At 40.0% G+C, this 67,881-nt stretch overlaps 1 protein-coding gene across 1 annotated transcript; it reads right to left on the bottom strand.

Annotated features, from left to right (window-relative positions):
* Positions 1–25,535: 25,535 nt before the first annotated feature.
* On the bottom strand, positions 25,536–65,723 carry GYPC (glycophorin C (Gerbich blood group)). The gene is made up of 5 exons (XM_062578891.1): positions 65,601–65,723; positions 64,238–64,461; positions 56,448–56,563; positions 35,870–35,920; positions 25,536–33,443 (listed from the first exon to the last, which is right to left on the bottom strand). The coding sequence occupies exons 1-5, from the start codon at positions 65,721–65,723 to the stop codon at positions 33,247–33,249; spliced, it is 711 nt and encodes a 236-aa protein (XP_062434875.1). The 3' UTR covers positions 25,536–33,246.
* Between the last annotated feature and the right edge of the window lie 2,158 nt (positions 65,724–67,881).

The raw sequence follows: 67,881 nt of genomic DNA, 5'->3' as shown, positions 1-67,881 counted from the left end.
AAATATAGAGAAATCAAGCAGAAGTAAATCCTTTTAAATTGGTCACATATGATAAAGAATTTGACCACTTCTACTGATAAATGTGAGTAGCTATGAGCCATTGATTTTATCTCTGCTGCAGACTAGAGGGAGCCTAACTTCTGTGTCATATCTTGCAGTCAGGCTTGCAGAATCCTCAGTGGGTAATAGACAATTTTATTCAGAGGAGAAGTGTGGCAGACCTCTGGTGTCTGCATGCTCCTGGTTCTCCTAGACTCTTATGGGGGTGTCCCTGTATGTGTGTGTGCACACACTTGTGTGACGGAGGTGATTTTTTTCTTTTGCTTTTTCTGATTGTCTGTATTGCCAGAGGGAAGAAGAAATACTCTGGGAGAACATGCTTCTATAACAGAGGATTAATTAATGTTAGCAAGAAGGTTATATTATTTAGATCAAGGCAGTTTGTATAGTCCTTAAGGGATAAGAAAATAAGTATGTTTCTTTCTAACTCTACCTCCCCCCCCCAAAAAAAGGCCCCATATCCAACCATCTGCTCCACCAGAAGATGGAATATTTTACTTTATTAAATTTAAAAGACCCTGCTGAGTTTCAAAGACCAATACTAAGGAAATGCAGCCTTGGGCAGATGCGGTTAAAGTACTATCACCAAGGTCTACTTTCTACAGTGAAAAGTGGTTTGTGTATACAGGTCTACTTCAAAAGATGATCTACTAGCTTGAAACCTAGAGATTCAGATCATATATGGTATAAATGCTTTTCAACTAGCATTAATTAGGATATGGCATTGCAGAACTATATCAGTTTGTCCTCCATAAGGATATGATTTACGGACTCTGTTGTGTACGATTCCTGGGCAAAAAGAGAAAAGGATGAGATCTAGCAGGGGCTGACCTGCCGTATGTCAATGTCTGCTGTTACTCTCATGCCATCTGAACCTGCTTGGGGAGGACTGTCCCAATGTAAAAAGAGTCAGCACAGAACAGCCCAGGCAACGTCTGTGTCACCAGTGGTGCTGTGCTACAGAAGAAGCAGTGCAACCACAAGTGCGAGGCAGACCTTGAAAGTCTCTTCGTTACGTCTTTAACCAATGTAATTGCAACCAGTTGTGGCTGCTGTCCTGAGTCGCCTTTGGGTCCTCTGAGTCGCTGAGGTCAGAGCTGCACAGCATTAGGGCTCAAAGCTCCAAGTCACCCAGAGGCACCTGTGCTTTGCGGCAGCAGCATAAGCCGCAGCTTTGTATTTCACAGTGCTCCCACGAAACAAGTAAGACAAACACGTGTGACAGGACTGAAGTAAGGTAAAAATCAAAACCTAACAAATTGGTTAAGTGTTGCTATGATGTGACACACGTTAAGCCTTCTGAATTTTTCAAAAAGAACAAGTCTTTTAACACTAACTCTATAGAAGAAATGAAATAAAAATACCCATTCATGTGATGTAGAAACAAATAACCTGATGTGACTAAATGACAGCTCAGTCACGAGGACTTCAAGGTTAAGAGTACTCTGCAGATCTGGACTTCTGTCCTGAGTGAGGAGTTGGCGTGGTTAACTTATAAATATGCAGACAGACTGATTAGATTGCTCCCTCTGGAAGCAACAAGAGATGAATATAGTTCTCCATTTAATACCTTTTGAGAGTTATTGGCAGCTTCCAAACTGTAGTAGCATTAGAATGTTACTGAGCACTCAGTGAAGAGAGGATGCAGCAAAAAAGCTAAATGAATTATTTACCTTGGTGTTCATTCTGGGGGAAATCAACAGATTCCCAAACAGGGAATGAGTCTGGAAAAAAAGGTCTAAAATTGAAGTATCAGTGGAAGAGAAAGTTATGCATGTTAGAGCTCTCTGAAGAAGAGCGAGATTGAAAAGGATGCCTTAGGCTGATAAAATGTGCTTAGATTTTCACGAATTTTGGGAAAGGTCCCTTAGTAAATGGGGTTAAAAATTAAGTCATTGTGAGATAAGATAGAAAATCTTCCCATAAATTAACATCTGATTATTAAAAGTGATAAAATGTCATTTTACGCAATGCAGAAGGGTGACCTGTAAAGTTCAAAAAAAAACAAAAAAAAAAAACAACAACAAAAAAAAAAAATAAAACAAACAAAAACCCCAAACACACCCCTTACCCATGGGACTTAAAGACATTCACAAATGATCTTGAAAAGTAGAGAGTAGTGAAATGACAGTGTTTGCAGTAACACAAACTTATTTAGGTTCGACAGTCCTGAAGTTAATGGTACAGATAGTTGCAGATGGATGAAACACAATGGCTGAGTAACAAAATGGCAAATGAAATTCAGTTTTTTTAAGTGCAAAGTAAGACACAAGAGGAGAAATAACTCCAGTTATCAATGCAGTATAGGTTCTAAATTAATCATTACAGATTTCCCTGACAACATTGTCCCTGTGCTCAGCAAGGGTGAAAAATATCAAATCAAATTAGAGTAAAAAATGTCAGTTGAATCAGACAATCAAAAATGTCCATAAGAAATTATGAGCAATGTTATAAGAACAAGGCAGAAAACACCATTAATGCCATTAGGGCAGATAACAGCATAAGTGTGGGCTGTGCCCATATCTCCAATACATGAACATAGGGATCATAGTTTTGGTATATGGATGGCAACAGGATCAGCCTGCTCAAGTTTTGTGCTGGAACAACTGAGGCCTGTAGGAGATGGGCTGAAAGATGGTCTGAGGAAGGTCAGGAGAGAAGGACCAGCAAGGACTACCTTTCACAAGACTAGCTTGACCTCGAGAAGTGGATGGTGAATGTCAGAGGATGGTGATGGCATTTCACTACTTGCTGCTGACCTCCTAATTGGGCCAACTCAGTGGGGATATTTACATGTTTTATAAGTTTTCGTATTCTTAGCTGTCTTACTTGCATAGTAGCTTTCTGCTATTTAGCTTTGGTAGATTCTTGACTTTTTGGTATTCAGATTATCCACCCAACTGTATTATAGGCTATTAGGCCCAAACTACTTCTCACTTGCTGTAGTTCTGCTGTAATAAATATTCATAACTTCATTACAGGCTACGGTTTCCCGACCTATGTACTAAGGGATTATTTTGGGGCTTTGCTTTAATGATGCACAAAAACTGTAATAGTCTTCTTAGTGCCTTATGCAACAATATGCTTTGCTTCTTCTAAAAGCTAAATAACTCTTGTTTTGAATGATTTAGTAGCAAACTCACTTAGTCTCTCTGCTGTGGTTCAGTGGTCTGCAAAATTTTCTTTTTAGAAATACAAATCCATTATGTAAATACTAAAGAGCATCTTCAGGAAAACTAACTTCAATTTGTTTTTTTCTTTTTTTTCCTTTTGTTTTAAACTTTGCAGGCTTGAGATGACTCACCAGATTTTTTCTTCAAAGTATGTAAAACAAAATTGCTTTCTGCCTAAAAGCATTAGTATAAGCTTTTGCCTAGAAGCAATGTTCCTACTGACTTTGATGCCTCCTGAAAATTAAGGGTTGTTGAAGAGGGATTTACAGAATACATCCTTGAGAAAGAATGTTTATGTGATTAGGAACTCTAATTTCAAAACTTAGGCAACCTGTAGTCCCTCCCTCTTCTTGCACCTCAGTTTCTCACGTCCTAAATGGAGCTGAATTTCCTTGCTGCTCATTTGTAGCATAGACTACATAGACACAGGGTCTCTGATTCTCACTAAGGCATTTATACACTTCTGAAACATAGTTCTTAGGATACAAATTTTAATACTAGGAAAAATGTTCTCATGACAATTCTGGATAGTTCAAAGAGTATAGAAGCTAAAGGTGAATGAATTCCAAGCCCTATCAACTCCTGTCATTAGGAAGACTGTGCTAGGAAGAATATTTTGACCTTATAGACATGAGCAGGGGAGTTATCTTCTAGCATGTGCTAAGTCCAGGAGTTATATTTCTGTAAAACAGAGCCCCAACAAAAATTTTTTAACAGGTAATGCGAGACTGAAAAACTAACTGAACGTATTTGTCACACAATAGCGTTTATTGAGCCATTAAGTCTATATGTTATGAAAGGCAGGTCATTATTAGAGCAGGTGCCTTCCTGATGAAAATGTGTGAGAGGTGGCAAATTGGGCAGAGAAAGAAAGTCACATTTTGGCATATTTTCCTTTTATAAGCATGAAAATAAAGTGTTTAATTAACTGTTTGCTCTGTGTTTAGCAACTTTTCATTAGTTCATTTGCTTAAGTGCAGCAGCAATCAAGAACACATTAGCTAACGTCACAACTCAGCAAGGAAACAGGCTAGAGGCAGGTGCTGAGGGTCAGTGTGTGCAGAATCAAGAGACTCCAATTTGTCTGCAGGAGGCTTCCCAGAGTCACAGCAGCACACACCTGCACAGTCAGAGTCACCATCAGTTTCCAGCTGGACTTTCGAGGGTCTCTATGAATAGCTCCAGCTGGGAAAGATCTGTAGTCAAAGGAGTGGATATTGAGAACTGGCACATTGCACTATCCTTCTGCAACTATCTATTACCTCTGCTGGGTGCTTCATGTCCAGCCAGGAAGCATGGCAAAGAGATGAGGGCATCAACTAGGAGCCATGGAAAATGAGCAATGACACAGGATGTACTGTGTCCTGTGAGCTCATAAGATGAACAGCAGTAACCAGCCACTTTTAGTTCATTGTAAATATGAGGTTTTGGCTTAAAGCACTTCAGTGGGGATTTTCCTCTTGAACATCACATTTGCTGTGGACTGGAAGCAGGCAACTAGTTAATGTAGTACTACTAGGATGAACTTGGATCTTCGTATTTTGGTCCTGCTTTCTCCTCTCTTTCATGGGCCTTCATGTCAAATACCAAGCACCTGACCTTTTATCACTTTCCATTTAGGGACTAATTCACCCTTGGTTTGGGTCAAAATAATCCAAGGCTGTAACAGGGAACCAGTGGGAATGCAGGAAAATGGTCTCAAACTAAGCTACTGAGACACAGGAGCAGAATGATTTAGTGATACTGCTTACTGTGTTTCAACACATAAAACAGATCTCATAGGCAGAAATTGCTTTTGTTTTTTTTTCTTCTTTCTTTCTCTCCCTTCTGGGTAGTTGTTACATTTCCATAAAAGCATGTTTAATCTCGGCCAATTAAACTGGCTAACATTCAGCACTTAACGGTTTCTTTTTTAAAAAAGAAAGACACTTGTTGATGATAATAGCCTTTTCAACTAAAGAAGCTCTCTTTGAATTAAAAGGGATGATAGAAGGAGTCATTAAAGTGAATTTGAGTTTGATTTTTGATTTTCAGATATTTTAACTGTAATTGATTTTCTTTTATTCCCTAGTGTGTCTTAAATCAATTTGCAAAAGGTATCTGTTTTTTTCACCTGTTCACAGTGGCAAGCACAAGTCACTGCAAGAAGAGCGAACATGAAAGATAGCGTCCGATGATGCAGCAGAAAATAACGGGTATATAGCATCTTAAAAGTATCCCCCTTTAAGGGCATAATAAGAGCCCAGGAACACTTACTGAATTCAAACGATGACAAAATGACTACTTGTTCCTACAGACTACAGCAGAGCTGGTGGAACATGCTGTATTTACAATCATCTATGCTGTTCCCTTACCCACAGCGGGAACCACTATTCCTGAAAGCTTAATGGCTCTTGCCAGTTTTGCAGGAGTGCTTTTGGGTAAATCTGCAGATTGCTGTATACTAAGAGGCTGTAGTACCAGCCCTTGGAGGAAGCCCATGGCAAATCTTGGAGCACCAGCTGGCTGCTGTTGCCATTTCTGAGGAAGAAGAAGGAGCATCTGAAGATAGAGCGTTGGCTCACTACCTTCATGCCACTCTTTGCACCCCTTGCACCCCTTGTCCCCACTCTTTCTCCCTTGTCTCAGTTGTCCCCCTCTCCTTTCCACAGCAAGAATGGCTCAGCTGTAGTGGTCTACTGGGTTGAACATACTCAGTTTTGCTCATATTTCAGAAAAGAGGCCTTGCCTGGGCTTCACAGCCTATCAGAAACATGGGCTTCCCTCCTACCTCTCTGCTCTTAGAAAAGAGCAGCAGAAAAATCTCATTAGTGACAAAGATCCCTCTAGGGTGCTTGGCTGCCCGCTACCTGGTTAGACCCTCTCCAGAGCAAAGCAGGCAGAGTACTCTGGAAGATATCCAACTACATACAAATCTATCTTTTGAAAAATATATTTTGGGAGCTTCAGCTCAAGATATAAGGCTTCTACCCCATTATTTATTTAAAAAAGTCCTGCTGAAATCTTTTAAAGTGTATAAAGACCTGCCATTCTCAAATCAGAAGTTAAAAAAAACCCCATACAATTATTTATTAACTATACCATTGCAGAAGTGAGATTTGCAAAAGTGTGTAGACTGGCCAGTTGTGAAATTCTCTTTGATTTCAAAGGAAGCAAAATATTTATAGAGCTTCACTCTTTAGTTGTATTGCTGATATGCTCCTGTGCCAGGAAGCCTTAATATTTTTTCTGTTTTCTCACAGAAGAACTGCACCTGCAGTTTCTGCACCAAGTATGACTGGTAGAGGTAACCTGGGATGGGATCCTGTCCCACCAGTTTTGCCAATAGTTGATGCTAAGAAAGGATGCTATAACCTACAGTGACAGAGGATGTTCTCCCAAACTCCATTGCTGTTATTTTCATATTAGGCACCCCAAGTGGCTTCTTTTCCCATTTATTATTCAAATCCCTTGTTAAAGCCATGCCAGCTTTTAAAATCACCAGCTAGGAAAAAGTACAAACCAAAACTGTGTATCGCGGGGCTACCTAATGCCATTCTCTTAGCTTAAGGTTTCTTCACTTGTTTGTTAGTGACGGATCAATAAAGTTGCAAAATGCAATGTGATGGAGCCATTTGAAAGCTGCTGGGAACCTGTTGGGAAGTGCAGGTTCTTGCCTTTCCCTCCAGCGATGCTGCTGGCAAAAAGATGCAGCTTTCCCCAAACGATGTTGGTGAAAACAGAGACAGTAAATGCAATGCTTACCAGCCTGGAGGGAATCTCCTGCTCGCTGGCCTAAAAAGTTCATTAAGAGCTTTAAGAGTTTACGTAAAGTTTAGTCCTCAAGTAAGATACATGTGCTGAGCTCTATCTGGTTCATCCTTCTACATGAGAGTCGCTGGCATGCAGAGGGTAAGTAGCCCCCTATATCTCTCATAAAGGACTGTACAGCCCTATTCCTTCTTCAGTTCAGTGTTTAAACTGTTTTGATTACAGCTCAGACAACCTTCTCCAGCCTAGGACTAACTGCCAAACTACATTTGGTCCAAATGAAGGGCTGGCAGTACAGATGCTTTCCACTGTCCTGTGCACATCAGACCTACACACTAATAACCCCATAAAAAAGAAACATTTAATCCTGAGCATTCATAAAGCGGCTAAAAAAAAGGCCTTAGCCAGTTCTCAAGGAAGTCATTGGAAAAAATCCCCTTGATTCAGCTATGGATCTTCATCTGTGTCCCGTGTTATCACGAGGATGGCGCACAGTATTTGATTCCAGTGATGGAGGCCATTTTTGGAAAGAGTAACAACCTTTTCTCTATTGCCTCAAAGATGACAGACCACAAAAATAAATGACTTGCACCAAAGCTGTAACACTGTTTAAAGTGAAAGAATTCTCTGCTTGAATTATAAAAAGGTGGCAAATGTCTGGGTTATATCCTGCTAGAAGAGGAGGGTGTGAAAAATGAGGACTCCCAACTTCTTCCCCTAATTGAGCCTCAGTATCCTTACATGGCTCAGAGAAAGCTAGTTATGCTCCCTGCTCCACGTTGACCAATGTTCAATGTCATGTGCCAGAGCTGGGACAGATGGAGTCAACAAATAACATATTTTAATTCCTTTCTTCAGGAATCTCTGCTGAGAAATCCTATACCTGCTCCCTATGGGCAATTCCTCGTCTGAATTTTATTCTGTCAAAGCCTGTGATAGAGAACTGACTTTTCTGCAGTTCTTAAAGTTCTGTCTACTGTATATTATAAACTAAATAATGATGGCACATCTTCCAAAGTCTGAGCATTTGTTCTCATTTTGCAAGGATCTCAAATAACTGTGAGTAACTGCACCATGTCATGACAACAGCAGCTGTATTCTTCATTAACACCTAAATGCCAGCATACACACAGTATAGTGCCTGAAATCTGTATATCTGTAACAGAATATTGCTGCTTTTAGTAGTGAATAAATTGCTTGATGCAGCAGGTCCCCACAAGTGCATCAGAAAATCCTTCCAGTGTAGCTGGTTAGGGCAGCATTGTGCAGCACACGTCTAAAATTTTGCTCTTCAGCAAGAGCTGAACCTTTCATTTCATCCATCATCAGAAGACAGAAGTAAGTCACTTCACAGCAGCACACTTTATTGGTCTCTAATGCAAACCTCTGGAAAATCCTGGGGGCATGGATTGCCTTTAACATACTGTTGCTGCATGTGTCCTGAATTATCCTGTCTGGATACCCAGATCTTTGGTGGGGGGGGGGGGGGGGGGGCATCAGGGAGGAGAAAATCCACAGTCTGGAGCTAATTCTTTTTGTAATGGAGTTTACAGAAGATGGCAGCCTGTCCAACCCATGATAAGCGGTTATCACTGCATCCTTCTATAATGGTGGGTGGATCTTCAAAAGTGCATCTGAGCACTTCTGTAGTCTAAATCACTGATGAAAACATGATTTCCCAAGGGGAAAGTTCTAGGTTGTGTATCAAAGCAGAGAGGTGATACAGCATAAATGGCTTTTGCCCACTTTCCTCACACAATGCTGCCTGCTCAGGTAATGACAAAATCTTACTAGAGGTTTGACAGGTCATCTAGGTCACCTGCTAAGGACACTGGAAAACTCAAGGGGCCACCTACTCTCCATGGGGCAATTGTTGGCCCTACCAGAGGCAATGAAAATGCTTTCCAGTGTCATGCGTACATCAGACCTACATGCTATGGTATTGCTGCTCAAGCTAGTGGTCATTCTCATCTTGAAGACGATCCTTGGGGTTCCCTCAAAGGACATCAGTAGTAATAAAGCAATGGCACTGGTCCCTAGTCTGGAATCAGAGATTTAGGTTGGCCCAGAGGCAATGATAGGATAGTAATTATAGCCACCAAAAATGTTCTTCATCACTCATGCAGTGGTGCTTATAAGCTCTATTCAGTGTTTATTGCCATTCTGTTGTACAAGACAATTCCTGCTCTATGCCTCTTTAGGTCCAGAGTGGGTAAGCCTTGCATATAATGCAAACCTCTCTGATATTTGTCGTGTAATCTGAGGATGAATTGTACAGGCTAACAGCAACGTTATTTTTATTGTCGTACGGAGAACATTGCTTGGATGACTTAATGCTGGTAAAGATAGTTAGATTTGACTCTCTTGATCCTGCAAAAGCCATTTCTTTTTTTTTATTATTATTTGGCTTTGAAACTCTAACATGAATTTTATTCAGTGTTTCATAGAAAACAGGATCTCTCTAGGGAGGAAAACCCCAGCATGCTTGGTATATATTTCAGACACAGATGGCAGCTTTATAGCTGCCTATAGAGGGTTTGTGTGTAAAAATATTGAAGAGACAATCAAAACATCCCATGAACTCAAACACACTTAAACAAAACCAGATGAAAATCAAAGGAACAATTTCTTGGGAATGTGCAGGATACTAATGAATATTATAGATCAAAGAGCCAAGGGTATAGTCTCCCTGTGCTTGACAGAGTTTGCCTGCTTGACTTACAGGTCTTATTCATGGTAGCTAGGGGAGTATTCCAAAGAAACAGCAGCACAAGTTTCAAAGTTCCCAATAGTGAGTTGTGTCCATATATTGTAATTATAGGGACTAAATAGTGCTGCATTACTAAACTTCAATTTCAGCTACATTTATCTAATTCTAATGCAGAGCAAATGATGAAAGCTAAAAATAGCTTGCAAAATTCAATGGAGTAACTCTTCTGCCTGCAGAGATGTGTATCATGGTGATGGCATGAGGTGCTACCTTAGTGCAATGATAGAGATGAAATCATGCTATGACACTCTGCACTAGATGAGAGGACAGAGGCATTACACGAAAGAATTATTATCCTCCACAAGCACCACAGTAGTAATTCAAAGCCATTTTTAATGGAAAGGGATAAAATTGGCATTTGAGATTTTTTTTGGTCAAAACCCTCCAAATTTATATTTAAGAAAAAACATTATTTTCGTTCTGAGAGATTTTTGAATGGAACATTTTCCCTGTATTGGTTATGCTTCATCACAGATAAGAGAACTAAAATTAATCTCCCCTTACCTGAGCCCCTCCTGTTTGGATTTACAGTAAAGCTCGAACTTCGAGAGCCAAAGAGCTATGGCCGTCTCCTTGTGTGTTCATTCTGGACATACCCATCCGGAGCTCAGATGCTGTGAAGAATAAGAGCCATCTCTAGAGAACACTGAGAGGTAGGAAGTAGTTATCTGTGGGATAGGATAAGGTACAATAGTATAGGATAGTGGTGTATTTTTCTCCCTTCTCTGGTAGAGTAGGAGGATCTCTTCAGATAGGTATTTTAGGACAGGATGAGGAGAGGCCCTGTTGTATATCCCTGCTAGCTTTCACCTCATTAGAACTTCACCCTCTCCTAACACCTCCTTTTTTGTCTGTTTTGCTAGGAAGGATAATTAGCCTTCAAGTGATAACAACCCCATTACAGGAACAGCACGCCTACTTAAGGGAGACAAGAACAGCTCAAGCCCTGCCAGGCAGGGAAGACTAAATCTCACGGTTTCTTTCCAGATTTCCCCTCTCACCATGCAGTATCCTGCTGCTACCTCCAGCTTTATCCTCTCTGCCTTTCCCTCAGGAGGTTCAATTGCTTTCATCTTTGTGTTTATGGATCTTGCAATGACCTGTCACAACATGAGCTCCCAGCAGCAGTTGGAGAGATGCTGATTTAGGCTGGGGGTGTCTGAAAGCTCACTCCTTTTACTCATCTTTCCAGATGCTATTGAAAAGACAGAGTAAGAGTTTTCAGGGAGAGAGGTAAGACTCCCTGTGCCTTTCCAAAATCCAGCTGTTTGCAGGTGCCTACTGCAGAGCAGAACAGTTCATCTGTATTTTACCAAACATCCCATGCGCACACTTTATGCAGAATAAATGGAAGGAATGCTGCTGCCCTTGACCAAACCTTATGACTGAGTATCAGAGAACAGCATATAACTCCCTTGCAACTACATATGGCTTCAAATATAGATGTCTCCCAAGGTCTGCAAGTCTTAAAATGGGTTAGTTTGATATACATGGCCTATGCTTTTTCTGTCACTCATCACTCATCACTCATGCCATCACTTATCATACTGTTAGTAATCCAATATTCTGAAAACCACACAAAAAAGGAATATATATATGTATATATATTTTTTTCCTGGGTGGTGAGGCAGGGTGGCTGCAAAAGTCACCCTGGACTCTGTGGCCTTCTGTTTGTATTCACAGCTAGCATGAAACAAAAGCCTCTGCACAGCTACCTAAAAGAGGTGTCAAAATCCCTTTTTCTTGACTTATGCATACTGGAGTCTCAGGGTGTGGGTTCCTAGTAGTGTTACAGGGCTCGCAAAGGAAGCCTGCCATGTAGTGCCCATCGGACTGGGCTCAGAGCCCAGCAGCCGTTAAGTTTAGGGTTGCAAAATGCTTAGTGTGCTTTGTGCCTGATGTGTTGTCCATATTTAAAACAGAGTCGCCAGTGCTGCATTGAGCACTTCATTCAAGAAAAGGGCAGGAATCGATTGCAGTAGTCCTGTAAGCAACATTGATCTAGGATGCGTAAGAAGGCTGCTTGGCTAAAGGATTTAAAAATGCAGCAGTCTGCACAGACACAAACAAAATAACAGAAGGTGTCAGTGACGAGCTGCTAACATGAAGGGTGAAAAAACAGTTTTCCCAGTCCCAGCAAATTGGTCAGGACGAGGGGAGGAAGGGATAATCTTGTCTTATTTTCATTCACAAATCAAGAGGGAGAGGAATCTTGAAATGTATTCGCAGCAATAATTACGATAATGAGAACTGGTGTGAGCAAAACATGTAATTACGATCATTTCAAAATATTTGGTGGGGATTTCATTTTTATTTATTTTGCTAATATAAATTTGAAAATCAGGAATGATGGAGTGAAAAATTTAAGTTTTTGTCACAGCATATCAAAATAGGTTGTTTCAGCATTTTTTATTTTTTTTAACCACAAATGTTTTTCATATAAGGGAGTCATCTAGATGGACAAATTCCTGCTAAAAGTTTTATTTCCAAAGAAAGCAGCATATTTTTCTTTTAAAGGAAAAATGCTTGTTTAATAGAATTTTCAACTCTTTTTAAAACAAAAAGCTTAAGGAGATAAGTGTCAGAGCAGTGTTGTTACCGATGAAATGCAAAAGGGGAGGGAATGTACATAAAAAGTGTTACCGTGTCTATTCTATCATGACTACTTAAGCTGAGTCCCATAAAAGGTGCTATGAATTAGTCTTTGCAAAAATGTCAAAATGTCAATAAAACCACACATTATTGACTATGTTCTCAGTTCTTGGGCTCCAACTCCAGCTCCCTAGACTTTGTGGGACATGTTAATTTTCATCAAAACACTTCCAAATTCTATACAAATGTACCTTGAGTAATTTGGTACGAAGAAAAGTCTCTAAAGACCAACGTATACAATATGTCTATTTAGTTTTTTCCTACTGCAAAGCCTGTGAAAACTAATGAGAGGTTTTTCCATTGACTTCAATGGTCTCTGGAACTGTCCTATAGAGTAGTGGCATATTTACTAAAGGTGATGTTAGAAAGACTATCAGAAGAAAAACAGTTTTTGCCAGAGGTATGCATGATCGGAGGTAATTTCACTGGATAACTGAGTTATGGGGCAGTGATAGAGAGGTCTTCTGATTTATAAAATAGATAAGTGCCATTCCAACTGTAAATCTATGTACTTTGCCATGGGAGCCCAGTCTTCTGCTGTTTATTAGCTTACATACTTCAATTTGTAAATAGAGAGACAGACATGTAACTTATTTTAGGTATGTCCCTGTCCAATTTGCATAGCAAACAGAACCTGAGATATGCATAAATAATTCCTTTGGCAACTGTATGCAATCTTTTTAAAACTTTGGTTCTGCCTTGAGACATACAGGTGACTTGTTGTCTCAAGGAATGGATGAGATTTACAACATTCATTTTAGAGGTGTTTTCTCAGAAAATAACATCCTAAACTTGCTTTGGAGCTTACAAATCACTTCCTCACCTTTGAGAATTTATGACCCAAAATGTGTATGAGTTCAGTGCATATTTTGGGGAGAAGTACTTCAAGTTCAAGGCTGTAGAAATCATGTTTTTCATCTATCCACAGAGGCTGTGCAAATCTTTGCTTGTACAAAATCATTTCTTTAGTGTCCCAGATCATGTTCTTCTGGCTTTCCATATTTTAAACGACCATGCTGTGTGAATAAACGCAACCTGCAGGGAAGAGGATACTTTCATGGAGGTGCTGTCCTTTGCTTGAGGGGTTCATTCAGATTCGCCTTGGTTAGTTAGTGACAGTAGAGGTGACATTCCCCACATCCTTGCTGAGATCCCCTTATTTCATTCTGTCTGTCTAAATCCCTCAAAATTGGATGGGAGTCTCAATTTTCCAAAATGTGGACCACATCTGAGAAGAGAAACCCTCTTCTGGTGCACTCTGAGGTGGACCGTCTTTCCTCCTACTGCCAATCAAGTACTGTCCCTATGGCAGCCTGAATGGCAACTGGAAAAAAATCTCTGGGAAAACATTTATTCTTTAGGTGAATGAAAGTAAAATAAGCTTCCTGCATAACAAGTCAGGCTCTCAGAACTAAGCATCCTCAGCAGATCCCAGACCTCATTTTGATAGCCAGAGCTGTCTATGCTTATATGCATATGCATATGCATATGCATATATGTGGCAACCTGCTGGTAGAAGAACTTCCAGTCTTCAGCCCCAAGGAAGCCAAATGCTGCTCCTGGAATCAAATAGGGCATGATAAAGAACTGTGTTACTCCTAGTATATATATCTTGTCTGTACGCCAGAGAGACAGCACAAGCAATACAGAAGGCAAGTGCGAGTGTATCACGTAGTGCAGATGAAAGGACTACAATGCCAGTAACGATCACAGAATTTGGGGAGTAAGAAAGTTGTTTCAGACCCCTGTGTCACCTCCTTTTCAGAATTAAGCAGGACTATTCTCTTTATTCTTCAGAGGTGAAATGAAGTCACTTTGCTTCCTTTTGGGCATTCTGCTGCTTAGTACAGTTTCACAGTGCCAGCAAATTTTCATTAACAGAGCCTAAATTTTCTTTTGCTCTGCTTGATCTTAATAGCCTGTTCTGTCAACTCCCTCTCCAACAGTTAGAATGGTCTGTACTTCTCAGCTTTTACTAAACTTTCCTTATAGAGGCTTATAATAATAATATTCTTCCATGCATATTATTTTTCCCTATTTTAGATACATTTACCATCTGGAATTTGAGGATTTTGGACCAGAATCTCTAGCTATTCCAGGCATATGCACATATAAAAATGGTCCAACACAGCCTGCGTGTCACAACACCCTCCTGATTTTGCTTATTTACGGCCTGAAAATCTTGGTTTGAAATTTGGGAATCCTTTTTATCAGGCATCATCTCCCACATTTAATTTGCCATTGTGTTGAACCACTTGCTTGAATAGGCGGTCTGGCTCCAGTTTAGCAGCATTTCCCAGCAGGAGGATGGACCTCAAATGTGATCAGTAAAGCCCTTACGGCATGGCAGTAGAGGAAGCTGTTGTGTCGGCAACACGGGGATACGGCCCTTTGCAGGGAGCAAAAAGCGATGCAAGTGATGGAGTTCATTTGGAAGGGGGAAGTGTGAAGCATATCGACTAGGTTTGTTGACATCAACCTCTACATCTCTGCTTTTGGTGAGTTCTCAGCAATATGATTTTTTACTAATACATCTCTTTCTTCCCACAATTAATCAGTTCCAATTTCCCTTCTTTACTGATTTGATTCAAGCAAACAGCAGTATCTGAAATGCATGTATGGGAAATTCACAGCATCTGTCTTTAAAGTGATCTGCTTTCCTTTCTAAGCAATTTTTGTGCCCTATCCGGGCTTGGGAGGTTCTCTGCTGGATAATGTAAAGTGACACTAACTGGGCTATTTATATCACTGCAAACTGACTACATGATGGGATAATTAGCAGCACTATATCTGCTGGAGTGAGCGATAACATTGTAACACATTTTTGTATACAGCAACACAAGCAACAATGCCTGCAGGTTAAACAGTGCTGGAGCAGCTGACAGGCCTCCTGCACCGTTATTTGCAGGAGCAGAATCTACTGGCTTTAGTCACGCGTGAGGCAGAGTTGTAACGGTGGTTTTACTACCTCAGGCAGTGCTTGCCCTCTATGCAGGTAAAAGATTTTTGTAAGCAAGTTTGCTTTGGTCAAATCCTTATTTACCCAAAATATCTGGGTATTCCAGATATTTTGTAAACAAGCTGTGTAGATTTGTAGATCTGCTGGCTAAAATGCGACCCTTAGATGAAAAAGTCCAAGTTCTCAGCCATTCAGTCTCACACTATTACTCTTGGATAGAGCCCAAAAATCTGCATTGTGTTTTGGCTTAGATAACACATGCAGTTTTGACCTGAAGCCATGAAAGCATATGGGCCATTTGGCCCATATTTATGTAGAGAGAAAGATTCTGGTGTGGTGGGTGAGAGCCTTGGATTCTTTTACGTATTAGTACGGATATAGCTGTGGAGAACAAGAATCTGTTATGTTGTGTTTCTGTATATTTCAATGGTTAATCACACTCATTAAAAAATGTTTAATATGAATTTGCCCAATTTCAATTTCCATAAATTGTCTGTTACGCTTTTCTCTGCAAGATTAAAGGATCATTTTGTATATGCTATTTTCTCCCCAGGAAGGTTACTAACGCACTAATCATGGCTGTTTCGGTCTTCTTTGAGATAAGATCAAATTCTCTCCCTGTAAATATTTTTCTCCATCCCTTGAGCTATGTTTGTGTCTCCTCCCTGCACACCCTGTAGTTTTTCAACATCCTCTTTAAAATGTCAACACCAGAACTTGATATGCCATTCCAGTATGCAGGAAGCATTCCAGGTGAACAGTATACCAGACGGGGAATTAAAATCATCTCTCCCCTTTTCTGCAGTGTTTGCCTGCTGGTTTATCCAAGAACTGGGTTTGTTCAGTCATCATATCTCCCTGGTGAAGTATGTTGAATTGTTCTTTTGTTGTGAACTCTAAATATGATTCACTGGTTACCAGGGTGCAGTTCCTCACTTACTATCTTTATATCAGAAATACTCCATTTCTCTTAGCTAAGACACATTTTGTTTGGGTAGATCAAACTTTCAAAGCAAAACCCGTGACTGCCCTTACTGACTTCTGTTCACCATGCCACCCTCTCTGATGAGGAACAATTCTGTATCTACCTCCAGCTCACTAGGGATAACCCATAGCAAGACAAGCTAGGTACTCTAAAGTTTAGGCTTGTAATTCCCTGGTTCTAACGCAGAGATGTTTCATGTTTCAAGAAAAGACAAATGAAGTCTTATTTAACCTTGGTAAAGAATATCTTTATGATTGCAAAAACAAACAGGAGTGAGGTGTAGGTGAAACATCCTGATAATTTTCCATGCTGTCAGCTAGTGTGAAATATGTCACCTCCATGACTAGAATTTATCCTGTCTCCCAGTTTGCAGCTGCTTTATGCTAGCAAAGATTCCTTCCACCAGTTTATCTGGGTTCCATAAGCCAGTCGTTCTAAGATAAGGCAAACTTTGGGCTCAAGTCTGTGAAGGATATTGCCTTGTAAATTAGTCCTCATTCAGTCCAATGAATTTTGAAACAACTGTTCATTATCAATAGAATAGATTTTTCAAAAATTAAAAGCCAAAGGCTTTAAAAGTTTACAGAAGTTTGAGAGCACAAAGGAAAATATCTAAAGGATGCCATTTTCCAGCTAATTTACTCTCACTTTATTTGAAAGTGCTGCAGCAGCTTTCCTCCTATAAGACAGGTCATGTTACTTTTGCTGCCTCAAGTAGCTACTCAGGAAGTGGACTGGGCTTCCAAGAAGCAAGGGGACCACCAAGGATGGTCGTCATCTGTTCTAATACAAAGACTAGCAGACTATCCTAAGAAAACATCAGGGGCAGATTCAGAGCAAAGAAAGGGAAGTATTGGTTTATCACATGTGCTGTTGAGCTGTGCATCTCCTTGCTTCAGGATGTCTTATACACAAAAAGGTTTATATGAACTCAAAACATTAGCCTATAAATTAATGAAAGAAAAATCCATTACATTCTGAGGACTGCAAAGACCTTCTTCTGATATAGGAAATCCCTATACCATATGTCTGGAGAATAATCCAGGAAAATTGCATTGTAAATTTGCATTGATCTTGTATTCTTCCCTTATGTATCTGCAGTTGGTAAGAACTGGAGGCAAGGTAAAAGGCTACACGAGCCTTTTGCTGATCCAGTGAAGTTTTTATGCTATATTTACCTTAGAGAGAGAGCTACACTATTCCTTGGGATACCAAAGCCAACCTCTAATTGCATCTGCACAGTTTACTGGGATGCCAGTATGAGGAAGGGGGAAGAGTTGTTGGCCTGAATCAACTAGAGACAAAATAAGCTCAAAGTAAAGCTCACTGCGCAGGAAACTAGACTTAGTATTAACTGGTGGGAAGCAAGTGCTCTACTAGTAAAGAAATAAGGGCTCTATGCAGTCAAGATTTTGGATAGCAGAGGGACAGCAGGAGAGCAGAGCAGAGCGGTGCTGCATGGAGGAGAGAACAAGCTGTGCTGGGTGTAGCTCCTGACAGGTTAGACGTAGCTTGTGTCTGAACGAGAGAGCGGTGCAAGGGTGGCATCTGACTGAGAAGCACAAGTCATTCCAAGCAGAAGGTAGGGAAGGGGGAAAGTGAAAGAAAATTACATCACACTAAGGATCCTGCTCCCCTAGAAAATCAGCCTTAGGTAGAATAGTCACACAGCATCATACAGAAATATAAACCTTCTTCCCTAGTTCATACTGTCCTATTCTTGACAGAAAAGAGAATTTCTGTATTTTCAGGCACCCTTCACTGAAGACTGTTGCATTTTCTTACTATAATAACAAATGCCAATTCCCCCCCCCTTTCAAAATTCACTCCATCTATGACTACAAATACATTCTGAAACACCAAGCAAAAAACACACCCTATTTTACACCCCTCTAGGTAAAAGGGGGTTGACTGAAAAACTTCCTTATAAAAGCTTCTCCCCAGCTATAGCTATTTAGTAAATAAGAGAATATTTGCAACCTAAGAGGCCACCAGGCAGGAAGATTAGCTTCTTAGTGGAAGCTACTACAGACAGTTAACTACATCCAGTTACTCTGTTTATTTCAAACCCCAGGTGATTAGCAAGATTTGTGCTTCATGGATAATACCAATATTCTTGGTAACGAAACCCAGGTGTGCAGAGATTGAGTCAGTGTTAAAAAGCAAGATATGTTGGGAGTTTAGAATCTCTGATAAAAAGTTCCTGGTTATTGAATTCCAAAATAGCTTTGGTAGAATATAGGTTTAGGCTGAAATGAGTTTGTGGCACTTAGTGCTGAAGTGCTATTGTGTGGTTTAGTAGCAATGCATAAATAAAGTCTACGTTATTGACCTTATTAGGTAGTAAAGATAGGCTTTCTGGCATGCCTCAGATACATAGGTCTGCCTCTTGAAGGCATCTCTGTTCAATTTTTTTGCTAGGTCTAAAGTATCTCACTGTGTAACTCTATTTCTTGCTATGAAGCACTTACTGATAGGAAGGCTGCTTTTGAAGATAGGGTTCAATTCTGACTTTAAAAACCCTAATAAATCCAGGGGTCTTGAGGCTGATTCTGTTCTCAGTTATCTCTGTGGAAATTGAGTAGCTTTATCAAAACCAGCTGATAGCATAAGAGCAGAACTGTAGGCAGTGTATGCTCTGTGTAACTTTGTCTTCTAAATAACCTTCCTTGTGTTGCTATTAAATCACAATATTCCTTTCCAAAGAGTATCTGAAATCACTTTCCTGCAGAAGCAATGGAGCAGTCTAATTTGGAGTATTCTTCTTCTGACTTCTATATTATTCAGTCTTGTAAATAAGTAAAAAATGGGGAAAATAACCTAAACATTCAAAAAGAAGGAAAATTAATTTTGTGAACATCAAACCTTTTCTCACCAATTCACAAACTGAGAGAAGTCTGTGGGAGAAGAAAGTTGTTCAGACTCTTAGCTTATATTTTAGATTTAAGAGTCATACCTTTACTCTGCAAAGTACTTTGGTTATGGATGATGGCAGAACAAATTCTGTTTTCTATTTCTAATCTTCTTGTCTGTGACTAACTTCACATTTTACCTCTTTACCTGCCTATCATAATTTCTGGCTGCCGTATGAGCAGGATTACAGATTCTAAATATTACAGATCCAGCAGGATCTAGCTTCTAGATTTGGGGGAATTCTGAGCCAGTGAACTGCTTTACATGTAGCCTTTTAACATTAAAGAGGTAAGTTTAATTTTGACACTCTTTAATGGTGTTTGTTTTTTTACATCAATTACTTTTCAGGACGTTGGATTAATCGAATGCAGTCTTCTGAAATCTGTATTTTTCTTCTCTGTTGTTCAGGTTTCCTGCCATTGCTTTAAGCTGTTGCTTTCTGCAGAAAATGTGAGGAAAATTGCACAGTGCACCTTTTTAAGAGAGACTTCCCAGCTCAAACCCTTTCTTAGGTCTTAGGGCCTCTGTTGTGCAAGAGATAAGAATCAATTAAATGTTATTTCTTTAGTCCTTTAAGACATCATATGTTTGTGATGCAGAACTTCTAAATTTTTGTCCTTGATCTGAATACTTCTGTGAATTAAGTAAATTTGGACAGGCTGTTAGTAGTAAAACATTGTCAGCAAGCCTTCCATTTCAAATAAGCAGAAAAAATTGTTTAAGGTACCTCCTATCTTGGAAAGCATTTTCCCCTTCATAAACCTTGAAGTCCCACAGCAGTGCTGGAGCTGTCTGCGTACAGAAGCCTTCCTGTCACTTATGTAAAACTCAGATTTCATATATCAAGGGCTTGTGTGAAAATTGCTTTGAGTGTTAATTGCCCAAATGATTCAGCTTTATAAGAGCCTCTCTTATGTACTCGAGTATGTCTCATAGCTCTCTGCTTGCCAAGCTCCAATACGGCGCCAGCTGTGCTCTGCTCCCAGATGTTTGAAGAAGATAATTCTTGCCCATCATTTCAGTCCCCCTCACAAAATCCGGAGAAATTTGTTTAATGAAGTCATTAATGCACAATAGCAGATTTCTTCATTTTTTTTCTGCTAAAAGAATACTCTCCCTAGAATGCCTGCAAGTTTGCCTTCGCTCATAATTACAGTAGCACATTGTCAGATTAACTGTGCTGAGGAGATAAAACAAAAACCATCAGTTCTGCAAAATTAAGATTCTGCCAATATAATTTAGAAAGGATCAGCTCCCTTTGCTTTCAAAGATGCTATTTGTTTGCTGTGTTTGAGGTCAGTTTAATCCTCCAATTTACCTACTGCAACATGAATTATTGTAGGAAACATAACTAAAATCATACCCAGCCATAAGTCTTGGATCCAGCTTTTTTGGAACTGTTTCTTATCTGGAACTGAATTTGCAACCAGTTCATGGATCAGATCCTTGACTCATTTACATTACCCCATTCTTTTAAAGTCAAAGTAGCTGCACTGAAGTCAAGGGATCTGTACTAACTTATATCACCTGCCTGTGGGCTAAGCTAAAATCCTGGATCCAAACAACAAGAAACCACAGTCTTTTGCAGGCAAACCCTACCTGGACTTTGCCTGTCCATGTGCAAGTACAGAGAAATTCAAGGAGAGGTTTTCTTTGCTGTATGGTAATAAAACATTTCTGAGCTCCACAGCTTGGTCTTCATAGTGAGTGCCTACAGCAATTCCTACTCCCATCTGACTCAGCTCTCAGAATAGATTCCTCTCAGACTATATTGTAATTAAGTTTTAACAAACACAAATAGGTGCTGGGTTAATTAAGCCTGTCTTTGTGGCTAAGCTGTTCTTGAATCAGAAATTATAGCGGTATTTTCATAGTGCAGATGCTAGGATTTATGGGCTTACTTTCCAAAGTTCCCAGGGTACTGTGGAAAAGATCATCTGCCTTCCTGGGTCTGCATGTTTGTGCATTAGCCCACCAGCACAGCCTTTCTACCCCACAGATTGCTCTGGTCTTACAGCATCTGATCCAGCTGCTGTTCCAAGTTATAGATTCTACTCAGCATCTGTAGCCTCTTTCAGATGCTGTTAAAGTTATTGAAAAGTCCATTTTCACTGGTGCAATCGGAGGTTATAAGATCCTCTGGAAAGTATTTTGTTTGTAGCTGATGGCGCTCACAAGCCAGCGGCAGATGTTGATGCAGAGATTATTGAGGTTGCATGCAGATCAGAGAGACCTGTGCTAACAGAGCTGCTCGTAATCACCATGGAATGAAGCAGCTGTTCTGAAACAGAGCCACAGTGACAGGAGTGACTTACAGTCATGTAAGTCGGAGGTGACCAGAGTGACTTGAGATGCTTTTCCTCTTCTGTGAAGTAAAGCAAGGCATTTGCTTACATCTCTGTCAAATGATCCATACAAAATTAGGACATACACATCTGGGGACACAAATCATTCCCTGATCTTGTTCCTGCTTGGGTTGATAGGTACAGTGGGGAGAAGTGTAACAGTCGTACAGATTTAGCAAAAGAGATTAAGAAATGGGATTTGTATTGGTATCTTGTCGTGTGAGCTAGAAGAAATAATGAAATTATACAGTTTGCAAGATCATTTCAGTCAGGTGACATGCAGTCAGGGCACGTTGTTAGTAAATATGTTAATAAATATGTGAAAGGTATTGCAGTTTTCCTGAGCATCAGTAGCAACCTAGAAAACATAGCCAGAAACAAAAAAGCGGAAAGACTGTCCTTCTTCCAAGATACAGAGTTCTTTTTACTTCTGCTTTTTTTTGCATCCAGATCTTGCCTGTATGTAGGAAATTGTGCTGTTCTGATTAAACTAGTTTAGTAAATTGGTCCAGCCACAGCAACCATGATATGACAATTTAAAAGGCATGTAAATGCTATGCACCCAAACAGCTACATACACCCTTCTAAAACAGAGGATATACCTCTTTGGAAAGATTATTTTATTTTTCCCTATGAGGAATTTCACTAACTAAGTTATACTGATGTAGGAGAAAAAAAAATAGTACACTTTAATGAAATTTCAGTGTAAATCTGGGCACAGTCAGAGGCCTTGCTCGTGGAACGACTGGAGGCTCTTGTTTCTGTGTTTGTAGCTCCTCATAAACCCTGTCACTTTCTTTGTCTAGGAAGGCCAACTTGGCCAAGTCACCTGGGATTACTCACTTCATAGATTTCTTGGGTTGGCTACTTATTTTTGTCCTAAATTTCTTTATAGATTACTTTCATTCCACTATCCTTAATTGGAAGGACATGGGGACTCCTTACAATCCCCCTTTGCTTAAAAGTCAGTAGTCAGTAGGTTTTATGGCCCTAAGCATTTAACAAGTGATAAATGATAGAAGTGATAAAAGTGATAAAGAAAAACAAGTGATAGAAGGTTGTTCACTTTGGCAAGGTTTCTTTTCTCCTTAGCTTTGCAGTACTGACAGTGCATGTCACCTACTTTCAACTAACTTTTTTTTCCATATAGGAAATATTTTTATTAGGAGTTCTGGCTTCCTGGTACTCCAGAAGACAGTAGAAAATTAACCTAAGGCCTAATTATTTTATTGTTGACTTGGTGCAGATGGATCTCTTAATGAGATTTCAAATAATCTTCCTTTTCCGTATATTTATCAGGAAATACATCACTTTCATTCTGAAGGGCTTTAAAAGCAAATAAACTGCAAAGGGCAAAGTTTACTACTCTGCTGGGTAAGTAATTGTTTTCACACTTGTTAACTCATAGAAGCCTTTGGTGCCCCTATATTGTCTATATGATATTGTGCAGCTGAGTGGAGCCTTCTCAAAAGTGATTTTCTAGCTGCAGTGGGACAAAATATTTATGCTAATTTCTCATTAGAACAAATGGAACTAAAATTTGTGTTTTAATATAGGCTATTGAAAATGAATACTTGTTGAATGTACGTTGTGCTCTGGTGGATAGAAACTTGCAGGAAGCTACTTGTATTTTTTACTTGCTATCTCACCATATTCTTTTATCAATACACTTTGTGTTTTAAGTGTTCCTGCCTATCTAAGGATGTAAGAGGGACATCAGTCTTTCTGGAAGAAATTAATTGCTTAGCTAAACCTGGAGAAGCTTCTCCTTTTAGCTGTAACAGTCAAACTCTCAGTTCTCGTGATGACCAATAGGTACCAGCATGCATAACTGCAAAAGACGTCTTCACCTTGGTGATGGTCAATAGAACACTAAATGCTGTTGCTACGAATGGTTCAGCTTTACTTGAGATGCAGCAGATTTTGGTTTACTTGCAGAATCCGAAGAATTTTCTCATTCTCTTCAGAACAGACTTCAGAAATTTCTAGGAATTCCAAAAGGAAATCTGAACTCAGCTTTGATTATGTCATTAAAAATGATATGAAGGTCTTAACAACATCACAGAAACCTAGTAGTAGCAATAGAATGTGTCATTACCCAAATGCATCCTCCTGCAGCAAAGCTCTGATAGATGATGCTATAACTCTCTCAGGCTTTCTGGAAGAATATTATCTGAGAGTTTAGAATGGACTGAAGAAATTCAATCTTTAACTTGCATTCCCAGCAACAGGATGAAGAATGCTATGTTGAAAAATGTGCCCATACTTTTATGAAATAAAACGTTCTTGCAAATGCTCTGGATAGCGACGACAGAGATATATGTAAAATGTATAATTTAAAGAAACTATATGGTATTTTCACAGAGGTTTAATTTTCCCTAATAATACTAATAAAATGAAACAGATCCCTTGGAAGGTGTGAAGTCCTGCTTAGACTCAGAGTTAGGCAAGGAGGGAAATTAATGATTATATATATTTTTCCAACTCCGCATCAATCCATTGCATGTAGAGAGCAAGAGCAAGAACCTGGAAGGTATTGCACAGGAAGAATGAATATTAGATGAAATGACACAAACATGTTCCACAAATGTTACTGCAGAGGAAAGATCAAACAAAAATACTACTTCAGTCTCTGTTCAATGTCAAAAAAATTTACTATATAGCACAGAACTGCTGGAAACAAAATAGTCTTAATGAAGAATGATCTCTTCGTCATTTGTTTGGTTAAAAATGATGTTTCTTTTTTCCCTTAGACTTATTATTTATTTACTCTTGATTGCAGGGAGGAGAATTTCATTAAAGGGTGAAATTCTATCAGAAACAATTCAGCTCTGGTCATGAAACTGGTTTTTAGAAAATGTATTGTTTGGCCCATGTTAAAACAACATTCTGGTAATGTTTTCTTTTAAATCTTCAGTGTTCCTTTGCTTTGGGTAGGGGATTCTGTGGGAATGTGACCTTCATTTTAGGACTATACTATGCTCTTCCTTACTGAAAACTCATGATTTGAGGGGTTTGACCAAACTGTTTTTTCAAGTTACAAGTTTTTTTTGGAGAACACTCCCTCCTTGTGAAGACTGGATCTATGCAATGGTCAGTCAGAATACAGGAAGAAACTTCCTGATCTGACATTAGGAAAGGACAAGAACTGGACTGGGAGGGCTGGGACAAAATGAACAAATTGGAACAGGCTTTTAAAACCTGTGTAACTTATACCTTGGAGTGAGACGATTAGTAAGCTGACCTGAACAATCAGATAAAAAATTTAAAGTAATCTGGCACTGAAGTGTTTGCTCTCCTACTTGGGCCTGTAATTCATTTTTCATTGCAGTCAATGGAGCTAAGAGATGAAAGGTCTGGTTAAACTTAAAGGCAGCTGCCAGATGTTTTCTGGGAGGAGGAGGGAGGAGAGGAACTGAATGGGAAGACTATGAAAAATAATTATTGGGGTGGGAGTCTGTATGACTAATTGTTATGGCTTAACTTTTGGCATGTGCCCAGCACCTTGCTGTTCAGGGGAATCAGCTTGTTCCTGATTCTATGCAGCGCCTTTCATTTTTCACTTGGGAAATTGCTTTCTTACATCTTCGTGTCAGAAGCATCACTCATGTCATGAAGGAACAAAGACTGTGAGAGTTCTGGGCTCCCTTCATGGAACAATGGTCTTTGTCCCTTTCCCAGATAACTGAGAGATGTAACAATATCTCTGATTCTCCACTTCTCTATTGGTAGGTACGTTGTGCGGCTGCTGAACAGAAGGGAAGGGAGACTTGTCAGTTCAGTAGAAGAATTTCTGAGCACAAGGCTGTGCTAATGCATAGCATTACAGGGATATTGGAAAAGGTATGGATAGCCCTGATAATCACACATGCTTTCATGAAACAAAAATTCATGAATGGAAAGGAAAGCAGAAATGGACACTAAAGAATGGCAGAAACTGTAATTTAATAGAAATACAATACAAAATCTTACTTGAGTTAAATATGACTTACAGCAAGCTTTATTAAAATGCTATTGATCATTCTATTAGATGTTAAAACAGATAAAGATGATTGTTTCCAGTAACTGAGAATATGGTGTTGAGTTGCATTTTATCAGCATATCCATACGTCAAATTGAGAAGGGCTTTCAAGTGAATCTGCTAGTGTTCCTCCTGGGAGATTAGATAGTTTCTTTCCAAGATATTGGAGAATGAGAGACTACTCAAGACTTCCTGGCTGTTAGCCAAACATCAGGAACTAGAAAGCCTCTCTGTGTGTGCAGCCCTGGGAAGACTGACTGCAGAAGATTTGGTTGTTACTCCTTTCTTTTTTTTTTAAAACTGGAATTAAATGTTAGTTGAAAGCTTTGTTGGGAGGCAGATTCACCCTTGCAAGGTTTGGACCTCTTTCTTAGCTGGTGACATCATAACATTCTGCACTGAGGCTTTTATTCAAGTAGAGTAGAGATCCAGTAGAGATCACAGAAAAGGTGTGAAGCGAATCACATATATGTGTAAGTTGTTGTTTCTGAATTAGCCATGCGCTGGTGGAAATCCTGATGGGTGCAATATAATTCGGTGTCTTATATACTTCTTGAGAGTTGAATTATATAGCTATGTAGTGACACATATTGCTGAACACTATTCTTTTCATGTATTTCTTTCTTTCTTTTTTTTTCCCCTCGGTTCTTTGTTTCTGCCATAAGCAGAAATTAATTCTTGGCAAACAAACAGCAAGCCAATGACCAAACTCCATGTAATTACACACCATGTATTGCCATTGATATCAGTACCACTCAACCCACATTTTGGCTGCTGAAGCACCTCCAATAACACTGAGTCCCATTGTTAGATGTGTTATGTAGTCAAGGCTGAATTTCCATAATGTGCTAGCTAATAGTGGAGGAGCTGGTGGGTATTCTTCAGCCGTCTTAGCCTACAGCTTGTCATCTCAGCAAGAACATTGCTAATGAGCCATATGGCCATTGCTGGTTTCACAACAGTCCTACACATCAAAGCCCTGTGGCACTTAAAAGCTCCGTGGCAAAAGCTACTCTTACTGCAACTTCTCCACATGTGGATATTAAAACAGGTAGTCCACCACCTCCAGGGAATGTGATGTCACCATTTTTAAAGTATCATTTTGGTGCGATCATATATCACCTAAAAATCCCCTTTTGTTTTTTTCCCCACCAATTGCAGTAATCTTTGAAAAGATTTATTCTTAAATTAGGCATATATCATGATAAAATAGAAACTGTATGGAAAGCATAAAGAAAAACCAGAAGTATTCGTACTTGGCAGCAGTTGGGTGTAAGGCAGACCATCCATCAGTAAATATCCATTAGATGTTTTATGAGCCTGCCTAGACATTTTCAGAATACCATGCCTCATATAACAGGCCAGTGTGCAGGTCCACATTGGCATCCACAGCATAATGTTCTTTTAGAGAGAATTATTCTTTGATTTCTTATTTGAAGTTTGACTCCTTCTTAGATCTATCAAAAGCTTCTCTTCTCTTTTAAACAGAAATACCAGCAGCATATCTTTTGGGGTTTTCAGGCTCTATTAATAAAAATTCCTGCCTACTAATTCCTTTTTGATCTACACTCTTAAGAAAACAACATAATTGGCAATTCTAAAAGTTCAAAGTATTTTAAAAGAGAACAAAAATACGCGAACAGTCTTTTAAATGCTGCAAATGACAACTTTAATTATAAAGTTATTTGCTTCTTCATATTTTAGCTTTTTTACCAATTCAAAATATAGTAGATTTATTCCAGCAGTATATTAATAGCTTTAGTAAATAAAAACACCGTAGTGAGCTTTAACATGCAACATCAGTAAGCTTTGAATGCTCTGTGCTCTCTCCTTTTGTCAGAGCAGTGCTGCCATTCAAGCCATTCAAACAGACTTTAATACAGTATCTCATCAGATACTTCCCGTAATATACACAGTTTGAAACAAAAGAAAAAGGTGTGAAAACATGAGACTATGCTGAAAGATTATCTCTTGTAAAGACTTCTGCATTGATTAGTATGCTTCTTTCTGAAATAGGCAGGAATATAATCTTTGCAGGAAGGATAAATGCAGTCACTGAAATTCATGTCCCACTGAATTTAGCGGGGGTTTATCCCAGCTGCACAGGGAACAGTTGCACAGAATGAAGATTTCTTATTTCCAGTCACTGACAGTATTATCATCCTGAATTAGCGAAGGACCTCTACTACTACAAAGATTTCATTTCTTTCTAGTATAATTAGAATTTTCACTCACTATTGACCCTTTTTCTCTGATACCTTTAGCTTCCTTTATCCACTACCTGAATTCCTAGACCTCAGATGTCTGTTCACTACTTGTTCAGGATTATTTTTCTTATTTAAACTATTGCTGTGATGCTTGTGCATTTTGTAAGCACACAAAGCTTTTTTATGTGCAGAACTGAGATTTTTAGAAAACGCTATAAACAGCTCTTAATTCATTTAACATGGGTACTCTTTTGGCATGTATTTAGCATTTTCTGATTGGACTGGCACATGCAAGGAATTCAAACACCTCATATAATTCAAAGAAATATGATGTCTGCAGTTACCTTCAGCAAATACCCTTTGATTTCTCCAAGCAGCAATATCTGTTTTGCTTGCTGCAAAAAACTGCTCTCCATCTCTATTGGCCTTTAATTACCTTCCCTCCTTCTTTATCTTTTTACTGATTTACATCTTGTCTCAGCCTTTCCACTATTCTGTGAGGAATCCTTGCAGGCTTGGCAGTCCCTAGCTAGCATTTTTTTCCTACTTATCCTTCTATAAATGTTTCAGCACCTTTTCTGCATTCCCTGCTGAAAGGGAAGGAAGAGTGTTATTTTTCTCCCTTCCTGCTGTTCCCACAGACCCTAGATTTGATTTAAAAGAAAAATCAACATTGATGGTTCTAAGAGATCCTATGGTATTATTTTTAATAGTCCCTGAAAGTGATTTGGTCCTGTTTTTTCTAAAAAGAAAACATATATATATATATAGTTACTTCGACTAGTAACTGTTTAAATCCTTCCCAGGACTACATTAATGTGCAGTGGCAGATTGGCCCCCAGGAACATCTGGAATGATAGTGGCCCAGCCTTAGAAATAAATGAGTACCAGGTCCAAAAATGGGTAGTCAGATACACTGTAGGGACTGACTGCTTTTGGACAGGATTACTCTGCTGAGCTGTCCTGCTGCCACAGAAGCTGGCACCAGTTTTTATGTGCAGAGGAGGAACATACAGGACTCCTCCAAAAATTAGCAGAAATACCACTCCTGAGGCTAAGGCACAGCAGAAGAATATTTAAGTATTTGTAATCTGTTTTCAAGACTTATTTAATGTTGTTTAGAAGAGACAGTTTAAAAGCAGATTAATTTCCCTTTGTAAACAACAAATTTTTTTGAGTGAGAGAATCTGAAAGCTTCAAGGCACCACTCTTAAAGCTTACCAGTATCATCAGAAATGTTACATTTAACTCTCATCATTTCCACAAGTATTTTTTAAAACGTTCTGTGTTCCTAAAATACCATATTAATCCTCTCCCTTCCAAGCTCAGCAAATATTGGTAAATTTGATGCAAAGTGGTGCAAGAAAGCATGTGGCTTTCTCTGCAAAGTGGTATTCAAGAGCACTAGGGCATCAGGACAAAACTGATTTGTTTGAGAGACCGTCATTCTGCTCCCTTGTTTACCAAACACTAGGGGTTTATAACACTAAAGTTAACTAACTAGAGAGCTTGCAGTACTATTTTTAGCTGTTTTCTGTGAAAATATAGCCTATATGATGACTCTATAAATCAGTCCTTGTTCAACTCACTGGTTAGTTTTGATCAAATCTGGCACAGAACTGGAGGTCTGAACCTCTTCTTAGATCTTGTGTGGTGGAGAGGGACAAAGTTAGTGCCTACACTGATTCAAAAAAAAAAAAAAACTAGTCAAATTTATCTTTTTATCCTGGATGCATTTCACTACAGAGATATGATTGATTGTACAGTCGGTATATGTATCAATCCAACTGCAGCATGTTTCCATGAAAAAAGTAAGGCGGCAAAGGAGAAGTGTGGGAGCAGCTGAAGACATCACGGTGGTGACAGGGAGTGTGGTGATAGGGAAAGTGTGTGCAGCAGGCGTGGGGGCCGTTGAAGGAACTGCCAGGGGCATGCCACGCAAAGGCAGTTGGGGAGCCTGCCTAGGTATTGGGGCAGGAGCTGTTGAGCAGATGGGTCACCTGAGAGCTGCAGAAGAATTGGGGAGACAGCACTGGAGGCACCGAGGCTAAAAGCCTGGTGAGGAGGAAGAACCAATTTCCTTAATTCTCTTGTTTGTTAAGGAAATTGATAAAAAGCAATTATTCATTGTGGATTAAAACCTATGGCAGCCACCTGAGACATATACCCAGTGTTTGTTCTAGCACAGCATGGGGCTTACAAAAGGAGGGTTTGCTAATTAGCCCTAAAAGTTGTAGGAAGTTTATAATGCACACTTTTACAGCTAAATTGAATGACTCAAGATACTAGAGTTATTGTATGAGTAAAAAATAGCAGGATCAGGCCATCAGAGCTCTGCCAGTCATCAGATGTCATGAATTCTCTCCATTACAAAGCAAAATTTGTCCTGAAAAAGACAAATAAACAAAAAAAATCCTCACAAACCAGCTCTTCTCTCTGTTCAGTGTGCCTTAGTCATTCCTAAACTCACAAAGTCCTGGAACCAAATGGGACACTAGGAAAAATAAACTAACTGAAACTATCGTTTTTTGCCAGAGTCACTGCTCTGCAAACATTCAAAGTGGCTCATGACTAATTGCGAAGCTGTTGCTGTATGCTTAGACAGTTTGTTTGCCTGGATAAAGAGATTTAATTAAGCTACTAAGTAGGAAAATGGTCGAGCCCAGGAGTTGCATTCAGTTCAGATTTTGGGAAGGCAATAACACAAAGTCTGGGGCTGACTGAACTGGTAAGAATTGGCTAAACTCCACTGAATTTGTTTTATATCACCAGAAAATCTGGACTCTATAGTTCAGATGCCATTAGTGAACATGACTTGTTTGGCTCTGTCCACACTATAAATTTAAAAAAACAATCCACCAAAAAAAAAAGAAAAAAAAAAAAAAAAAAGAGGAAAGAAAAAAGAGAAAGATGCAGGTTCTTCTGCTTCTGTTCACAGTTCACAGTTCTCTAATTCTAATCAACAGGCTCATGCTGTAAAAAACAGAGAATTTCATGACTGGGGAGATAGGAAGGAATTTATTGCCAATGTTCCTCACACATTGCCCTAGGTCACCTTAGGAGAACTTAGAAAGAAAATTGTTCCAGCCTATCACCTGGATGGTATCAAATAAAATTCAATTAAGCAAATATTCTTCAACAGCCAAACCTAGATCATGTGGGTCTGGATATATGTAAAGGGACAGAAGGTGCTGAAGGACTAGTAACCTCTGTAGGTCCTGCTAGCATTCAGGCAAAGTTTTTGGGTGTTTCTGTGCCTTATCTAAGAGATGTGACAGAGATCAAGTCATCCCATTTACCCTCTCCTCTCATCAGGGGAAATACTACTTTTTTATTTGATTGGAAGGTCAGGGATAAATCTTCCGTTTTACAGACTTAGTCTTATAGCTAAGATTAGTAAATTTCTTCCAAAATTTGTTCCAGAAAAATAAAGCCAGATTCCTTTTTCAAAAGTAGTAAAACATTAAAATAGTAATGTAATTTAGAAGGAAATAATCAAGTGCATAATATCAAAATATATGAGCTCTAATAGTGTTGGGTTATGTGCATTTTATACTGAACTAGCCACAAAATACAATGTGCTTGTGCAACAGCATATTATGAAAAATATGTTAAGCAAGTAAATTTGGCATGATTTTGTTATTATTTGATTAAAATGCAAACTTATAGAATTAGCCAAGATTTAAGCTATTAGGATTCAAAGAATAGTTCAGAGTCCACCTCCTGCAGGTACTGAGAAAAGACTGAGACTGTGATTGAACACACAAAAATGTCCCATTTCTTCACCAACTTGAGTCCTCAGTGTCTTCTCTGGTTCAGATCTGTCTTCCCTGTAGCATTTATGTGGCCAGCATTGCATTGGATATGCTGGAGTCCAGGAGCTTTCCAAGTTTTTGGTGCCAAGAAGTGAGTATATATGATCAGCAACAATGTCTTGAAAGCACAGTTATAGGTGACTATATATATATATATATGTATGTATGTATGTATATATACACACACACATAGATCAAAACACAGGAAAAAACATATCAGGTTGAGCAGAGCTCATCAGCATCCTATTTGTTATCACGTATTCTCCTCTTCTGTTTTCAGTAGTCCAGGGCACCATTGCAGCTGGGGAAGAACAGGTGCACCGAACAATTATCCTATTTCTGGAGCTAACTGTGGGCTTAAATTAGGAAGACAGCTTACTGGGGCAAAGAAACTCATCTCTGTTGATTCTTAGGCAAGGAACAAAATCTTTTCCTGTGACCCACCATGATTAATTTGTTTGTTTATTTAAATTAAAGCACTGGTAGTCAGTGTAATTCTCATATCTAGTGCAATGCAAAGGATATATAAAGGCCATACAGAGGGAGATATCAATTTAATCCATTGGGATTCAGATGAATCCTTCTAGTGCCATTTTGTCATTTAATTTGTAAAAGATTTATTGCTATCTGTGCTAGAGCTGTAAAAATCCAAAATCTTATTGGCAGGTGTTCAAAAGAGTTTTCCAATGCAAAATAAATAAATAAATACTCAGGCAAAAATATCTTACTTGAAAAAAGTCTAGCTGAGCTCCATCGTTTCAAAAGGCCTGCTCAAAACAAGATGCTTTACCTTTTAATATCTATCTATTCATGCATGCTTGTAGGAAAACTAACAACTAATTGAAATCAAATTTGAAAGTCTACTGACTATTATAATCTATGTGATAAATTCCAACGTTTTGTCTTCACAAGTTGCCATGCAGAGCAAGTTAGAAATAAATCCTTCATTCTTAGATTTTCCATATTTTTCAATAGTTTTTTTCTTTGAAGTGTCTTTGACTTTTATATATATAGACTTCTAAAAATTCAAGAAGAAAATCTCTATCTAAATCCCTCAAAAAACAAAACAAACTCCCCTGTGCCCATAAAATTGCACATTTAAGGGGAAGGGAGAGATACCTGGACTACAAAGCTGTTTTTGTTCCAGCTGTCTCAGCTTTATCTAGTTTACTGTTTGTTCTGTGACCATTTGAAATTCAATTTCAGGTAGTTCTGTATAATATCAGCATAGGCTGCATCATTAACTCTAAGAGGATGTTTTCCATTGGCATCTGCTATTTTCACCAAATGTCAAGGCTTGACATTTGCTATCATTATCTGGTTTTGGTGTATCACTCATACTGAGATTTTGTTTCTTATCTGATATCGATTTCAACTGAGACCAGCTGTGTTGCTAATAAAATCAGCAGGCAAGTATCTGGCATTCAGTTCTTCATGGGTGGAGGAAAAGAAACAACCCAATGTCAAAAAAAGAAAAGAGGTATTTTTCAATTAGGATGCTTGCCTCTGTCCTCATATTATCCTTCTCAGCACTTGTGTTGATGTAGTATTTCTGACTGACTCCCTTGGGGAAATCTCCATGGAAATCCTTGCCTCTCAGATAAAATATTCCTTTTTGCTGTCATCCACTGCTTCCTGGAGAGCAGGGTCATTTTTCAAAGCGGCGTCTGCGCTTTCGGCAAACTCAGTTCCTTTTGCCTCGTTGGTGTGGTAGGTGCCCTTATGCCTGTACATGTATCGGAGCATCACAACCAACAGGCAAATGAGGACAAATACCACTGCAGCAATCACACCTAGAGGAAAGGAACCAGTTTAATGCCTTGTCAGGAGTATCACACTGTGTTTTACAGACAGGAAGCACAACTTGAACTATTCAACAGGTAAAAGTCCATGTGCATAAGATATTCACATGTTGTGAATTTCAGGGTCAGAACAGATTCCTGAAGAAACAGACTGATGAGTTGATGCTGCTAGAATCAAGACTAGGTACAAATACTGCAGAAATGCAGGACAAATTCTTGCAAGCTTTCTTTCAATTAATGTCTGGATTTGATTGACCTAATTGAAGCTACAAGTTCATTCCAAAATGAGAAGAAATAAGAGCACATAATATAAAACCTCACATGTTTTTTGCTGGTAATGTTTACCCAGAGGAGTCTGCAGGTTACCTGATCCTGTCCCACTGAGTACACTCAATTTCAGGAGGAGGAGAAGGCACTGAATATTTCTTTGGAGACTTTCAACAAGTAGCAGGAGCCCTGTCATCTGCCTACAGCACTGCTCTATATTTCCAACCTGCTATAGCATACTGTGCTCTAATTAAGAAAGCTGAATTGTAATGAATGTGGAAGTGACACCTTGGAGGAGGAAGGGATTCTGGGTAGATCTTGTCTGTCTCATGGCCTAAGCTCATAATTAGCAATGTGTCAACTGGATAAAAATTTTTGCAGGTAACCCAAGTGTGCATATGACCAAACTGTGAACGGAAGCACTCCTACTGAAGGAATGTAAAGTCAAGCTCTGGGGAAGGTTGTGCAGCAAAAACTGTGTGTCTACAGTGGAATGTGGAATTAAAGAAAAGACAGCTATCACTGCCAAGTCCACATTTCAGAAATTAAGAGCTGTATCTCTTTTCTCTCAGATTAAATAGTTCATTTAGGAACTCTGAAAATAAAGGAAGTATTTTGAATTTAATTATTCAACTTGTGTGATCTTTTTTTTTACACCTTTTGGATACAACGTGCTTATAAGTTTTCTTCCTTAGCTGTGATTCTGTACAGGTATATGAAATTGAGCCGCCCATATATTCAAATGACTCCAGGAGTTAGGGGGTAAGGCAGTAAACCAAACATTAAAGAAATACACAAAGGAAGCACCAGAAGAGCCAACACTGGGAAAGAGGACATTCCTGGGAAAATCCCATATGTGAAGTGTGAGGCTGCTGTGAAGGTGCAATAGGTAGAAATTCATTTGACTAACTGTAGGCTTTTACCATACAGAAGGCTCCATCAGACTTAGTCGCCTTGGGCTACCTCAATATTCAGTAGACTGGAGAGTGTAATTCCTCTTCTTCCAGAATTGAGTGACTACATGTAGTCATAGGAATTGCTCCCTGGAAATGCTACTGTTCTGCAGTGACAATGAGGGGAATGTACAGAATATTTTTCTTCTACTCAAGATGTGGGGCCGGAGTGGCTATCTCCAAAGCTTTAGATTTATCAGCATCAGTAAACTAAGTGGGGATAAAATATTGGCATGAAAATGGGGACTTGGGCCCTTGTTAACCATTAGTAGACTTAATAGAAATTGTTACTCTATCTTATAAAATATGCCTGTAATGCTCTCCCACAGATTTTATGGTGCCTGATTCTGGAAAGTGAAGTTACTGCTAGCAGAAATAAAATTACTTGTATAAAGAACTTGAGGTTTACAATAATAACATAGCTGTGATGGGGTCTTCATCAATTTTTAGGACCTCAATGGCATCCCTTGACACGAGAGACTTTAATAGGCTTTAGATGTAGCACAATATTAATAAGCCTAAGGGACTAAGTACAAATCAATTTACCTGCTACTTGTTCGTAGAAAGCTGAAATTAAAGTTACGGGAGATGGGACCTGAGGGAAATATAGCAGAACCTCACCAATTTGCACTAATGATTGGTATACCCCCTTGTGAATGACTGAAATTAGTGCGTTAGCATGGAAATGAACAAACACAATAAAAATAAAAAGACAGTGTTCTCTCCATGAACATAGCTTTGCTCATTTATTCTGACAACTGTATTTAGTTTAAATGCATGAGAGAACTTTAATAGAACATCAGGAAATGCACTGTGGTATATTCTGTAAAAATAAAGAGCCAGCTGGTGTGAGCTAGCATGGTTCAAAACAACAAAGTTTTGCATTAGCTGACAATCTTGGCCCAGTGAATGATGAGAAATATAACAGGTTGACTTTGGTGTTGGGCCCTTAGATACTTTACCCTAAAACAGGGAATGGGTACGGGTGGTACTGTTCCCTATATGGTTTATGCTCATTATCTCATCTTGTTATCTTGTCAATAGTTCCCCGCTGGGAGTAGATTTCGCACTGGCCTAATTAACTCTAATTGTGCTGCTCCTGTTGTCTTGTCAGCAAAGTAGGAGCTTTGTAGAATGCAACGAATCAACCTGCTCTTTTAATTCTAATGGTGCATCTAAGAGTGGTCTTCTCCTTACCTCCGATAACAGCCACATCTGCTCCAACCGAAGAGCTCTCGATCTCTCCATCTATAAATAGATCAGAATATACAAAAGTTAATTAAAAAAAAAAAAGAGTTGGATCATATCTAGCAGCAGTGACTGTACTGATGGTGCTGTATTATGTTAACCTCTGCAACTCAGAACTTAAACAATATCTCTTGTTAGCAAAAGACATTTATAAAACATCTCATTAGAACTGGCTGTACTGTAGCAGTTTTCTGTCACCACAACACTGAAAAATAAATAGCTAGCACATTATGCAAACTATCTTGGCCCTCGGGGGAACACCTACTGTTTATTATGAGCACTTACCTGTAACATCTTCCAGTAAATGATTAAATTAAGAGTGTTTGGGTAGTCTGATTATTCTCAGAAAGGTAGTTTTTGGGGAAAAGAATATTGGTGCCCATTTATATTCCGGTTTATGGCTCTTCAGAGTACTCTGTATTCAGATTTGATGCAAATTAATCTGGCTCCATTGATTTCAATTAGTATTTATTTCTCTGCAATATCTTTTTTTAATCTTAGTATTTATTTTCTTTTAAACCCACATTTGGAATCAAGACAAGCCTGTTATGTGTGTGATGTAAAACACAGTCCTTGCTTAGAGCAAGTCTGAATTTGCTCCAATAAGTCAAATAACATTCTTCACTGGATTATAACTTCTCAAAAAAGGAAATTTTGCAATCTAAAAGCAAAAGAGAACTACTTGACCAAGACCTTTTAAGAGATACGAAATGGTCTGAAAAGTTACAAGCTGCTGAAAGAGCAATTAGAATAGAAATTACATTCTGATATTAATTATAGCACTTAACAAAAATACCCCAAACAACTGATGAATAGCCAGAGCATTTTAGAGAGAGAGAAGGGAGAAAACTCCCCAAATCAGTGAGGATTTTTCTCTTCTTGTTATCTAATCTGATAGACCCTAAGTGAAAGTAAATTTATACAGACCATTTTTCTCTACTGCTTTCTCTTTAGTTTATAAGGGTATAATTCTGAACTGGTTTCCAACTCTGCATCTAATGCCATTGGCATCAGCCCATTTAATCCTGAATTATGTGGATGTCTGAGAAGGTGATGAACTCTTGAAGTTTTCCATGTGGGGTTTATGACAGGTGACTTTCCACACCTTGTTTATTATTGCAGTGTTTATATAATTATAAGATCTACTGGTATCCTAAAAAGACAAATAGTTTTATATGAGGTAATTTTTTCTGTTGATAAATACACTGGATAGAAAAATTCTGTGGAAAAGGTAAAATGCTAATTCCAAATCCTCCTATAAATTCTATGGTGCCACTGTGGCTGATACCTGGCTCTTCACCTGCTAAATCAGTAATAGACGATGCAAAGGCAAGAAACTATCAGAAGCTTTCTTGTTACTTGTGGCTGGTCTCTTATATCAAACTTCAATAACCTGAGAAGAGCTGAGATTCAAAGGACCCTCTCTTCCTGATCACGGGAGATACTTTTACTGAAGAGCAGAATTCCTTCCCCTCTCCCCTAGAGATCCTTCCTACATCTTCTTCCAGTTATGTGCTGATGGAAAGATTGAGCACGCCCTGTGCAATTTAAAAAAAACTAATTATGTCTAGGTCCATTCAAAACCCATGTGCCTCAGAAGAGATTAATTCCTTCAAGGTCAAACTGTTCTGTATTTCTTTATGCACCAAATATACACTGCATGGCAAAAAAGAAAGAGCCTATACAGCAATCAAAAACTTAAAGGTGTGAGTTCTAAAGTGCTTCCCTAGCCACACAGCTTGCTTCCAAATATTAATTTCAGATCAAATCATCATCCTTTTAATTATAAGAAGGTATGTGAGTATCTCCCTACTCTTTTCTGTCACTCCCAGGTGCCCTTCAGATTCAGATAACAAGCAGGTGCTTTATCTCTAGTACTTGCCACAGTAATGCTTTTTGATAGTGGATTACAGTATCATCATTTTGTAGAAAAGTTTAATTTCAATACTATACTTACTAAGTTTTTGGAAGAGTGATGGCCCAGTCTTGAGCTATCAGGTAGATGGCACTGCCTTGTTAAGTTGATAATGCTCTGCTATTCAGCCCCCAGTTAGCACCGTAATGTGGCATCAGTTACCACAGTTCTCATCTCACTGCAAGCAGGAGAGTCCAACTTCTCCTCTGTGTCCACGTTTTACCATAAAATGGGCCTGTTATCTTTCCAGCTGGTGTAACACTGTTTTTTTTTTCCCTTTTGTTGTCTCCTCTGGAGGCAACTAGGAAGGAACCAGAATTTAGTAGGGAGTCAGAAACTGGAGTTGCACAGCTCTGCTTCTGCTTTACTTCTTGCACACACAAATGTATGTCAAGACCAAGCCCAGTAAATTTGTAGTGTGTTGAGAAACTTGCCTGAAAAGTGACTGAAGCAGCGTGCACAGGGAGAAGTACCAGGTGTGCTCTTTTGACAGAACAAACACCGCATAATGGTCCAGGGATCAAGAAGAGGTAGTATCATTGCTCTAAGGATATTCTAACTAATATTTGAAATGATCAAACGTTGGGGCTCTTATAACAGCACTGCACAGCTTTCTGTGCTGTCTGACATGCTGGCACAACCCCACTCACAGAAACTTTTTGCCCCGTTTTGTGCCTAAACAGGTCCCAGCCCCAAGAGGGAATGCAGTGCTGCAGGCCTGGCCTCTACTCCAGTCCTGGCAAGGAGGAAGAGCACAAGGAAGGCTGCTTTCCAGCTAGCAGTGCTGCTCCTCCCTCTTTCAAGTGGAGCATAGTTGGTGCCTGCAGTGGGGGGATTGGTGGGGCTGAGGAGTGCTGGTGGAGTCATTGGAGGAGAGGGATCTGCTAGGAGAACACGTGCATTTGGGATTAGAGATGGAGAGAGTGGAGAATGCAGAGAGTGCCAGGACAGGGCAGTTACTGCCAGTTCCCACTGCAGCACTCGCCAGATCAGTTAAGAAGCAAGGGTTATAGAAGGGAGAGCCGACCCCCACTGCCTGTCACCCACAGTCCTTGAAATTTCACTTTGTCCAAAAATAACTGTGTGGTACATGGAATATTGTGATATTTTGAGGCGGGGGGAAGGTATCAGTGTCATTCAAGACTCAAGCAGTGTCACCCTTCATTAAATATGACTGAGGAAAATGTAAGGCATGCACTCATGAAACGAGGCCATCTTCTTGGAACATGGATGAGAGATAACAGCCACCATTCAGACAAGAACATACTTGGTCAATAACCTCAGCATCTAGTATCAGAAGTTCAGCTGAGTCTACATGAGAAATATACTGCATTATTGTAGGATGGAGTCGTACTGGAGGAATTTTTAGTTGAGCAATAGCTGTAAGTTTTGACCCTTTCATACCTTCGTTCTGTTCATCTTAGTGTGCGGAGCACTCAAAGCACTGTGTTTCATTAACTGTTGTACCTGTTTTGGTTGTTTTCTTTGTTTCAAGGACATATTTTTTATTAATGGCAGCTACATTATCCTGGAAAATTTCCCCTCACTGTTAAACTGGCCCTTGTTCAGAGCCACAGTCTGGTCCTGAATGTGTTTAGGCAGTATTGTTATCGTCATCAATCTCTTGCAGTTGTCAGCAATACTGCTGTTTTGGGGCAGGTGAGTCAAGCTGAGTGAGCATATAGATAACTATGAATGATAAGCAGCTTATACTACACAGTTTGCAAGCCACTCAACACCAGCCAGGCAGTGCTGCTCCTGCTCTTGTCCTTCAGGCATATCCTGATATGCCTACCTATAAGCTTGCATTTTTCCTTCATAGCAATCTAAGCTAACCCTTACTATGAAGCCCCATTGCTGCGTGCTTGTGGTTATGATCTCGGAAGCCTTGGTTGCTAAATTAAACTCAAGTGTGTCTTTAAGTGCTTTCCTGGGCAACTCATTTTCTGTCTTCATATGTCTGGTCATTGCATAAATTCCTGAAATTCATGGATTATACATCTGCATGATGAGCTGAGCTCTTTAGAACTGTTCTTTCCTTACTAGGGCTTTCCTATGCATGCAAACGAGAAAACACACTGCAAAATTTCATCTTTGATCAGCTCACCTAACTAACTTATGAAAAATAATGCCTCTGGTGGCACTTCTCCAAGTGAGGAACTACCCAGCCTGAGCTGAGTGTCCACCAACGCTCTCTGTCGAACCACCACAAATACTGACTACAGTATTTGTGCTGCAGCAAGTAGTGTGTAAGCAGTCCTCAGGCTGAATGTACCCTTAGAATGCATCTATTGCATGTTTTCTACCATCTATCCATGGGTGTCCTTGGACAAGGGACATATTCAAACAGAATTACATCCAGTTCATAATTCAGTCAGATACAAATGTAATTCAGACAGGGATTGTACCTCTTTTTATTTGTTTTGCTTTCATACATTCATAGATATGAAAGAGAGTTTTAAGTATAACTTGAAGACCAATTATACACAATTTACTTAGCAATACTTCCAAAGAATTTAGTAGATTATTGTCCATTTTTTTGGCTCTATCAATTGCCCTAAGACAAGATATTTTACAAACCTGGCTTCATTTAATTTTATTTATTTAATAATGTCTTAATTTTAAAGGAAGATCCCTCTTGATGTAAAGGATTTGAGTAGGGTTTCAAAAACATTCATCACTGATCTAATTGCTTACACTGAAGAGAACAGTAAAGTATTTGACTGAGTTCAGTGCAACATTAGAGATTTCTAAAAGCACTGAGAAACATTCAGACTCCTTTAGGAAGTTTATGTAATTTTAAAAAACCCTTATTGTAGTTTTTACATTTTAAAAATTTTTAATATTATATATACAATTTAATAAAATTATATATAATTATAATATTTTACAATTGCTCCTAAAATTGTTCTTTTTCCTGCCATCAGAAATTCAGCATTCCTTTTCACTCCAAAAGCAGGTCTTAATGTGTCCCTGTCGCCAACACCGATGCAAGATTTTTCTTACCACATATTTAGTATTGAAGGACTAATGAAGTCTCAACATCTCCATTGTTTATGCAACTGTGGTATGTCCTGCTTGCCCTTTGGTTTATGTTTGTGCCTTGCCAACACATCGCATTCATGAGAAAATCATTAATCTATTAACCTTAGCATACTGATTTAATTTACAAGCTATAGTTAGAACTGACTCACTGCAGCTGCTTGTGTAAAAATGAGTTGAACAAACTTAGAAACTTCATGTTAAAAATGTGGTAATTGTTCAAGCTGCTCTCTGGCCTGTGGTAGAGTGTCTATTGCATTGAACTGAGGCCTTTCTGGAGTTTTTAAAAAAATATCATTATCTATTTTAATATTTGGCAGTAAGTGGTTGTGCCCCACCAGAGCTAGTATCTCTTATCTTGAAGGGTCATCAACCTGAACCCATCAATCTGACACATTTTGCTGAAAAATCCGTCACTATTTCCCAATAGATACTGAAATACATCAAAGTTGCTCTTCCGAAATTAAGGGATAGTTTCTCATCTGTCAATCTGGACAAGAGACAGAATAATTTGGCTTCCATTTATACACCAAATTATCATAATGACAATAATGGTAGGATACAACACCAAACCACATGATTGTTTGGGTAAGTAAATGGCCTGTACTCCAAATGTAAGGTAAATCATGTAGGTTAAAAGTATCCACAAAATTAAAATACACTGGGCCCAATCCTCTTGCTATGCTAGCTAGCAAGTACTTTGTCTTTAATTCTGAGAAGACAAAATCCTCTTTGATGCAATTAAAATAAAGGTCTATGGAAGACTTTTGATACTTCTGCAATACAATAAGGATAACAAGGCATTATCAAATTAATTTAATTAGATCAGAGTTGGCACATAATTTCAGCAATTCACATTTGATTCTTGTTTATGCTGTCAGAGTCTTACCCCTTTTGGACAATTCTGGAATGTTATAAAACAAATATGACAAAACAAAAATTTCCAACCTTTCAGGGAGAAAAAACATCATCTATATAGCTTCTCTTTCTTTTGTGAAGATGAAATACACTTGGTTCTTCATGAAAATCAGAGATGGAGAGAAATGCTAAAAGTTAGTTTTCCCCAAAATAATGATATACAGCTCCAAGAGGAAGAAAGGGGAAAATGTTCATGAAATTTGGGAAATTATTTTGGGAGAAAACTACTAGGGATTTTTTAAAACTGAACAGATATTCTGCATTTTGAAATAAAAATTTCAACTGGCATAAATTATTAAAGAGAAGACTCTGTTTTAAAGGTTTATATAATCCAGACAAAAACATTTGAGTTAAATCAGACATTTCTGTTTATTCCGAAAAAGAACGCCCCCCCCATTCTTATTTCAATTTGAACCAAATATTCTTTTTTTTTTTCCACTTGCATTTTACTAGAGGCACACATTAAAGTAATTTAGCTCTTCAGTTTAGGTTGGCTGAATTTCAACCATTGATTCTGACAGCAATTAAACAAAGTGCATCCAGTAAAAACATTAAAATGGCACTCCCTCCTTAGAAATACCACATATACTATAACCTTAAAGCGCCCATACAGCAAAGTACTTGAGATAGAATTAATTCTAGGTGGGCAGGTCCCCTGTGGTCAAACATATTTAATGTGGCACATGTATGTGACTACATGTCACAGGTATGTACACTAAAACGTGAGCATGTACACTAAAAAATTAACTGAGAAATTCAGATGAGGCTCTCTGCTGCTTACAATACTCGGAAGGATGAGAAGATTTCAGGCCAGGTAGAAGAAGCCCACAGCAGTGGAGAAGTGAAAATAGCTGCCTTCAATGGCAATGGAGCTCCTGCACGAGCTGGCAATGGAGCTTTCAAAAGGATGCTATGGAAAACTTGTCTTTAGAGATGGTCTTTAGGAAGCCAATAAGGTCCACCCAGTGGCTGTCTGGCTGCCAATATATTGTGGTAGGGTTTCCCTGTGTTTTCCTACAAGAAATGCTGCTTGAGGTCTCCAGATCAAACACTGCCTTCTTACCAGCAGATGATGTGTGAGACGTGTGGAACTGGAAGAAGGTCTAATCTCTTTCAAAAAATGCTGCATGTGATAACTTGCTAGTTGTACCCTGTTTTGTCTGCCTGATGATTAAACTCATATCTGAGCAAAGAGAATTCCTCACATTTCCATGGAGATATGTTAATGTAACCAGGTCATCATTTACATCTTTTCCCCACAACTGTCAAAGTTGGCTCACACTCCAAATGTACAACATCTTACTGGGGAAGATAAATTGACCTGTTATTGCTTCATTAAATCAGGAATGACAAATGGGGTATGAATCAATCCAGAAGGTACAGTCCATGATCAGGCAGTCTTCCTGTATATGTCCTTCCTCTTCCTATCTTTTCCCTGTTCATCAGAAACAGAGAACTTCTTCTGAAGCCTTTTTAATATGAAGGATTTTGAAAGAAATACTAAATATCCAGAGAATCTGCCACATAATTTCTACCTGACTTTCCTCCAAAGGCAACAGTTTGAAGCTCTTGTCATTTGCTGAGTCAAATCACACACAAAACAGCCATTTGCTTATTTGTGGGTATCAAAGAAATCCACTCAATGGAAGAGTCACTGACTTAATTGATTAACCATGGCAAATGTTGCAAATGAACACAGGTAATCAAAGCAGCTGACCACAGAAATAGAAAAAGACCATTTCACAATCCACAACAGTACTTAACTTGTAAAATTCTTGAGAAACAATCCATGAAAAAGCACACCTCAGTGAACAAAACTTTGCATGTTAGAAACATAAGCATAAAAATTTAAGCCAGAACCTTTCAGCAGAAAGTCAGAGGCCAAGGGCTCTTAGATGACATGCAGTGTATTGATAACTTCTTCTTAAACTCTGTCTAAATGGTTATATGCTCTAACAAGATAATTTACTGCTTAACGACCTGTAATTATTTAACAACATGTTCTTTTAATTTGTATCTAACAGTCTAAAAGCCTGAGTCCCAAATCTCAGGCTTTTAGACCACATCATCAGAAGATAAGATGATCTCTGCATTTCTTAATGTTGCAATGCTTGATTTTGTAATACTAACAACTTTTAAACATGCAGGTTTTAGTTTTTGTTTGAAATACACCCTTTTTTTGGATGTGGTGTGATTCAAGACAAACCCTGTTTAAAATTAGTTCCTCTGACTAAGACTGATTGAATTGTTTGTTAATATCTCAAATATTACCATCAAACACGTTTGACAATATTTTTAGGCTGATTTTCAATAGGAAGTTTAGGTGTTCCTGCTGTGTGCCTGACTGTCTATCCTTCCAACCTTTATAAGTTTTGACTCTATTATTCAGCTCCAACTGTGTTTAACGGCAGAACAGGCAAAGATAAGTACTTTGCCTCAATTTTCATGAAAACTGTAAGCTGAAGAGAAAAGGGAGACCAGATTAGTTCAGCAGTGAAGAAAAGGCAGCAAGAACTCAGCAATTATATGTTGTGTTCAGCAGCCAGCAGATTTCCAGTCATCATGTGCTTTCCAGTCATCATGCACATAGATTCAGAGGAGCTGCAGTGACTCACTGTTCTTGCCCAGTGGCACTGTTGTAGGAGGGAGCCTATGTTTGACCATGGCAGGATAAAGGGGACAAATTTATACTTTGGGGGACAATATAGGGGACAAGTTCAACAAAGACAACTGTAGAGTTCTGCACCTAGGGAGGAATAACCCTATGCACCAGTACAGGCTTGAAGCTGACCTGCTAGAAAGCAACTCTGTGAAGAAGGACCTGGGAGTCCTGGTGGACAACAAGTCAACCATGAGCCAGCAATGTGCCTTGGTAGCCAAGAATACCAATGGTATCACGGGGTGCATTAGGAAGAGTGTTGTTAGAAGATGAGGGAGGTGATCCTGCCCCTCTACTCAGCTGTGATGAGGCCACATCCAGAGTTCTGTGTGCAATTCTGGGGTCCCCAGTACAAGAGAGACATGGAGCTACTGGAGAGTCCAGCGTAAGGCTATGAAAAAGATTAGGGGACTGCAGCATCTGCCCTGTGAGGAAAGGCTGCAAGAGCTGGGCCTGTTCAGCCTGGAGAAGAGAAGACAGAGAGGATCTTATCTATGTCTATAAGTATCTTAAGGGAGGACGTCAAGAGGATAAGACCGGACTCTTTTCAGCGGTGCCCTGCGACAGGACAAGAGGCAATGGGCACAAACTGAAACAGAAAGTTCCACCTGAATATACGGAGAAACTTCTTTACTCTGTGAGCGACAGGGCACTGGAACAGGTTGCCCAGAGAGGTTGTGGAGTCTCCTTCTCTGGAGATATTCAAAACCCGCCTGGATGCGATCCTGTGCAACATGCTCTAGATGACCCTGTTTGAGCAGGGGGGTTGGACTAGGCGATCTCCAGAGGTCCCTTCCAACCTCAACTGTCCTGTGATTCTGTGACAGAGACATAAGTTCAAATAGTATTTCACTGGTTTTGTTGCAGACAATTTGTTTTAATAAATATTGCCACGCAAGGAAAGAAACACGGCAGTTTTTTTTATTAAAGCTGATAAGTGTCTGTTTATAGTCCTAAGATGAAAAGGCTTGACCTTGTGCTTAAACTATAAGTAATGAAACCTAGAAATTCCCTAGAAGTGAAAGCGTGTAGTTATGGATAAGGATATTTTCCTGACAGTTTGAAGAACTTAGTGCCAGGCTGTTCTTCTTAGAATAGTGTAACAACTTTTCTAACATAGACAGGTTTCTGCTTTTTCTCTCTTCCTCAACAGTGGCATTTTTTTAGTAAAGCAGTCCTAATGGTGATAACTCTTGGAAATAGGAGCTTTCTCTTCTCTGTCCCCTTCCTTATTTGATATGAATTGTACCTAGCTTCACCCAGCTCATATATCGCTGCTTGCCTAAGGCCCTGTCTACTAAGCATTGCAAGTGGAAATTGTCAGCATGTTTAGCATATGCTCTTTCGGGACACAGAGTTCTGTCCTGGAGCACTGATGAGGTTAATATTATTAATGGAGATATGTGTAGTGGAAGCAATCTTCCAAATGTTTTGATATCGAGCATATTAAACAAAGAAAATAAGACATATTGAAACACCTTAGAAACTTGCAAGGCAAATAATAGCTTAGAGTAACAAAGCTTCTCATTTTCCAAGGCTTCTGCAATAAATATATAATTTCTTTTACATATCTTCTCCATTTAAAAATACAAAATAAAGCTTGCTTTATTATCTGAAAAACTTTCACATACCAGTCCAAGCTGTCTGAATTGCGTTGAGCAATTTTAGCAAAACATTTTAACCATCTATCATTCCTCTGAACAATTCTAGCCAGATTGTGCAATAATTGTTAAAGATAAAAAAGTCTTGCTTGTCTCTTATTTTTGGACAGTTGTCTGGCATTATTTGACAAAAAGAGCATATTGACTATATTAACAGAGCTGAACATAAAAATCCTGCATTGATGCCATAAACTGAATGTTTTTTAGTGAGGTACTTTTATTATTATGAGATTCATTAATAAGTCATTAGGAATGTTACTCTCTCATAATGAAAAGTGAACAGTATCATGTTGCTGGGGAGCTAATAACCAGCTTGGTGAGATGTCTGAGCACTAGAAAGGAACCTAAGTGATCTGTGCTGCCTCTGCAGATGCTGCAGAGAGGACATTCCTACTCGAAAGAAGATCTATTCAGCTCCATGAAGGTGTAATGGATCTTGGGGGAGAAGGTGGGAATTTCTTTTCCCATTAACCAGATAGCAAACTTAAGACTAGCTTAGATTAAAGGCCTAGGTTTTAGGCGTCTACAATTAAGGAAAATGAACCATAACTGTTGGCATTACTTAACAGTCCTCTTTCAAAGATTGTGCTGAGGACTTGACCTTTCTAAAAGGCAGTCAGAGCCTTTTCACAGAGATAACATCCTGATCAGCAGGACTAGATCTCTCCAGGAGGTGCTAAAATAGTGTTTTACTTCTCTGCATTTGGTCTATGAAGTTGCAGTCATGTTCATGGAAGCAACCTTATCTTGCCAAAGTTAGATGCTAGCATATTTCTAATTAGGAAAGAAATCTCCTTAGTTTAGTCTCTTAAGAATGAATACTTTCTTTGTTGCTGCTCACACGCGTATTTGCAGGTCCTGTACTCTGAGGTGAATCAGTGGATACATATGTGCTGCAGCTGAGGAACAATGAACTAACTGTTTAAGACTAGCATCCTTAAGGATTTCTGTCCTTTGTTATTTAGGAATGTTAATCCACCCATGCAACAATAACCCCAGCCTGGATCAGCAGTCCAAGCTCTAAGCATTGTGGCTACTCTAGAGCTCAGCATGTGTGCTGCCAGACAGGAGAGGCTCCATGTGTCTTTCCTTGAATGGCTCTTTGAATCCAGGTATTGTCTTTCACACAACTTGCAGGACCACAATCACCTCTGAGGCTTCTGCTTCTCTTTCAAATTTGGTTGACATCAGTCAGTGGATCCAAAAATTATTGATGGAAATTTACAGATGGATGAACATACGATGAAGCAGAAACATAGACACAAGGAATACGTAAGCCTCATTTCATTAGAAAAATGATGTGAAAACAAAAGGAGCAGTGGAAATACTTAAATAATATTCATGTTTTGGTCACCAATTGAAAATGACAGTTTTTGGGACCATTTCAAAACACGTAGACCATGTCTTTAGTGGTTTAAACAGCAAAACAAAAGCCAAAAGGACATTGTTGAGATTTGTTTGCTCCTTTTTGGTCAAAAATGCTACATTTTAATAGTTTGGACTATATTTTAAACCTTTAAATCCAGATTCAGCTTGGACAGCCCTGGCAATTTCAATGGAGGATTAATTTGTGTCATTAAGCAAAGAAATATGGTCTAGTACTTTTCAATAGCAATAAGCGCTTGCTCAGTCACTTCTCTGATCAGTATGTTTTTGGCTTACTGTATTTAAAGCCTTTAGGCTGCTTATTTCCTAAATGCATGAAACATACATGCAGGAAAGCTGACAGTGAATTCTTGTGATTTGACCTAGCTGCCACATTACAGCTGAAAAGGGAAGTCTTGTTCCCTTTTCCACTTAAGGAAGTGGCAGGAAGCCCTTTCCACTCCAAAGGAAGCCCCTTTCCACTCAAGCTGATCCAGTAGAAAACTAATCCACCAAAAAACAAGGGGGCATATTTATTTATTGGCAGGCTGATCTAAGTCACCGTATGGTTTCACTAGTTGATCTGTTAATAGGGAGGGTGGTGGCAAGGTGCAGAAATGCTCTTTTGGGGAGGGAAGAAGTGTATTATTAATCTGCACCCGGAATAAACAGGTCTCCACAAAGAGAAATAGAAGGGAGAAAACATCTGGACCTCACTACGTCTCTCTGAACAGAATGGAAAACTTCTGCTTTTCATATCCAAGTGGCTCCTCTGAAATACAGAAGCTCCAGAAGGCCAGGGCAAAAGTTGAGAGCATGGTATTCTCTTCATAAGCATATACATTGCAATGCACTAAGAAGTAAGGGCTCTCAGCTGTCGAACAGGGATCCTAGGGCCGTTAGTCTGCACCTCCCTCCCTGCCTGGAGGAATGTTGCTATTCTATAGCTGAATCAGCTGTAACCATGCTCTGCAGCTGAATAGCTACAGTAATCATTGCTGACCCATTTATACTAATATCAAAACAGAGCACCATTCCAACAGACAAAGTGAAATACCAAGTGGTATACATGCAAGGTGGGGTTTGGAAAAGCACTCTTTGTTAAGCTACTTCTCTTCCCTTTGAAGTCAGTGGCAAATCTCTCATGCATTCCAAGTGCACAGTTGGGCCAGTGGTGAAAGCTTTTAAATTCCTGCTTCTCCATTTATTAGAAACAGGACAGAATCAAGGATTCATTGTCAAGATCACCAGATACAGCCTCTGTTTGCCCTCTGTGTCTTACCACTTCTCAGATTAATTCACCCGTTGATGCTGCCTAGCAGGACTGCAAAAATCTGTCTTCTCAAACAATCATGAAAGAGCTTGCATATTTCTCAAAGCTCTTTCATAACATTCCCAAACTATTTACCATCGCCTGCAAAGAAGTCTGCTTTGGAACAGTATCATGAGGTCAAGTTATCCCACTGAAACACCTATTAATAAAAAGAGAACACACACACACACACATATGCACACACACACACACACACACACACACACACACACAAAAACATCAAATCAACAGCACCAGCATAGCCCTGGAAAATATGAAGTCATAAGCAGAGTTCAGCCAGAGCAGACTCCAGTGAAACCTTGTTTAAGAGCCAAGTTCCACCCTGAGATATGTGTGAACTACAGTTTATTTGAGAGAGTTGTGCTGCACTTCATGTTAGGGCAAGGTTCGCACACAAGTATATATCTGTTTCAAGTCAAAGAGGAGGAAAGCCCACATCCCTTTTACATTTTTTGGTTCCCTCTGCATAGAAAGAACAGAAACCTGAAGGAATTGGATAAAACAGCCCTTCACAGGGCTTCTCTGTCAACTTTAATTCCCTCCTCCATCAGACCTGAATGCCTGTGTTTTGAATCCACTAAAGTACTTTCATGATATTCAGTAGTTTTTCCCCATCCCCCAACACCACCCCATGAGAGTTAAGCACACAGACAGAAACTAATAAGGTTTGTCTTTCTAGTTTCTTTGCTCTTGGGAGTCCCTTATTGAGAGAGTTAGCAAGAACTGGGGATATGTGCATGCTTTGCAAAGCAAGAGACATGCAGTAGTCTGGCATTACTGCCCTGAAGCCTTCCACTAAACATTTTTTTGTGACAGCTAGGAGCTCCACTGAATGACAAGGGAAGAAGGAGTGGCAGAGACTTTCCCCATTCTTCTCACTCCCAAGCATTCCCAGACAGAGGCTAGGCATGACGGCAACCCTTGCGCTGTGCTGAACTGCATGGATTGCTTCAGGCAACAGCCTTATACGTTGCTGGGGCTGGCTCCTGCTGCATAGCTGGCTGTTACAGTGGATGAGTGGATAAAGCAATGGCCACATTTCTGTACGGCTCCTGGAGGCACTGTGGTTACCTGAGGGAACAAGGTAGAGGGATGTCTTGCTCCATGACACAAGTTCCTTGTCACAAGCTGTGCCTTTAGCAATACTTAACTCCCAAGGCTGAATTCTTTCAAATTTAAGTTAAAAAAAATCACTCAAGAGGAGAGCAGAGTGGGGAGTAAGGCTCAGTCCTGCCAAGTATTGAGTCTGGATGTGAGCAGGAGCTTAATATTTATCATACAAAGAATTCTGGTAAATGCAAAAAGCCTTTATGTCTGAAAAGGGGGTCCCCTTAAGGACTAACTACTACTAAAATACTAACTCCAGCTCAAGTAGTTCCTGTGCCTCAGATCCCCAGATGCTCACCCTGTTTCTCTTCTCCCTTAGTCATCTGCTTCTAGTTCTAATGTGGAAGATGTACCTATAGCTCCATGCTTGTGTTCTAACACTACTTTCATGGGTAGTGCTGAACAAGTATTTAAGTCCCGGTCAGGTAAGAATGCCCAGGAACATTAGGATCAAACCTGTCTTGGAGAGCATTTTCCACAGATATTGTAGCAGACTTGAAGGAATGGCACTGTCCCTGGGAAAGACAGTCTCTTTTCCTCAGTGCTGATGTGACCAACAGCCAGTTGGTGGGAGCCAAGAGAAATAGAGGTGCAGGTTTGGTAATGCCACAGTATGGCTTGAGGGGCAATGCTAGTGAAACAAAGGAGCTGGACAGGAAAAATAGGTGTCAAATCACATTATGTAGAAGACAGATTGAAAACAACCCAGCAAGGATGTGGAATGTGAAAGAGGCAATTCTTTTCCTTGATTTCCTGAGGTTTGCCGTGAGGCAGGGTATAGGCTAAGTAACCTATGTTTTCTCCCCTTGTTACCTTAAGATTCCGTCTCTCACAGGCAGCAGGCCCTAAAAAGAGGTGATCCAGCAAGACCTTTGAGGGCTGTGTGATGTTGTATCAAGGACAAAGTCACTGGCTCTTTTAAAAGGCATCTCCACAGCCCACAGCAAGGCCACCCTGCTTACATACAGATGATGTAGATAAGCTGCCCTCTCTGTCTTTCACTGTGAAACCTTTGGAGAGCTGTATCCATCCTGATTCCTTTGAGGTATTCTGCTTGGTACTGGGAAGAGACCTCAGACACAGTCAAGTGGAGCACCTGGGCAAGGGGCTTTGAGGGGAACTGGACATGACAGAGAGATGGGGACATCCAGTCAGGGGTGAGAGAATATGCAGGCAGCCTTCCCTCTCATCCCTGTTCTGCAAGACACCTTGGCATGTATAATCACCTGTGATTGCGGAGCTATTATGTACCATGGCAGCTATTACAGCCTTGAGGCCTTCTACACCTCTTATTAGAGGAATTCATCAAAAGGCTTTCCTTCAACAGCAGTGGGATGCATACTATGGGTGCTCAGAGAGACGATGCACCCTTGGCCACAGCTGGAGTGCCATGAGACAAATTTTGCATGCCTCTCTATATGTCTCCCCAAAATAATTGTGTTCTGTGGAGGAGGAGATGTGTATGTCCTCTTAAAAGTATAGATGCTTGTACCCTCAGGCACTAAGCTGTTAACTTAATATGCCAAATAGTGGTAAACAAAATAAATTGCTAAGCTGGACACCACCTCCTCAGCAGACTTCCATCGGCCACCCATAAGCCCTGATCCTGCCTGCTGCTGCTGAGGCAAGAGGGCAAGAGCGTAAGCTCACATCTCTTAGGATTCAAGAGCATCTTCTCAGGTGTGAGCTGTAAAGGAATTCACTTGGGTGGAAAATAGCATGTGTTAGATCTGCTGTCACTTCTGCCAGAATGCCCTCTGCTTTGGAAGATCTAGATTAGAATTTATTATAATAAATCTGTGCTGAGGTGCACTTCTTAAAAATCAAGTGGGTTGAGTGTGAGATGCAGTGCTTACTGAAGCGACTCAGCACTTGGGAAATATATTCCTCTAAACCTCAAGGAGTTATACATCCAGGCTGATGCTTCCACAGCTGTCTGTGTAATCTGGGAACTTATTTTTCCAGTCAAACATGTGAAAAGACACTCAAAGCTCTGCAGCAGCTTTAAGCAACTTATCACTGATGCACAGGCTCCTGATCCAAAGTCCACTGACATTACACCTAGACTGGTGCCTCTTGTGGTATCTGAATTTCTTATGTGGGTGGCTGATGCCTTGCTCACCCTGTCAGGCTTACACTACTCACCACATCTGAGCTTGGGAATATTTCTCATCCCATCTCCCTACTTTCCTCCATGTCTCAGTAGCAGGATCTATTTGAATTTATGCTAGTCTTTAGAATCAGTTATAGTCTTTTTTCTATGATCATGTGATCATTTTTATGAAAGAAATTGCCTTGCTGTTGCAGGGCATGGGCATATTACTAACAGTCTAGATCTCTCTTCCTTTCTTCCAGTGGCACTCAGTTGCTTCTGCTACTTTTGTTTTTTTGTGCTAAAAGTGTTGGATGTAGGGAAGGCAAAGAGAGAAGGGAGGCCAGTGCATTGTGAACAGCAGCACTTCTAGCAAATGGACACTTGCTCGCAGCTTGTGAAGACAAAACCTGAGCTAGGTCCTTTGGCTACTGTTAATGATGCACCCATGACAATGTAGTTTCATGTCCTGCTCACCCAGCAATCATCTTCAAAGCAGACAAATGGGGTGAGAAAAGATGTCACAGCTGTGGAGTCTCAGCCTCTGCTGAACCTGGGAGTTTCTCCTTTCTCATTTCATTGCTACAAGTTTTTATCCCCTAAGGTCTAATGGCCTTGAAGGGCATCCCTGAATATGATTGCCTCCTCTTCATGCTTTGCCATTCCAGTTCCCCAAGATTGTGTCTTATAAGGAAAATATGCCCCCTTCTCTGTAATGAATAACAGATATAATTTTAACAACAGGACATGCACTCTTCCCTCCCAGTCATTGCTGAATTTTCGTATCTGACAAAAATAGGTGCCCAGTCCTTCAAAAAGCAATAGCTTGCATTACCCTCTATGTGCCTCTACAATTGGTCACCTCCAGCAGCTGCTGGACTTTGCAAGATCCCAGGGCTCAGCTGCACGACATTTAAAAAGAAGGGAGATCTACTCTGTGATTCAGTGCACAGATTAGTTAAAAATGGCACAGTGGAAGCAGGAATGTGGAATTCATGCTGCCATCTGCTTTGCTACCGGCCTCTGGAGAAAATAGGACACAGGATACACTTCCTGCCTAGGGAGCACTCTTAACAACCCAGGAGAGAAGGCATGACCTTTTCCTTAAAGGAAATGTAAGTCATGAAGAGGAGCAGGGGGAAAATGTCCACTGCCTTAGGCTGCATTTTATCTTAAAAGCAGTGTCATGCAGTGGTACTTCCTCTCGATTTCTCACCCAGTGTTTAGAGCTGTTGTTTACTTTTTTAGGAAAGACACTTTTAAAACAGACAGCTTCATCTATCTCTGTCACCCTATTCTTGCTCCAATCAGTCATGAACCTTCTGATACAAGTCAGATGTTACTGAAATGAAAGGTTTCATTCATCCCAAGTGAAAGTAATCAGTAGAGGTAACCCAAGAGGAGAAGGGCTTGGGTCACACTGTTTCCAGCTCACAAACAGTTATGTCCTCATGATGCAGAGATTAAGCATCTCACAAAGAGTGTAGCAGGAAGAAGAAGAGTCTTTGTCTGAGATTCACAGATTTTAATGGATTCCAGAAGGGGAAGTCTTTTACTGAGGAGTGATAGCAAAGTTTAGGAGAAATGCAAAAGCATTTATCTCCATAGTCACATTCTTGCCTATTGAAGGCAGGAGGGGTGATTTACTCCTCCTTGGTACAAGGAGTTCCTTATGGATCATTAATCCACACGGCAAATAAGCTCAGGAGCCACAGATATCTTTTCTTAATGAGCAAGCACCTTGAATATACTGGAAATATTCTTCTTTGGGAACATACAGAATCAGTTTATCTTTGCTCCCCTCCTTCCTCCTTCCCCCTTGCCTTCAATGCTGGCTCCCATAAGAGCTCTGGTTAGCACTGATAAGTCATTTTACCTTCATTAAGATCTGTGCTGGTAGAAAATGAGCCTGCCTCAAGATAAATCAAGGCATTCAGAGTAGACTAATATTAAAAAGTGAAGATTTGCAATCAGCAAATTCTGATCCAAAGTCCGATGAAATCAATACAAGTAATCTCACATTCTAGGGTACAATTATCTCAATGCCATTGGTTTTGGCAATGCAATGATAACTTGTGAGTAAGGTTGTGAGAATCTCTGCACAAACCTGAAGGAGATAGAAATAGACAAATATTTATTTATATGCCAGATTCTCCCGTGATGAAGCTGTATGTTTACAGCAACATGCACTAAAAGTTATGGTAGGAAAAAGAGTACATGTGGTGGACACCTCTTGTTATTATCGTCTCATTTCTTGACAGGTAAGAAAAAGAAAAATGGGTCATCCTGTTTTTTATATATGCACTGGTCAAAATGGGACTTCTGAAATATCATGAAGAACTCGTACTCAGAAACAAAAATGCCTACTATTTTGCTGTTCTACTTTCCTACAAATTTCTTGTCTCCTTTAGACTTTCAGAAACCACCTGAGAATAGTTCCACAATGCGTCAGTTGCTAAGAGGAACCTTAAGGTCTGGTTATCTCCATTAACTATATGCATTAACTAAAACACCACTAGTCTATAATGGATGGCATTTCATATTCCATTTTGGCAAAACATACTTGCAAAAATTGTAAGGCAGCAGAGAGTTACGTTGCTGTATTCACATATCCCAAGAACTTCTCATCTATGCCTAGGTTTACTAGGTTGCACATAAACCTGGTAAAGCCACATCCTCATTGCTGAAAATGACGTACAAGGTAGGAAATGGGGCTTAGAAAAAAATCTGAAGCTAAGTCGCTTCCTTGGGTTTTATGATCCCTTATGTGAGTGTGTGCATGTGTGCACAGCATCCCTTATTTTTGCTCTTTGTCACATATTGTGTCACAGAGTTAGGTTTTGCCAAGTTGAAAATGTGAAGATTAGAACAATCATGTTAACTTGTATTACCACCTGCTACTTCATTTCTTCCATGGTACTTTAATGTTCAGACAAGTGTTTTTGAAACATGCTACCTTTAATACACTTAAAAACTCTGCTGGATATCCAGTTTGCTTTGATCTCCACAGTTTAGAGACTATCTCAGAGAATACAAATGACTATGTTTAGGGGAAAAACATTTTCAAGGAGAAAACCTAAAATGCTTCCAGCTCAATATGCTTTGCCAGATGATGTCATGCTGAAGGTTGTTTTTACATTTTATCTTTATACTTCAGGAGGCCTCAATCTGTCTAGAATGAGCAACTTGATGAGGTAACTTTTGAAGACAAAAGTGGTCAATGTTGCCTATGATAAGTGCTGAACTGGCAAGTAATTTTTTGGTGATTTTTGTTTAGAGAGGCGATAGAAAGAGAGATGATTTATGTCCTGAGGGATTTACAGAATAATCACAGCAAAACAAAACAGATACATTTCTATAAGGGAGAAGACTGGATTTTATTGACAGAAAATGGGAAGAATGTCAGGGGAAGAATGGTGAGAGTTTGTTATTAATGAGAAGGAAGGAGATGTTCAGTGGAGAGCTTGAAACACAGAAAGACAGATCGAGCCCAAGCTATGAGCAAACCAACTCACCCTCTTATGGGCAAGCCCATCTGTTCCATTTCTCACCACCACAGATCACTGGCTTTGTGGCTATGGATTGGGGTGGGAGATCAGGAGACTTTTATCTCATGGTGTGTCTATATCACTGGAAAGACCACTTTCTTAAAGGCTGAAGTAACTTCAATTTCTCCCATTCACTCCACTGTTCTTCATTACTGGGGCATGGATAGGATGGGTAATGGGAGAAAGCAACTCAGTGCTCAGAGCCTATTAAGTGAATATGAAAAGGAATATGAAAAAAAAAATGACTTCCTCTTTTTCCAAAGCAAAGGGGAATTTGGAAAGTTTCTGAATGGAAGTTTTATTTTTCCTCACTCTGCTCTGCTCAACCTCCTATGCAGGTTTTCCTGTAGAGTTCCTCTGCATCTTCATGGTCACCAACAAGGGCTGAATTACTGCTACAAACTGGTAGACCAGGCTTGGTTTGTTCTTAATATAAAAAAGTCCTGATGAGTTCACTGAACGGAAAATTGGCTTTATGTGCAAGAGAGACTCCAAAAAAGCAAACTCCACTGACGTAATTATGGAAATTCCAGGGAGACGGACAACAATAAACTCTCCCAATCATGGGATCCAGAATTTAAAAAAAGTGTCCCAGATCATAAATAAAAATTCTTGTGTGATGACAGGAAAGATCTGGAGAGGAGGAGGTGTTGTTTCACAGCAATCTGCAAAGATGAGAAAGCAGAGAGAAACCAATGGAGAACAGAACAAGGATGAAGATGGAAGAGAGGGTAAGAGAGAGGAAACAAGGCTCCAGACTAGAGGCTGACAATGGAAGAATTATGTCTTCCTTGCCTGTAATTACAGCTTCTCTTCCTTCCACTGCCAGGACTTGTGGAATGTCCTTGAAAGAAGAGAGGAAATGACATTTAACAACTGGGACCTACCCTGTATTTCCTTTGATGAGATATGAGAACTTGCTTGCCGGCTGAGAAGGGGACAGGCATGAAGGAATAGGAGCTGCAGAGGATATCTGTGAGCTGATCTGAGCTGACCAGACAACCTGAGAAGGCAGGTGTGTGAAAGAAATAATGATCAGAGATTGGTCCACTCTGTGACAGCATCTTTGCATAAGGGATGTATCAAGGAATTCATGCTCAATGGCCCTTGAAAGAGCTGTCTTACAGTTAGAAGAAAAACTGATAGCTAGCAAGCTCTGGTTTTTAAAGTGCCTTAATGCCTCAGGAAATAACATAATGGAAACTCCTGACAATGTTTAGATTTCATTAGAAATTGTCAAATTTCTGAGCCTAATAGATGCTAAGAAAACCTTGAAAATGGAATTCAATGATATACACATACAGACCCCAGAAGATAGAAATAAAAGATAAAAATCTCAAATAGATAATTTCAAAGCTGCTTCAGTATTTTCAAAAATACTTACTCATGATACCTGAATTCTTGGACAGAATTCTGCATAGAAGGATCCTATAGTAAAAATTTTGTGAAAGCTGTTCCAACATAAATTCATGTTTCCAATATCTCTTTGAGGTGGACATAAAACTACAGAATAAAACTGAACTGATTCTTCAGTGAATATTCCACTTCCAAAGAACAGTAGTTATTTTGTAAAGAAATTACTTTTATTTTGGCTTGACCATGTTAAAATGATCAGTTTTCCTAGAAAACTCTCCAGGAAGGGGTATTCTGAAGAGATACACCTGTTAAATTCTCCCAGCACAGTGAGGCTCCTGAAGGAACATACTCCTGATTGAAACATCTGGCTGCCTGAGTTTTAAACCTGCATCAGTTCCAACCCCAAGAACAGTACAGAATTGGCCTTTTCTAACCCATGGTTCTGCCCTTTTAAGTAGCTTGGTCCATATGGAACATGTATTTCCTCCTCATTTCTTAAATCATTTTCATTGCTTTTTTTCTGAATCTTTACCTACCGGGACATGTGTCCTATAGTAGTGTCCAAGATGGATTTAGGCACTATTGTGATGGCTAAATTAAAAATAGGGAGTGATTGAGTGTATATACCATCCAGAGCTGCCAGGCTCTTGCCCCATATACAGTCAATGGAGAGACACCTGAATCTGGTATCTGCAAGAGAAAGTTTGACGATAGGCCCTTTAGCTGATGTTTTACTGTATCATATAAAAAGGATATTTTGTAATATTTTATAACTCCTTATATATAGCCCAAGCTATCGTCTCACTTCCTTTCTTGTTACTGAGTTTATGCCTCTGCTAAGCCTTCAAAAACTTGGTCATTTTTTGTGCTATTTTTGAAGTCATGTCTAATATAAAAGGGGAAAGATGAGCTTAGGAATATTTGTCTCTAAACAGAGATGCAGTCAGGGTAGCAAAATTCTCCACCAATGGAAATCTGAGAAGTGAAGAAGTATATACACGGTCAGAAGGGGTGTGTGTGTGCATGCATACATGTGTGTATATATGTATCCATATAGATACACTATACACACACACACATATGTTTATTATATGTATAAATAATCAAATCCATTTGGTACATTTGCTGTTACAAAAACTCCCTCAGTTTCCAGACCTAAAACCCCACACATATGTATAACTTGTGTTTGATTCTGCAGTGCTATGAGCTTGTCACACGTGCTCTTCATAATGTGAACTGCCTCATAAAACAAGACATTTTAAACGTGCAGTCCCTAGTAAAACAGTCATTTATCACTCATGATGACATGGAGCTGTCTCAGGGTGTGTTCAAATCCCCCCTGCAACCTACAGATTAAAAGCTTAACTCCATTTCAGGGCTTATCTGAAGAAGAAAGAGGTACACCCCGATGAAATAACTGAGTTTTTTTTTTCTTTTTTTTCCTAAGATTAAAAAAAAAAAAAAAAAAAAAAAAAGAGAGAGAGAGAGAGAGGGGGGGGGAGAGAGAAGTGAAAAAATCACTTTAAAACTTAAATGCAGAACAAGTTTAACTCTTAGAGATTTTAAGTGAAGTTTGCTGCTTCACCAGGAAGAACCCTATGATGAAACATATATCAGAAGAGAAGAGGGTATGAGAAGCTGGTCTCCTCTGCAGATGAGAAGATTATTTAAGAGGAGTATCACTTAGCCAGATGTCTCATTGGTGAAACTAAGTGTGCGAGGTGCATCTGCAGTAAAGAGAGCAGCATAGCATAGACTTGGCACTTGATTTCCATGCCAACATTGGAGAGAGAGGAATCTGAAGTGGATTAGATCATGCTCACTCTTGGAGAAACCAAGGATCTTACTTCAGCTACAAATTATGAGCTTCGTGCCTGTTGTTATTATGTTGCAGTATTGTTACTGAATGTAGTTGAGTTATAGGTTAGAAATAAATTATCCAGCAAAGACGGTTCTTTTTTCTTTTCCCGTTCATAAATTTTTGGCAAACCAAACCTGATTTCTCCAAGTGCCACTTTTATTTACTTGCCAAGTAGTTTTTCAGAACACTTAGCAGTTGGTGGATTTTTCATGAGCTCATTACTGGGGATAACACTGTCAAATTCATTTGACTTAGGAACTTAAGTCTTTCAAAATCGAGTAGAGCACAGTCAGTCTGCTATTCAAATACCTGCCCAGCTAAGGTGCTTATGTATTCTTATTGCTGCAGCATCTGGGCATCTCTCAATTTTTCACGTATTTACTATCACAACTCAAATACGAAGCAAAAAATCTAAAATCTAAATTAAGATTCTACTAGTGACACTCTACTTAAAAGTTTGCTCATTTTTCTGTAAGAAACAAACAAGCCAGCTGAGCTACATTTTTACATTGCATATATTAAAAAAATAAAGACTGGGAAGCAAAGAGCAATTGTCCCAGTGGATCTACTGGAATCAATACTAATTCCTACCTCCTGGCTGCTATAAGCAACTTCTCACAGCCAAAAGCTGCCTCTCCAGCTGTGGCCCTGGAAATCAGTCATTTCTCTCCTACCTGTAATCTGTTGTCTCTATGTAGTCTATTAGCCTTTTGAAGAAAGGTATCTGTACAGCACCTAGCACAATCAGATCCCTTTGTTGGCTGGAATTTCTCTATGCTCTAGGAATACTAATCCCTCAGTAACAATAGAGACAGGCACTCCACAGAGCAGACACACAAACAGACTTTCATTAGAGAATGCAGTCCCAAAAGCCTGTTTTTCAAAAGGCTTTGCTGATTGGACTCAGTCATTTGAACAGTGATGGATACACGGCATATTCCACAAGAGCCTAGAAAGAAAGGTGCAGCAGCATCAGCAATGAGATGCAGGCACTGAACAATTCAGTAATACTAATAGGCTTAAGCATGTAACCAGCTATAACCTGAATCTTTAACATCTACTGTCTAAATTGTTTGCTTTTTTTTTGTGAGGAGCAGTTCCTGGAAATGCTGAGAACAGTGTATTTTTTAAAAAGCAGACTCCTGTTTGGACAGACTCTCTGCCCTCTCTCCCCAGCTTAGCAGTTTGCCAAAATTTCTGCTGCTAATTACTGAAAATTCAGGTGCATTGTTAGCCTTTCAATTTGCAAACTTTCACATTCATATCTCAGGCAGTGAGGGTGTCTGGGAGAAGCCCCTGGCATAAAAAGATGAATTTTCCAATTCATATGCACAGTGGTGAGAGACATATATACAAGCAGAGGTATCCATTTACATAAATGCTTGTGAGACATATTTAGAGCATTCTGTGCTAAAAATGAGAGGTTATTAAAATCCACAGAATTCCTCACTTATAAATGCTCACAGATTAACAGTGAAGACCAACTTTTCCATAATTAGCAGCTTCCATTTTTGTTTATTAGTTACCATCACAGACAAGTGCTTCCATTGATTAAAGGCAGTAAAATCAAATCTCTTTCCAAGGGAGCGAATAACATGGTTAAAAGTCTGTGAGGATCGTTTGTGGTTTTTCACAAGCTCTGAGTGAATGGTAGTGGTATCGCTTCAGGAACATGCAAGGGACATGCAATGCGTCATTGTGAATTAAAGATAGGGCTAAGTCTGCTCTCAGAATCAGGCTCTTGGCATTCACAGCTATAAGTCATTTTGCCCTTACGGAGGCTGCCTTTGCCAAACTCTCAACTTCTCTGGAAGAGACAGTCCACACTTACTTGGCAGAAGTCCCAGCTGTCATTTCTGCAGGCTGGAGAAGCTGGGCAGTGGGGCATTGAGACCTGCTGCCCCTGGGCAGAGGCAGTGAGGGGCCTCTGCTCTCCCTCCGCAGCACGGTGCATGGGCTTTGCTCCTGGGCTGCTGCTGAGCCACAGCGGGCAATGCAGAGGGAAACCATGCAGGTCACCAGGCTTACTTTGCTTTGCTGTACTCCTGTCCCTCCTCTTCTCCTTGCAGCTAAGACATGTCCTGAGATTCATTCTGGCCTCTTGTCTTCCTTTTAGTCCAATTCCTCCGCACAGTACGAGACTACATTGCTTCCCTCCCAAACCTGAAGGAAGACTGTATCTGCCACTAGGTGATCGGGAATAGCAGCCCTCTCCTCACCCCTGAATTCCTTTGACAGCTAGCACATTGAGCATAAGAGGCCCTAAATAAAATGGTTCTAGAAAGCCTCATAAAAATTAATAGGTAGGGTGCAGAACACCTTCTCCAAAGGGATGAACACCTTTGACACCCAAAGACGGCTTTGCATAGCTCAGTGCATCCCCAGACTGAATCTTTGCTCTGGTGATGTATATTTGGGTGCATTATTCACCTCACTTGTGCTGTCCCATTGCCTTGGAAATGGATTCTGAAATGACTCAGAAACTAAGGCCACTGCACTCAAAAATAAGAGGGCAAAAATTGCAGTCCAAATACGGCCTGCCAGATTTGCAGAATTCCTCAGATTTTTTAATACTACAGGCAGCTACTACCTGTGCATCCTGACAGACAAGAGTAGAATAACACCAGCAGGAGATGCATTTAAAAGTATCACTCCAGAAAGTTCCCATTCCCACAAGGAGGATAGGTCCATATTGTATCATCATCATCATCATCATAATACAAAGTGAAAATAGAGGGTTATTGACAATACTGTGTTGAATACCAGCCAATGAAACTGAAGCCCAAATTCTATTTTTTGGCTTTGGTAGAAGACTTCTTAGTCAGGTATTCCATTTTATTCCAGCCACATACAAATGTCCAGGAACAATGAATGACACAATAAATATACTGCACATAGCCTGACACAGGCACGCTGAATTACTGACTAGCCTGCCTCTATAGTGAGTATATGGAGAGCCCATTGACTGAGACAGGATACTTGAGCTGGGCATGGAAACTGCCTGAGGCTGGATGGTGTGGCACCCCTGTAGAGGCAGAATACATTTGCAGGGTTCACAGATGTGAACACATCAGACCTGAAACAGTAATCTTTCTACTCTGCTCTCACTTGGTTTGTCAGGACCATACTGTATTTATAGAATGATTAAAAATCCCTTATCAGCTGTGAGTGAATACAAGAAGATAAGCAAAGAACATGAGCAATTAGGTAACTTAACACTGTTCTGTTTACATCTGTAGGGAGCTGCTCAGTGGTCTCACTCACAGGCACCCAGCAAAGAATTAATATGTTCAATATAAACAAAGGCTTTGCTGACACTTCATGAATTTTCACACCCATTTCAAAGATTTTCACCATGGTTATGAACAAATTCGTCTTCCCAAATACTCTCCTTCTCTGCCAAACATCTGCTGTCCATGCTGTGCAGTGCCTGTCAATACACTGATCTTTCAAATTCTTCTAACTCACCAAAATTACTGGAATTTTACAACAAAAATGAGACTTTTTCCTAAACTCTACCCCCCAAAACCTTAACCATTACAAAACAATGCATTAAACTTGCATTCTGTAGGCATACAGTACTATCAAACTTGCCTTTAATTTAATTTGTTCTTGAACTGTAAATTTGATCTACATGTGATTTAAAAAACAAAGAGATGCAAACTGAAACAAGATATAGAAACATCCTGTCTGAAACAATAAGGGAAATTATGAGGGCAAGCAGAGAATAGATGGTGACTTTATTTCAACCAGAATTCTAGCTAGACTGCAAACCACTTATTTTTACTGGCAATCATATGATCTTGAAATGGTTCAAGCTCAAAATTCTTGCCTACATTTTGGAAATTATAAGAAAACCTGACTCAACAGCCATTTTGCATTCTGCACAAAGACAAAAACTACAGTGATATTCTCCCATGAGAAGTAACACTTTAGCTAGATACACCTAGGGCCTTCATTAGGGTTTTCTGACAACCTGAGTCTGTCTGAGAGGTGTAATACACTCAGGACCATTGAACCAGGCCTGAACTCTTCAGCTGGACAAGCCTGTCACTAAAGGATCCAAGCCCGAGTCTGGGCCCTTGCTAATATTGCCCAATGAGCAAAATGTACCCCAATGAGTTGCTACTACCCTCTTGCATACAAATTTTCAGTGGACCAATGGCAGTAACCGACACATCTAAACCCAAACTTGCAGAATCCTGAACTACTCTAGATATTTCTTTTCTATTAATAATAGAAAACAAGCCTTAATCTGTTAAACTGCTGAATAAAACAAAACAAAAGAAGAGATAAAGCTAGCATCTAATCTTTCAGGTTTGTTTGAACTTGCAAAAAAGACCAAAGGGAAAATAGAAATTGCTGGCTAGAATTGCAGAGATCCTGTTCAGTGCACCATTTCTGCTGGATCAGCCTACCTCATTCAGAGCTTGGAAAACATCGTCAGTGTCAACATCCATACAGACCAAATATTCTTAGAGCAATCATCGGCTCAAGCTCTGAACCACAGGCAGCTCTCAGCAATCCTGTCTGTACTTTCTGCCTTCATTACTGATACCATGGTATGATAAACAATTCTGCTATTGGCAGTTTGTTTACTAAAACTACTGTCTCTGAATTAAAACAGGAAAAATTATATACTCAATTCATAAAATAGATATGGAGCCACATCCTGCTATTGCAGCACTGAAAACATAAGAGTTTTTCCATTGACTTCTCTCAGTTTATCAAATCAGAATCCATCGCTTCTCTCCACCCCCTTCACTCCCCCCCTCACTTTCTATTTAGGACTATACCAAAATGAATGCTACTGTGGCACAGCTAAGTGTTTGTGATCACTTGAACTGCTCAGGTCAAATTCTCTTTTCCCAAATATATTGAAATATGCAGAGTCACGCCAGCAGAGGACTTGCCCTCCTGTACCCTCTCTTGCTAAGAAACTAATTTGCTTGTCCTTAAGCCCACATTTCTAAATTTCCAGGAGCAGAAACGCATTGTGACTTTAAATATAGACTGTCAGTTTGTGGCTTGTGTCTCATATTACACACAGACAGCTTGAGACTCTAAACACAAGCTGGGCAGCACCATTAATAACTTAGAAAAGAGGCAGTAAGCTTTCGAAATGCTCCATATTTTCATTCCTGAAGGCAAGGGGGGAGGGAAAAAAACATTTAAATGAAACTTTTTCTAACCCAAGATATAGATGGAAATGTTACCAACTTCGCTCTGTTCCAGAGTTTGCACACACTGTTTCAGTTCTGCACACCCGCGTGCACACACACACAAGAGAAAAGAGGAAAACAGTTTCATCACAACTTTTTTCTTTAGGATATGTCTCAATCCTCTTTTTTTCCTCTTTTTCCCCCACTGCACATGAAATGCATTTGACAATCTTTTGCTTAAGCGACAGACTTGTAAATCCACTCTTACTGTAAGGGGGGGGAGGTTAAGGGTACTCACGTGGTAGAGATGTCGTATTGTTTTGGTAACTCATAATTTACGCCTTTGAAAAATGCCTTATTTGTGTTGACAGTCTCTCTTCCCTGCTCAGAACGGACGGCGGGATTGAGCAGAACAGCTGGAAGAGCCCGGGAAAATGCTGCTCTTGTGCAGACTCTCCTTGCCGGGCTCCTGACCCCTTTACAACTGGAAAAGGAAACAGCACATGTGTCATTCTCTTTTGCCTGTGCAGCTCACATGAGCGGGGAGGGGCACTCATTTGCAGATAGCACTAACCGTATTCGAGTTTTGCGAGCTGGGTGTATTCCACCCCTTTGCTTTTTACTAGCCAGCAACTAGTGGAAAGAAAATACTCTTTTCACTCCTAGCCAAATCCAGACGCACCTCTTAGATTCGCCTCCCAAGCCAGGACTCAGGACTGTTGATATTACTTCTTTTCAGTGCAAAACTCAATGCTGAGCAAGTCCCTTCCAAAAATGCCTGTCATCAGCAAAGAACAGATAAGCTGAAAAGCAGTGCTTTCAATTTTCATTGACCAGAAGCATCCGCACGCTCAGTCTAAACGACTCTGTCCTTTAATGGGTGTAAATTGAGAATGACATTTACTGGGTCAGAGCAGTTATGCCAGTGTATAGTGTGAATTTGAACTGCATTTAGGGAAAGGAAGCACTTGTGGCTAAGGCACTGGCTGAGGTGCAGGTAACTCCAGTCCGGACTCCCTCACAGGCTTCCTGTGGTGTCTCGGGCAAGGCATTTAATCTTTTTTCTATGTCAGCTGGCAATCTGTAGAATAAAGATCATACTTCTTTCCTCCAAGCCTTGGTATTTTTCTTTTTCTTTTAATCTGGAAGCAGGTGTTGTTTATAGGTAGGATATATTTAGCTGGAGCTCAGCAGGGGGTAATTTATTCATACTCTCGGGAAAGCTTTCCAGCGCGGACGGGCTCCCGGCTCCACTCGCACTGCTGTGCGCTGGGCTGCCCACCCAGGCCGGCTGCGGCGGGCACGCGCGGCGGCTTGTCGGGCCTGCCAAAATGCAAGCAGTTTGTAACCAGCACATCTCAGGGACTACGAAGAGTGGGCGAAGTTTTCACTTCCCCGTTTTTATTTTTTATTTTTTTTTTGGGGGGGGGTGTCAGGATGAATTAACTGGCTGCTGGTGACAGCAAAAACACCACAGCTATTGGAATGGAAGCGGAAGAAAAACAGAGTCGTGAAATTCGGGCCAAGGCTCATCCTGTTTTTCAAAGCCGACGCAGGATATTTCTGCGAAATCATCCCAGTGACCTCCCGCAAGAAATCAATGCCGTGGCCTTAGTTCGCAGAATTTATTTATCAGCCGTAGGATGGAGGGAGCGCGGTGCCTTGTTCACCCGCGCGGGATCACCGCTGTGCAGCCAGCGGCGCAGCTCGGCGCGGCCCTCGCTCCGGCTCCGCCACGGGCCCCGAGCCCCGGCCTGCCCTGCGCGTGGGAAACCGGCCGGCATCTCGCGGTGGGATTGCCTTCGAGTCCTCCCTGGCTTTGACGGGGGTCCAGATGGGCGGCAGGGAGAAGACGGCTGCTCCCTGGCCTTTTCCAAACAACCAGCGAAACTTGGCGGTCAGGAGCCCACAGGTACGAGCGCGAAAGCACCCCCCACACAAATAATTTAGTTACCTCTAAGTATGTAAGTGCTCACACAAAGTATTGCCTCAGGACAAAACTGGTGGTGAGGTCACAGGCGTGTGAATTTTGAGGTGAGGATCGGTTCCTTTGCCTGAAATCCTGCCTCTGGGCAGGCCCGGAGGAGCTGCCTCCTCGCCGAGGCGGGCAGCTGGGTACCTGAGGACACTTGGACTAGGCAGCCTCGGTCTTGGGGTTTTTCAGGGGGTTTATCTGGCAAGGGTGCTCTAAACACCTGGAGCACAGCTATACGCAGCCTAAGGTCAGAAAACAAGTCAGTTTATTGAAGAAATGGCTGTTGTGTGAAATGGCTCCTGCCTACTTGCTAGGACACTTAGTGTGGTCACCATCCTTCCTAACCTGAGAAGCCTCAAATCCATGCTTAGGTGAGGCTCTGCCATGCTCAAGAAAATGCTGGGAGGGCCGTCAACAGTCCTCCTGTGAAACTGGGTCACCAGGCAGCAAATGTCCTCTCCTGCAAGACTTACAGAGCTGCAGAGGCTTAGCAAGAGGGAATATGGTCGTGCAGCCGGCAAGGAGGGCCGCCCTGAGCGCCCCGGCTGTTAAAACTCCCCCCGCTTTGGGGGAGGGTGAGACACCAAGGTTTGTCTTGGCAACATTCAGCATGACAATAATTTGTAATGTTTCTGCACCTGTCTTCTTTGTTCTTCTGTAGGCTGTTTTCCTAGCACTAAAATTAATGGGAATGATATAGCAAGGTTACACAGGAGATTTAATGTTCTGGCAGAACAAAGCACAGACTGCAAAATCCCCTTTAACATCTTGGTGACTTCACTTTTCTTAGGACTTTTCTCCTTGATTTTTCAACAGTCTGGAAACCCCCCAAAATTGGAGAGCCTGGGACCCATTTCACAAGATTTTTGCTTGCTCTCAAGCAGGCCATGAAAGAGGCTCTCGCTGACCTTTCCCACTCATCATTAATGGGAAATATGTGAGGTTTGAAAGAGAAGAGAGCATGTCTAGCTCCACACGGTCCCAAACACTTCCTGAAGAGTCTGAGATGAGGGCAGCAAACAAAGAGCAGCATAGTGCGCTCTGCCTCCCTTTGACCCCTCATCCCACCACCCATAGGGGAGAAGAGGCAGAAACAGAACTGGGAGTGAAAGCAGGGAGGAACAAAAAATGTGATTAATCTTTAATTTCAAGCTTGCATGAACTCTCTCCTAATCTCTAGATACAGCATTTTCTTCTATCAAAAACAAAACAAAAAAGGCCAAATGGTGAAGGCAACAAAAGAGTAACTGAAAGTATTTTTTATCTGTAGCCTGTGGAATTTATACAGGTTCCTACAGATTTGTGGGATAATGCAGATAAGTTGGGAAGTCTGTGTGTCAGCCTTGTGGCTTTCATCAGCCAATTACTTAGTCTTCTGGGGCCTCCATGTCCCCATTAACCTACAGAAGAAGTATCAGTTTCCTGCCCTAGTGAATACTTTTGTATCTGCAACCTTTGAAAACTCAGAGTGCTTTTCTGAGCAAGGAAACCAAATTTTGCTTTTTGTCTCAGTAATGCTTTCAGATGTGACAGTCCTTTCAGGTCCAGAAGTGTTAGCTTAAAAGTGGGACCTTTTTTGCCGCTGATACTGCAACTTATCCTCCTTCTCTTAAGTACAGCTATGTAATGAACTCATAGTCAGGCCCACATGATTGTTCTTTTTGATATCATCTTGCTCCAAGGTAAATGATATTTCACAGTCTCTCAAGCTTGGCAAGCTGATGCTGTTTGCTGCAGCTGTTGTTCCCACAGGAAGGAAGGGTTTAGGTTGCACTTGAAGGAAAATAAATAAATAAGTTGAAGTAAAAAGTCTCTGTCCTGGAAGTTTTGCCTGCCAAAAGTAGGAAATAAAACAAGAAATCCTTGTCTTTGCTGGCTTTTCATGAGAAGACATAATGTTAAATCTATAATCTCAGCCTGCAAAAATCACGATTAGATTGAGATAGGCTGAGGGGAAAGTTCCCAGG

The sequence above is a fragment of the Rhea pennata genome, chromosome 6 (assembly GCF_028389875.1).
Source record: "Rhea pennata isolate bPtePen1 chromosome 6, bPtePen1.pri, whole genome shotgun sequence".
In the NCBI taxonomy this organism is placed as follows: Eukaryota; Metazoa; Chordata; class Aves; order Rheiformes; family Rheidae; genus Rhea; species Rhea pennata.
Note: the sequence above shows the minus strand (reverse complement) of the source record. Positions and strands in the feature narration are given on the sequence as shown.

What these genes read in the sequence shown, in the direction of transcription:
- GYPC (XM_062578891.1), bottom strand. Translation starts at nt 65,723, where the DNA reads ATGCCGGCCGGTTTCCCACGCGCAGGGCAGGCCGGGGCTCGGGGCCCG. An exon ending in CTCATCAAAGGAAATACAGG is followed by an intron (nt 35,921 to 56,447) that starts GTAGGTCCCAGT and finishes ATCTATTTATAG; the next exon opens with ATGGAGAGATCGAGAGCTCT. An exon ending in AGATGTGGCTGTTATCGGAG is followed by an intron (nt 33,444 to 35,869) that starts GTAAGGAGAAGA and finishes CCTTTCCTCTAG; the next exon opens with GTGTGATTGCTGCAGTGGTA.